At 55.4% G+C, this 60,948-nt stretch overlaps 2 protein-coding genes and 1 long non-coding RNA gene across 12 annotated transcripts; all 3 read left to right on the top strand.

The window, feature by feature from the left end:
• Positions 1-3,740: 3,740 nt before the first annotated feature.
• SLC8A2 (solute carrier family 8 member A2) lies at positions 3,741-28,785 on the top strand. Of its 7 annotated transcripts, XM_057314524.1 has the most exons (11): positions 3,741-4,422; positions 8,693-9,357; positions 15,483-15,905; positions 20,091-20,171; positions 20,282-20,327; positions 20,768-20,775; positions 21,826-21,937; positions 22,244-22,343; positions 23,948-23,950; positions 26,038-26,316; positions 27,681-28,785. In XM_057314524.1, exons 1-11 carry the CDS (start codon positions 3,748-3,750, stop codon positions 28,055-28,057), a joined length of 2,769 nt encoding a protein of 922 aa, XP_057170507.1. In that variant the 5' UTR covers positions 3,741-3,747; the 3' UTR covers positions 28,058-28,785. The 7 variants fall into 7 exon arrangements, with proteins under 7 accessions (XP_057170507.1, XP_057170503.1, XP_057170505.1 ...); XM_057314520.1 differs by lacking the exons at positions 20,282-20,327; positions 20,768-20,775 and adding an exon at positions 20,345-20,362 and having other exon boundaries at positions 20,091-20,194; positions 21,813-21,937; XM_057314522.1 differs by lacking the exons at positions 20,282-20,327; positions 20,768-20,775 and adding an exon at positions 20,345-20,366 and having other exon boundaries at positions 20,091-20,194.
• Positions 28,786-36,100: 7,315 nt separating this feature from the next.
• Positions 36,101-43,516, top strand: LOC113243371 (uncharacterized). Of its 2 annotated transcripts, XR_003312117.4 has the most exons (3): positions 36,200-36,303; positions 36,521-36,956; positions 42,649-43,516. It is a non-coding gene; the product is annotated as an uncharacterized LOC113243371 (long non-coding RNA). The 2 variants fall into 2 exon arrangements; XR_008960164.1 differs by lacking the exon at positions 42,649-43,516 and having other exon boundaries at positions 36,101-36,303; positions 36,521-39,248.
• Positions 43,517-43,865: 349 nt separating this feature from the next.
• On the top strand, positions 43,866-55,310 carry MEIS3 (Meis homeobox 3). 3 transcript variants are annotated; one of them, XM_026481957.4, is made up of 13 exons: positions 43,870-44,240; positions 45,931-46,112; positions 46,301-46,460; positions 46,552-46,602; positions 47,588-47,638; positions 47,867-47,965; positions 50,102-50,213; positions 50,400-50,548; positions 51,356-51,432; positions 51,650-51,708; positions 51,816-51,899; positions 52,730-52,792; positions 54,842-55,310. In XM_026481957.4, the coding sequence occupies exons 1-12, from the start codon at positions 44,229-44,231 to the stop codon at positions 52,777-52,779; spliced, it is 1,086 nt and encodes a 361-aa protein (XP_026337742.1). In that variant the 5' UTR covers positions 43,870-44,228; the 3' UTR covers positions 52,780-52,792; positions 54,842-55,310. The 3 variants fall into 3 exon arrangements, with proteins under 3 accessions (XP_057170501.1, XP_026337742.1, XP_026337741.1); XM_026481956.4 differs by having other exon boundaries at positions 43,871-44,240; positions 47,816-47,965; XM_057314518.1 differs by lacking the exons at positions 51,356-51,432; positions 51,650-51,708; positions 51,816-51,899; positions 52,730-52,792; positions 54,842-55,310 and adding an exon at positions 50,802-51,337 and having other exon boundaries at positions 43,866-44,240; positions 47,816-47,965.
• The last annotated feature ends 5,638 nt before the right edge of the window (positions 55,311-60,948 follow it).

Below are 60,948 nucleotides of genomic sequence, written 5' to 3'. Positions count from 1 at the left end.
AGCAGAGTGGGCTCCCCCAGAAGGCGTGGAGTCCCCCAGACTCCTCTCCCTTCTTCAACCGAGCTCCCGCCCATCCTCCCGGCTGGCTTGTGCCCCATCACTCCCCCCGGGGACAGAGCTCCTCTCCTCTCCCCTGCCTTGTATCTGGCATTCTGAGGCCAGTCCTTGCAGTCTACCCTATACCCTTTGTGGCGGAGACTGCACCGGTTCTCGGATCTTCCCTCCCCATTCCTCTTCATACAGACTGGACCGGTCCTTCCTGCAGTCTGACTTCTATACCTCTTTTGCTATTTGTCCATTGCTTGCTTCACTCATCTGTTCCTATGACAGTTACTGAGCACCTTTCCTACTCCAGGCACAGCAGTAGGTACTGGGGCAGGTCAGGCCAGTCGCTTCTGCAGCCTCACCTCCATTCCTCTGGTGGCCGACCAGCCTCAGACCCTCTCTCAGTGGGGGTGGCTCTCCAAAGCTAATCCAGCATCCCTGGGGGGCTCCGAGAGGGCCCCTGTGAGTCTGGAGGTCCCTGACCAGTACACCTTCTTCTTTCCTGGGGGAAGGGGGCCCCAGAGAAGCTGGGCGAGAGTGAGCGACCAGGAGAGAGGTGCGAGCCTAGCCTATAGCCCAGGCTGTGATGGGGTGAGGTCCTCGAGTATCCACATGGGGCCCAGCTGGGTTCGGCTTAGCAGTCCTACACCTTCAGTTTACATCCTCCCCTGCCCCTGATTTGAAGCTGCTTGACCTGGTCAAGCTCTTTCACCCTACAAACCTCAGTTTACCCATCAGCGTGTCATAGCCCTGAGCACTAGGATTATGTGTGACCCAGGCTGGGACATCGTGTGATGCTGGGAGAGCCTGGCTCACCCTTGGTGCAGTAAGTGGGTGTGTTTAGAAGCCTGTGTCCCCACCTCGAAATCCCTCCGAGGGGTGGCGGGCAACACTTACCCCCACCAGAGCACAACCAGGAACTGCCACCTCCCTCACCAATGTGAGGGACATGAGGGAGAGAGGAGGTCCCACCTGGCATGCCAGACTGGAACCCCCCTTACGCTTACAGACCCACTCTAGGCAGGAGATCTCTGAGACCCCAAAAGGTGTGTGAGGCAGACCCAGGGTGCTCACCACTGATCCAGCTGGCCACCTGCCCATGAGGCTGGGGACAGATGCAGAGAGGCCACCATCTGCCCTGCAGACTCCTACCCTGGCCTCAACCTGATCCTTTTGCCCCTGGATTCTAAACCCAGATTAGGTTTCAGGGCTGCTGGTGGACAGAGAGAGGCAGAGGCAGACGCCTCTAGCAGAGGAAGCCCAGCTGTCCCCGGTGACAGGGCTCATAGCTCGTGGTCCTTCATTTCACAAATATTTATCTAGTGCTTTCTCTTCCTGACCCCTCCTCCCCTAAGGCCTCAGTGAGGGGAAACCAGGTTTTGCAGGAAAAGGGATTGAGCCAGGCTGCTTTGCCCAGCCTCTGGGCAAGGAGGGCAGGCGTGAGAACACCCATTGGCAGACTCTGGTCTCCCTTGAGGACCGCAGCAGGAGGGACAGGTGGTTAGACTTGAGGGGGCAATTTCCAGGCCATGGCTCTCTGTGACAGAGGGAGTTCGATGCTTGAGAGGAATTCTTGACTCCCAGGTGGCCCTTGTTACTCCTGAAAGCCAGGGAGAAGGGAGGGAGAAGAGAGCATGAGTCTTTGCTTTGGATCCTGGTGGGTTTGTAATTATGCCTAAGTTGTTGCTAATTAGGGGGCTGCTAATTAGATGTATCATTAGGGGCCTTGCTGAGGGGGCTAATTGTGCTGTGGCCCTTTAAGAATCCCCCTCTCCCCGCCCACACACACACACACACACACACACTCCTCAGGGAAGTTCTGCCAACATTCTGCCTCCCTCCCCCAGAGGAGCCAGCTCCCTGCCCGTGAGTACGTGGGCGTATTTTGGGGGCAGGCTGTGGGTTAGACTCAGAGAAGAACTTTCAGACAGAAATGCAAATAACCGGGAGAACTGAGGCACCAGCCAAGACGGGGATCAGAGTGGTGAAGGTTCGGAGGACCCCCTCCTTCTTCTCTTAGTCCATTTTTCTTTTTTTTTTTTAACAGGCTACTGGGTTACCAAGGCAATGCAAGAGTGGGACAGAGGAGCTGGGAGTTTGGGCCACTCTTGGAGAGAGAAATGGAGTCAGAGTTGGTGCTGGGGGCTTTGCACGAGTGTTTTTGACCTCTGAGTCTTGGCCCTCTCATCGAGGAACCAGCTAGGGATTCCCCAAAGTGGGGTGGTGTCATTTTGCATGGAGAGCTCAGGAAGGTAATGTCTGAGTGGAGAACTGGAGAAGAGAGGGCAAATATGTGGGGAGGAATGTCCCAGGAAGGGGGAACAGCAGGTGCAAAGGCCCTGAGGCTGGAACTTATTTGGTATGTGAGGAAACTCGAGGTGGCTAGGGCCAAGTGAGCAAGGGGAATGGGGGGGGGGAGATGAAGCCGGAGAGGGAATGAGGGGGCAGATCAGGCGAGACCTTATGACCCAGGGTGAGAGCTGTGCTACTCTGACTGAGACTGAGTCGGGAGCCATGGAGGGTTCTGAACAGAGGGAGGATGTGAACTGATTTGCTTTTTTATTTTTTTTAACTTTTTAAAAAGATTTCATTTATTTATGTGAGAGAGGGAGAGCACAAGCAGGGGGAGCAGCAGAGGCAGAGGGAGAAACAGACTCCTTGCTGAGCGCAGAGCCTGACGCGGGGCTCGATCTCAGGACCCTGAGATCGTGACCTGAGCCAAAGGCAGATGCTTAACGACTGAGCCACCCAGGCGCCCCTGGCTTGCGTTTTTAAAGGGAACTGAGGCAAGACACAGAGATAGCCACTCAAACCTGGGATCAGAGGCTGAAGGAGAAGTACTGAAACCATAGAGACCCCACAATCCACAAACAAGACCAAAAGCCCAACATGGGGCCTCATGTCACAGCTGCTGAAGACCCGGGCACCTCACAGAGACCTGGGGGGTACCGGAGAGACACCTGTCACCATTGCAGGGAAAGATGTGAGTGGGAGACCCTCCAGCAGCCCCTCCCCAGCCCTGCTCAGACAGGCAGACAGACATCTCAGCACCCGCCACATCCCAGACCCCGAGCAGGAGCCCTCCGAGGGCCAAGCTGGAAACCATTAGTCTTACCTAATGAATTGACGGCCTCCAGTCCCTCACCTCACCCGCTAAATGATTCGGTCTGTGTTCTTTGGGGCCTGGCTTCATTCCTCTATCGTCTGTGGGATTCGTCTGTGTGGCTGGGCAGGTCAGCAGCCCGTTCCCTTTCCAGGGCCCTGTAACATCCATGGTGAGAGTGCTCCGGCTGGGCTTCTCCGTTTACTGCTGAAAGGCATCTGGGTTGTTTCAAGACGGGAGCTGTTAGACATTCTTGGATGTGTCTTTTGGCAGACACACGACCTATAGCTCCTGGGTGCTTGTGTACCTGGGAGTGGAATGGCTGAGTCCTAGGACACGGGGTGTTCAGCTGTGGTTCCCCGAAGTGGTTAGACCACTGGCAGCATGTGACACTCCTCTGTCTTTGTCTTTCTCTCTTGGTCTCTGTCTGGCTCTCTCTGTCCCTCTGTGTCTCCCTCCATCCCCATCCTCCTTCTGTCAGCCCTCTGCTTGTCCCCCATGCTCTACCCCCAACAAGCCTTGGCTCCTGTGCGAATGGAAGGGGTCCATGCCCCTCACCCACACTTCTTCCTCCTCCCCCACAGGACCCGACACTCTCCATGGCTCCCCTGGCCTTAGTGGGGTTTGCACTCCTCCTGGGGACACCCCCGTGCTCAGGGGCGGCCACCCCAACCCCCTCCCTGCCACCTCCCCCGGCCAATGACAGTGATACCAGCACAGGGGGCTGCCAGGGCTCCAACCGCTGCCAACCGGGGGTCCTGCTGCCCGTTTGGGAGCCCGATGACCCGTCACTGGGTGACAAGGCGGCGCGAGCTGTGGTCTACTTCGTGGCCATGGTTTACATGTTCCTGGGCGTGTCCATCATCGCCGACCGCTTCATGGCATCCATCGAGGTCATCACGTCAAAGGAGAAGGAGATCACCATCACCAAGGCCAACGGTGAGACCAGCGTGGGCACCGTCCGCATCTGGAACGAGACGGTGTCCAACCTCACGCTCATGGCCCTGGGCTCCTCAGCCCCTGAGATCCTGCTGTCTGTCATCGAGGTCTGCGGCCACAACTTCCAGGCAGGCGAGCTGGGTCCGGGCACCATCGTGGGCAGTGCTGCCTTCAACATGTTTGTGGTCATTGCCGTGTGCATCTATGTCATCCCAGCCGGTGAGAGCCGCAAGATCAAGCATCTGAGAGTCTTCTTTGTCACTGCCTCTTGGAGCATCTTCGCCTACGTCTGGCTTTATCTCATCCTTGCCGTCTTTTCCCCAGGTGTGGTCCAGGTGAGCAAGGACCCATGGACACCTCCTTGGTGCATGTATGTCGGCAAAATCCAGAGGGGTGGCTCCCTGGGCTTGGAGACTCGATCCATGTACTTGCAGAAATGCATGCTCACATCTGGGAGGGCCGCTAGGTATGGTTGTGCAGGTCACACACTGCACAAGGGCATTGGGCTAGAGAAGGCAAGTTGGGGCTGGAGTCCATTGAGTGTGCCCAAGCCATGTCTGGATGGCTCTGCAGGTCCTGGAAAGGGCTCATCTGCCCAGAGGGGGGTGACATTTTGCAATATACCCATCCAGAAGGGACTCCTTTTAGCTCTCACGATGGTGCCATATATTTTTAACAGAGTCCTTGTGATCTGTGTAATGCATACCACACGCAGTTCATGGTCTAGCCAGGTATTTGCCAGGTATGTTCACATGTTTTCTTACACTCCCTGTCTTTTGCATAATTTATTCCTATTTTTATAATAAGACCGCCTCCGTTTGCATAATTCATGCCACAGTTGCATAATCCAGCCTTGTGTTTTCTGACAGTGCTAATCAACTTGGGTAACTTGGTACGATTTGCATAATGTGTCCATGGGCCTGCATAAACATAGGCCCACATCTGCGTAATCTAGCTCTGTATTTGCCAGAGATGCAATTGTGATTTGCATAATTTGTTCATTATTCATAATTGATTTCTGATGGTAGGATAATTTATGCCACATCACTGTAATTTATACGCAATCCAATCCAACGTAGGTATAAGCCCAGTCCACTGCAAAGGCTCTTTGCATAATTTATTCCAACAGTGAGACAAAATTTAGCCCCACCACTCCATAATTTACACCCACATTCCCATAATCATTTGCCCCTCGTTTGTCCAGTATCTTAACCACATTTTGCTTAGTCTTCCTTTAAAACATGTGCCTAATTCATTTCCCATAACCCCATGACTGCTGCCTACATTTGCATAATTTATTTATGGACCTGGCCTAATTCGTTCACATACATGCATAATTTATTTGAGGCTACCCAGAATTCCTTCACACATGTGTGTAATCTCTCTGTGCATATCTGTCAGGTTCTGCCAATTCTAGTTTCTTTCCAGGAAGGAGCTGAAGTTAGAAGTATAAAAATTCTTTGCAGGTGATATAAAAGCAGAAGGGGGGGACCAGAAAGCACAGGTGAGCTAAGGGGGAGATGGTAGCACCAGGAAACAGGGATGAGAGAGGGAGAGAGACATTTACGGCAATTGACGACTGACTGTGATGCCGAGTCTCCTGGCTGCCATGGTGAAAAGTACAGAAGGATGCGTCTCATGGTTCTCACGTGCTATTAAAAAGGATGGTACGCTGACCTAGGTTTTCAAAGTGGTCTTTGATGAGGGTTTACAGCCAAACTATGAAGAGAATTCTAGACACCATGAGCAACAGGTGGGTAGGGATGGGGGTGGAGGAGAGAGATTTCCCTGAGAAGGAACCAGGCTCAGACTCAGAAAACAGGGTAGAAAATGCCTCAGCTTTGGGTGGAGACGTCACCACTGGGGGCGGGGGTCCCTTCGAGAGTAAGGTGGAGGCCAGAATTATGGGACATTTTCATGAAGTAATGGGAGGAACCGGCATGAGACCAAGATGGTGTCACTTCCTCCTCAACACAGTGAACTGGGGCAGTGAGATGGGTCTGGCTCTGGATTTTCTCCCAAAGTGCTGTGTGACCTCAGGCAAAGCCAGTACTCTCTCTGGGCCTCAGTTTTCACATCTGAACCATGGAAGGGGTTAGACCAGGCCCTTGGTTCTTGACCCTTCATACCCAGTGCTCCCTTTTTCTAGCGAGTGTTTTGTTACATCCCTTTCCTCTGACGTGAAATTCCTAGATGACAGGAGAGAGGCCTTCTATCCCTTCTATCCCAGTAGTCTGGTGCAGGGACCCTGAAGCCAGACACACTGGGTTCAAACCCCACTTCCCTGCTTCCTAGCTGTTCCTTGGGCAAGTTCCTCACCTTGTCTGTGCCTCAGGTTCCCCACCTGTCACCTGGATGTCGTCATAGGACTGACTTCGGAGGGCGGTGTGGGGATCAAATAAATTACACGTGGAAGGGCTCAGAACAGCAAGCCTAGAACAGAGTACATGTGAGCGATTCCTCCCATTAATGAACCTGCCTGTGCTGTTGGCTTTCCGAAGTCCGTATAATGGCCGAACTGTGATATAAAGGAAAGTAGTCTCTGACAGACCAACGTGCGTTTCCATATGTAAATGCTTCGGCACGGCTACGTTAAAAGTCATGGTGTGGGAACCAGATGCCAGCACCTACTTTTACTGAACAAGTTTGGGTTTGAGAGAAAGAAAAAGATCAGGAAACGTTCCATGCAAGTAGTTGAGCAGAGGAGTGCACAACTACAAGATTAAAAATAAGCATATTCAGCATATATTAAAGCATCAGGAAAATACTTCATATACACATAACAGAGCTGAGTTCTAGACTCCAGTTATTAGAAGCAGGTTTTTGAGGTTCTGAGGTCAGCCGGGACATGGGACTATTCTCTATTGTGTGGGACTGTCCCATGAGTTGCTGGACCAGATCCCCCACCCCGATCATCATGGCAGCCCGGAAAGAAGCCTAGATTGGAGACACCCCGTCTTGGGGGTGTTCCCATCCACTGAAGCTGTCTCACTTCTCTCCCAGGGTGGGCAAGTCCATATGCCCATTCTCAGTGGGTGCCCTGGAAGGAAGATGGGAGTCTCCTAGGATCACCTTTTATTTACCTGCAGGGAGAAGAGCAGATCTTAGGGGTTTGAGGCTGTCTTCTGATTTCAGGAGAATCCCCTGCAATATTACAGAGGGGCCAGTGCAATGAACATGAGGCTGGAGTTCATTTTACAGCTCACGTAGAAAATTCGGCTTCTTTTCACAGACCTGCCTGGGGGCTTTGTGAGGCTCTCTTTCCAAGTTCTGTCCTTCTCTCTGAGCCGTCAGTAAACAGAGCAACAAGGGGGTGTGGGGATTGGATCTTAAAAGATATTTTCCCTTCCAGGCCTATTTTAAAGACACCTCTGGGGGCCATCTGATGGTAAATAATCTTTAATCGTTTCTTCTTTATCTTTAATGAGAAGGGTAACCACTTGCAGACCTGAGTCCTGGACCTCAATGAGCGCTAGAGTAATAACTGTAATGTTCATTTCACATTTCGAGTATTTTCCATGTGTCAGGAACCAGCAGTGCTAAGTGTTAGGGGTGCATAAGCTCATTCAGTCTTGGGGACGCCCCCATTTTACAGGCAAGAGGCTGAGCCAGACCTCCCTCTTCTGGAACCAGGATCTGAACTCAGCTTTGCCTTGTCTCTCTGGGGAGGTAGCATGTAAACATGGGAACTTGCTGTATGAGGCTGTGAGAGGAGCCAAACTTGTGCCTCTTTTAGAGTCAAAGTCCCGTCCCTAAGGGCCAAGCGGATTCTACAGAAGGAGAGTCTGGCAAACGCTGTATTCACTGGTTGGAGGAGGGAGGTGGGGGAAGGGAGTGGGGGGTGGGGAATCAGGGAGCTTTAGGAAGGGGTTGAGCAGAGAGGGGGCCCTGGGTGATGGGTGGGGTTTGGACAGGTTGGGGCATCCCAGGTGAGGAGGGGTGGAGAGGAAATGGAGCAGGGAGAAAAAGTTGGAGGGAGAGAGAGGCAGGTCTTAAGAGACACAGGCTCTGCCCCTTGAGGGGGGCTGAGACCACAGGGTGGGGACCTGTCTGTCGCCTAGTGGAGACAGCTTCAGGATGTCTGGGTTCCTGGCACTGGGGTAGGTGGGCGTGGTTCTTAGCGTGTTAAAAGGTGGGTGGGTGGGTGGATGATGGGTGGATGGACGGATGCGTGAATGCATACATCAGACCAGGAAAGAGGCGGAGGGAGAGATACTGCGAAGAATCTCACAAGGGAGAGGGGTATCTACAAAAGATATAAGAGGAGAACAAGGAGACAAGGAGACAGGCAACAAGAGAGGAAAAGAGATTCAAAAACCGACCGACACCGACTGGGACGGAGGCAGGGAGAGAAAGAGACAACGACCTAGACAGAGAGAGAGATGGACAGAGGCAGAGACGAGCCGGCACCAAAGGGAAGTAGAAAGGGGACGAAGCGGGGCAGGGACCGAGATGCGGGGAGATGCGGGACGGGGCGCGGAGGGGGTTCCCGGCAACCACGGGGACCCAGCGGCGGGCGAGAGAGACGCGGGGGCGGCCGGACGGCGGGGCGGCGAGCGCGCCCCCTGGCGGTGCGGCGGTCCTGACCCGCGCGGCCGCCCGCAGGTGTGGGAGGCGCTGCTGACCCTCGTCTTCTTCCCGGTGTGCGTGGTGTTCGCCTGGATGGCCGACAAGCGGCTGCTTTTCTACAAGTACGTGTACAAGCGCTACCGCACCGACCCGCGCAGCGGCATCATCATCGGCGCCGAGGGCGACCCCCCCAAGAGCATCGAGCTGGACGGCACGTTCGTGGGCGCCGAGGTGCCGGGCGAGCTGGGCGGCCTGGGCCCGGGCCCCGCCGAGGCCCGCGAGCTGGACGCCAGCCGCCGCGAGGTCATCCAGATCCTCAAGGACCTCAAGCAGAAGCACCCGGACAAGGACCTGGAGCAGCTGGTGGGCATCGCCAACTACTACGCGCTGCTGCACCAGCAGAAGAGCCGCGCCTTCTACCGCATCCAGGCCACGCGGCTGATGACGGGCGCGGGCAACGTGCTGCGGCGACACGCGGTGGACGCGTCGCGCAGGGCCTCCCCATCCGAGGGCCCTGGCGAGGACGAGGACGACGGCGCCAGCCGCATCTTCTTCGAGCCCAGCCTCTACCACTGCCTGGAGAACTGCGGCTCCGTGCTGCTGTCCGTCACCTGCCAAGGCGGGGAGGGCAACAGCACGTTCTACGTGGACTACCGCACCGAGGACGGCTCTGCCAAGGCCGGCTCCGACTACGAGTACAGGTGGGTCGGCTGTTCGCGGGTGGGAGGTTCCGCGGTCCCGCGGCCTCCGCGCTCATCGGGCTTGCGGCCGACTCCCGCGCCCATCCTTACCTTGCCTTGCGCCGACCAGCGGCATTCCTTGTTCACTCATTCATCCACCGCGGAGAGCCTTCTTCGGACCGCACACTCTTCTAGAATTTGCCAGATAGCATGGCTGTCCCCTCTCCGCAGGCTGCCCCTCCCACGCGTGTTATCTGCCTGTGAGTTTTAGTGCTGACACCACCCTGTGTTCATTATTATAGCTCCATTATATGTAGTGTTACCTGCTAGAACAAGTACCCCCCCACACGCACACCATTACTAAAGTAAAAACGTTTATTGAGCACCTACTGTATACTTGGGGGTATACCATGGTGAACAAGACAACCAAGGTCCCTACCCTCGAGTTGCAGTAAAGTAATGAACTACTAAATAGATAAAAATATCAAGCGATGGTAAGTGCTATGTGGGAAAATTAAATGTGATAAGAGGGGAGAGGCAGTCCCCAAATTATCCCCAGTTCTTTGGTGGTACCATAAAGAAGCCCCTCCCCCCACCTGTGCACCCTCCTGTGTCTCCCTGCCCCCCTGTCCCTCTCCTCCCCCCTCTTTGAGCAGACCTGTGATCTTCCCTCCTTCAGCAATTCCTACTGAGCACCTACTATGTGCCAGGTGCTACCTTGAGAACACAGAACAGTAGGGCCGCCTGGGTGGCTCAGTGGGTTAAGCCTGGGACTCTTGATTTTGGCTCAGGTCATGATCTCAGGGTTGTGAAATCATGCCCAGTCCAGCTGGGCACTGGGTGTGGAGCCTGCTTAAGATTCTCCCTCTCCCTCTGCTCCTCCCCCTCTAAAAAAAAAAGAACACAGGTCAGTAAACAAGATAACTTCTCTATCCTCATGTGACCCACAAAATTCTTTATCTGTTTGTAGTTCTTCCGTCCATACCACACTCTTTCAAGCAGAAGAGCTTTACAGTGTAGTTTGTTGACCGAGGGGCAGTCTGTCATAGTTCCCTATAATAATACCAACATTTTTCACGGGTCTACTATGTGCCAGAAATGGATCTGGGCCATGAAGACCAGCAGTGAACGGAACACGTCAAGTCTCTGCCCAAATGCAACTGACATTCTCGTGGGGAGTAGACACTGAAGACAGAAAAATGTCAGCTGTGAAGAAATTAAAGCAGAGTATGGGAGAGGGTGTTGGTGACTGAGCTTCTCCCGGGTTCCACCTGCCAAGCAGTCTGCCACACCTCCCTTTCATCCTCTTTCCGGAGTAGAGCTGAGGCGGACCTGGTCACTGATCTTTGGTTCTGCTCGTGCTGCAGTCAGTCCCTCATCCCTTTAACTCTTTTCTTCCTAGGGCTGCGTTTCTGGGGTTCACAAACCTTCAGCTCCACCACTGCGCCCCAGCAAAGACCATCACTAGCCCAGCCTCCCCCACCTCTGCCAATCACATCTTCCTATCTTTCTACCGCTTTGGGCATTCGTAGGTCATTCCCTCCACCTCGGGTCAGTCCAAGACCCTTTGATCAGCCCATCCCCATTCATTTCTCCTACCCTCCCGCCCCACCCGCCCTACTCTGCTTCTCCCCAGTGGGGCTCAGGATCTTTGTTCTGTCATCCTGTAGCGTGGGACCCCTTTGGTCGTCCATGACCTCTGCCTTCCATCCTCTCCCTACCATCCCACATCTTCCAGCCTCCTTCGACTGAGGAAAAGGCATTCACCATACTGGGGCCTGCTGTCACTCAACCTCTTCACCCTTCCAGTCCCACCCACACCCCTAGTCTGCAACTGCCCTCACCAAAGGTTTTGCAGAAGGAAGTGAGTACAAGTGTCACCTGCTGGGATCAGAGGTACCTTTCTCACCTGCAAATGACCTCAGTACTGAGATGTCTGAAGTGCAGGAGTAAATGCTGCTCAGTGGTGGAACCAAAGAGTGAGGCAAAGTTGACACCTTCCTCCTGTCCCTCCTCTCCTAACCCAGGTGACAGTCACAGGCCTGGCATCACTTATCAAAGCAGCTTAGGTCCAGGACTGGGAGGGACTAGGGACTAGGTCCAGTCCAAGTTTAGCCCTGAACCCCGTTCCTTGAGCAAGTCCCTGCTTCAGTGTGGGCCATCAGGGATGTCACGTACAGTTATTGAGGTTGTGCACTGCATAAGAGCACCACATCTAAGAAAGCTCTATTCACATAGTGGACATTGTAAGTTTGTATGTCTATTATGACAACGTCCTGATTCATGGAAATAAAGTGTCTTGAAGAAGGGAAGCCATTTTCCGATTTGCCCATAGGTACCACATGGATTAGGGTGATCTGTGGGCCTCAGTTTCTCCAAATTAAACCTGATCTCTGAGGCACAGAAGAGCACAGCTGTTTCAAGATTCTGAGATTTAGGCCCCTAGAATCCGAACATGCTAAGGGTCTAAAGTTTTAAGATTTCAGGATTCCCACATTTGGGTATTCTAATCCACAGCCCAACCAGTCTCCGATTTGCTGGTTCTAAGATTTTCATCTTCCCAGAGTTTGGGCATCCTGTGTTGAAACACAAGTCTATCTTCTATATGCCTATCATACCTAGTTTCTAAAATCCCCATGTTCTTTTTCCTCCCAACCATTTATTTTGGAAAAAAAAAAAATTTCACGCCCACAGAAGGGCTGCAGAAATGGTTTGGTGAACCCTCATAGAACCTTCGCCCAGAGTCACCAATTGTTCATATTTTGTCCTGTTTGCATTCACTCACTCTCCCTAATATACACTAGTATTAATCATTGTGGCACTAGATGGGAGCGAATTGCAGACAGCATGACCACTCACCCATAAATACTTGAGTGTGCCTCGCTAAGATTTACGACACCCCCCGCCACAGTCACCATCCGACTGCCACACTCAGGAAATGTAATACTGAATCAATATTATTATCCAGTCTGCAGTCCCTGTTTGCATTTTCCCCTGCTCGTCCCTGGAACATCCTTGTGGCTGTGTTTTCCCTCCCTCTCTCTTTTCCACTGCTATATTTGGTTGTCCTGTCTCTTTAGACTTCTTCGGTCTCGATCAATCCCTCCACTTCCCCATGACTTTCGTGATCCTGACACTTTTGTTCATTTTTTTAAAGTTTTTTTCATTTATTTGTCATTTATTCATTTATTTATGAGTGAGAGAGAGAGAGCACAAGCAGAGGGAGCAGCAGGCGGAAGGAGAAGCAGGCTCCCTGCTGAGCAAGGAGCCTGATAGGGGACTTGATTCCAGGACACTGGGATCATGACCTGAGTCGAAAGCAGATGCTTAACCTACTGAGCCACCCAGGCGTCCCGATCCTGACACTTTTGAAGATAGGCCAGTTCGTAGGGTTTGTCAGATGTGTCCTCGTGATTAGATTCAGGTGATGCACTTTTGGCCAGAAGTCGTGTAAATAATGCAGTGTCCTCAGTGCGTTATATCAAGAGGCCCATGACAATCACCTGTCCCCACTACTAGTGATGTCCACTTTAACCATTTGGTAAAGATGGTGCTAAAATCCCCACTTAAGCTTACATTTCTAACATCCCATAACTTAGCATTCTAAGATGTTAATCTTTTTTTAAAGAAAGATTTTATTTATTTATCTGAGAGAGAGAGAGAGAATGGTGGGAGGAGCAGAGAGAGGGGGACAAGCAGACTCTGTGCTGAGCGAGGAGCCCAACGTGGGGCTCGATCTTACGGCCCTGAGATCATGACCTGAGCTGAAAGCAGGTGTCAGATGCTTAACCCACTAAGCCACTCAGGCACCCCTAAGATTCTAATCTTAATACACAAATATCACTAGCTAACTTTTGTTGAGTGCTTCCCTTGCATTTTAACTCAATCCTTTTAACACACCACCACGAAGCAGACGCTTGTTATTAGCTCCAATTTACAGGTGGGGAACCTCAGGTTCAGAGGGCTCCTAACTGCCGAGATCACACAGCCAACGCAGCAGCGCGACCGGGCTCGGAGCAGGTGGGCTCACTGGGCTGGGTGCCTCGGGCACCATGGACAGCGTCTCCTGAGCAGCGGGCTGCAGCCACAGGGAGCCCCCCCTTACCTGTCTTCTCCAGGCTTGTCATCTGGTTCTACCTCTTTGCCAGAACCTTGGGGTTCCTCTGCTCCCTCTGCCCTCCTCCCCCGACAGAGTTGGACTTCTCTGAGAGAACTGGAGCCCAGGCCCTGTTTCTTATGAAAGTGATCACAGTAATGATAGAGAACATTCATGGATCATATAGCACCTTTCAGAAATGGTGCCGGGGGTGCATGCTGAGATGGATGGGAGGGGAAATTATAGATTTTCAAGGTGCATTTACATCCCAGGGTCATTTTGATGCCTGCCAGGAGCCCATTCATTCCCTGTCCCCTCAAAGTTTCACTCTGACTACTCTGATGTCATCATCTCATTTCTTCCCCTGCCCCATTAGAAAGCATCTCGCATATGTTTAGAGACTTACACTAATGATATTCATTTAGACCTAAGCCAGCTCATGGCCTCACCCTCCTCAGAGGCCTCCCATGCTTCCCACTCCACTTGGACTAAGCACCAAAGTCCCCACTGGGGCCCACCAAGGCCTCTGACATCTGCCCTGTTTCCTCTGTGATGTCATTTCCCTCATCTCCCTCGCCCTTTACTCCCTCCAGTGGAGCCACGCTCACCTCCTCAAATACTCCAGGCTGCTCCTGCCTCAGGACATTTGTACTGGCTGTTCCCTTTGCCAGGGATGCTTTTCCCCAGATAGCCTCTACTTGGCTCCCTCCCTCACCTCCCTCAAGTCTCTGCTCAAACGTCACCTCTCAGAAAAGCTCACCCTGACTTCCTAACACGACACCTTCTCACTTCCTACACTCCTTCCTCTGTTTTCCTCTATTTTTCTCCATAGCACCATCACCACCTGACAGTTTATTACATGTTTGTTGTTTATCCATCTCTTGCACTAGAACAGAAGCTTCACCAGGGTAGGAATTTTTCTCTGATCTTTTTTTAAAAAAAAGATTTTATTTACTTATTTGAGAGAGAGAAAGCAAGAGACAGAGCATAAGCAGAGGGGGAGGGGCAGAGGGTGAGAGAGAAGCAGACTCCCCACCAAGCAGGGAGCCGATGCGGGGCTCGATCCCAGGACCCTGGAATCACGACCTGAGCCAAAGGCAGATGCTTAACTGACTGAGCCACCCAGGTGCCCCTCTGATCTGTCTTTGCTGCCATTTCCCCAACAATACGAACAGTGCCTGGCACACAGCAGCTGCTCCGTAAATATTTGTTGAATGAATGGACCATAATTAGATTATTGAATGTGTAATTGTCACCGTGTTGTGGCTCTCCCACGAGGCTGTGAGTGCGGTGAGCCCTGTGAAGACACGGCTTCTTCACCACTCTGTTCCCAGCACCGCCCAGACAGGGCATAGAAAAGATGCTCAGGGAGTATTTGTTGAATGAATGACTGACACCAAGTTAAGGAGTGTGGACGTTCTCTTGTGGGTACCCAGGAGGCCTCAAGTGTTTTCATCAGAAGTGTGAAAAGGTCAGCTCAGGGCCCCACATCCCTGCTACTCCCAAGTGTGGTCCCTGTATCCTATGGGAGAACCCACATCCTGTGGGAGTGACGTAGAAATGCAGTCTTGAAACCCGGAGCCACTGACCCAGAATCTGCATTTTAGCAAGATCTCCCAGGGGATTTGTGTGCACTTTGAGAAGTGTGGCTGTGGAACACTGCAGGTTCTCTCCACTCTGGGATTTTGCACGCGCTGTTCCCTCTGCCTGGAGCATTTCTGTCCACTAGAAACTCCCCCAGGAAGCCGGCGCTGATCTCATCTTCATCATTATCTATTTAATGCTGGCGCTCCTAATCCTCGTGGGTTCCACGTTGGGAGGGGCTGACTCTGTCTTGTTCCCCTTCTGCATCCCCTCCTCGCCCCCCGCCAGGAAGCCCACCCTGATTCATCCTCAGTATTATTTGTTTAATGCCTGTCCACCCTCATACCTGGGAGTTTTCGGTGGCGCCTTTCCCTCCTCCAGGAAGCCTGCCCTGGCTCCTCTCTTTCCCACAGAACCGCTGACCCACCTTCACCTCTTTCTTTCCCCTCCAACCCTCCCGCCGCAGCGAGGGCACGCTGGTGTTCAAGCCGGGCGAGACACAGAAGGAGCTGCGCATCGGCATCATCGACGACGACATCTTTGAGGAGGACGAACATTTCTTCGTGCGGCTGCTGAACCTGCGCGTCGGGGACGCGCAGGGCATGTTCGAGCCCGACGGCGGCGGGCGGCCCAAGGGACGGCTGGTGGCGCCACTGCTGGCCACCGTCACCATCCTGGACGACGACCACGCGGGCATCTTCTCCTTCCAGGACCGCCTGCTGCACGTGAGCGAGTGCATGGGCACCGTGGACGTGCGCGTCGTGCGCAGCTCGGGCGCCCGGGGCACGGTGCGCCTCCCGTACCGCACGGTGGACGGCACGGCGCGCGGCGGCGGCGTGCACTACGAGGACGCGTGCGGCGAGCTCGAGTTCGGCGACGACGAGACCATGTGAGCGCGCCGGGGCGGGGAGGGAATACGGCTCGGCGGGGAGATGGGGCGGGGCCGGAGGCGTGGGCGCGGCCGACGAGGGGGCGGGGTCGCGGGATCGGGGCTGGGCCTTGGGGGCGTGTCTTGTAGTGGGCGGGGCCGGAGTGAGGGCTGGGGAGGCGGGGCACGGCCCAAGGAGGGGGCGGGACAGGGGCTAGGAGGGAGGAGACAGGAGTGGTGGGGCGGGGCCAAGAGGAAGGGACAGAACGTGAGAAGGGGGTGGGAAAAAGAGGCTGGTTTGAGGAGAGAGGAGGGTGCACCCGAGGAGGAAGGGACAGGTGAGGAGAGAGGAAAGGAGGTAGGATAGACACCTGGGGAGAGGCGTGTAGAGGATTTAATTGGTAGCTGGTAGGAGATGAAATGTGGCCTAAGGAGAGGGGGCTCGTGGACAAGAGGGGAGCGTCCGATCGAGGTGGGACGGTGCCTGTGGAAATGGAGAACAAGCAAGGCCTAAAGCGGTGAATGGGGTCTGGGTAGGGACCCAAGGAATTGGACGCAGAAGGCGTGAGAAGGCGGGGCCTAAGGGGATAGGGTGGAGCTTGGGGCAGGACTAGGGAAAGGATGGAGCTTGTGGGTAGGGGGAAGAGCCTGGGGAAATTGCAGGACGCTTAAGGGGAATGTGGGCGGGGCTTTGGGAAAGGCCCAGTAGGAATATGGGGGCCTGAGAAGGTAGAGTTAGGGCCTGGAGAGACACTGAGGAAACTGGAAGACACTGGATTTGCGGAAGGTGGCGTGGGGTCTGGTGAAGTGGGCTGAATCCACAGACACAGCCAACACACACCCTGGCACATACAGAATCACCAAGCCACAGACACGCTCGCTAAAACACGGCGTCAGGGCTGGTCTCACGCCCAGACACCCGGCCACCCCCTTACACAGATGCCCGAGTCTCCCCACTGTGTGCCTGCAGCCTCACTTCCCCCGCCGCCTGCCTGGGATGCAGACGTTGCCTCCCCCCTTTGCCTGCGCCCATCCGCCCCCGCACGCCCGTCTGTCTCCCTCCTCCTGCCGCCCACGCTCCTCCCACCGAGCAGAGCCCCCACCGCGCTCCCTTCCCCCTCTTCCTCCTTGCTTCTGTGCCTTGGCCTCCGCTCAGCTTCTCACTGCTCTCCCCGCCTCTCCAACCCTCCCTTCGCGTCTCCGCGTCTCTCGCTCCTGGCAGTCTCTCTCTGGGTCTCTGTTAATCTCTAGATCTCGGTCCCCAGTGCCTAGCTCTCTGGCTCGGGTTATATTTCAGTTACGGACTCTCCGTGCCTTTCCATCTCTCTGTCTGGCTCGAGCTGAGAACTTGGGTTGAGGTCTGAGGGCACCATCCCAGACCCCATCTATCACATTCAAGAGGCAGGGGGAATGGGGAGAGTTGTGTTTCTGCTCATTCTGGTCCTTCCTGTAGTCTAACCGGCTTCTCTCCTGCTGCTGCGACCCCATAGGCCCTCTCCTCCCCCACACGGCTTCCCCAGGCTGGGACGCCCTCTGCCCCCGCCCCCACCCTTGCCCCCGCCCAAGCTTCCAGCTGTGGCTTCAGATGACAGAGAACAGGAGGCTAATTAGCGTTTAGGGAAACACATCCTTCCTCTCACGGGCAGGCGCTAATTAGAGGTGCTTGGAAGCAGCCCGGCTGGAGGGGCCGCCCCAGGCAGGATCAACATCGAGGTGGAGGAGAGACACCCAGAGATGGAGTGGCGGGGAGAGAATGTGAGAGAGAGAGAGAGAGAGAGAGAGAGACCTAAAGATAGAGATGGAGAGATAGAGACAGAGTCACAGAGTTAGAGAAAGACAGAAACTTTGATACAAAGGGAGAAGGAAACAAATATGTGGAGAGACGGAGCCAGAAAGGTTGAGAGGCTGCGATGCAGGAAGCCTGCAGGGAAGCGAGATGCAGGAAAGAAAGAGACCTTCTTACTGAGAGAAACGCAGTGGGACTCAGGGAAGGAGAGATCCTCTTGATGCGACAGAGAGAAAAGAGTTTGGGTCAGAGAGAGGCACAAGAGACAGGATGCAAAGGAGACTGCTTCATGATCAGAGGCTGCGGAGGGCGGGAGAGTGGGGTTTCCAGGAAACAGGGATGGCAGGCATGAGGGCGGCAGAGTGTCAGACTGGGGAGAAAGCCTGCTTCCTTTGATCCCAGGAAGTCCTGCCTTTGTCTACCTCCAGTCCCTCTTGCTGTCCCCTGCCAGTTGGGTTTCCCCTCACTGGGTCCCCTGAGGGCGCGCCTGTCATGGCACCCGTTGGCGCGCATGTCACTGCATGTCAGTCACCGCATGTCAGCGGATCACGGCGTGTCTGCGAGAGACTGAGCGTCGGAGGTGTGTGTGTATCACCCTGTCAGCGTGTCACCAGGTCGGCCGCTGTCTGCGTGTCAGGGTGTGTGAGGAGAATGTCTCCGGAGACCCTGCTTCTTACCACAGTGTTCCAGCACCTTGGACAGCTCCCAGCCCCCTCCTGAGGTTGGGGGCGGCCATTTCTTTTCACCCACGGAAAATTTAAAATATCCTGAGACCAGGAGGGGGTGAGGGTGGAGGTGGGCATATGTCCCCACATGACTATCTTGCGTGCATCTGTCTTTGCATGGGTGTTGCTGTGTCCTGTATGTTTGTGTATGGAGATGGGTCCCTTGAGAGACTGTATGATTGAGAGCCTCTTGTTAACTTGGGCTATTCTATCCTGTGGACACCAACAGACAGAAATGGGGAGAGAAGGACACAGATGAAGAAAGGTAGAGAGCTGGGGAAGAACCTGAGACAGAGAGGATCAGAGATGGAGAGAGGGAAAGAGACTGAAGGGAATAAAAATAAACAGACACCAAGAGGCATAATGAGGGAGATAGAAGGAAGGAAAGTCTACATGGTACCACAGTGGGGCTCTGCAGGTTGGCGAAGTCGCGAGGCTGTGGTGGGGGTGTTGTGCTAACAGGCATCTGGTCTGTGTGATTTTGCCACTGCATAGGGAATGGTTGCGGGGTGCGATGGTGTGTGGGTGTGGGCGGTGTGATTGGCTGAGCTTCCTCTGCTGGGTGATTGTGTGGGCTGGGTGTTTGTGTTTCTGGGTTCTGGGGCCGGGCCTTGAGGTTCCTACAGCTGAAAGAGCTGCTAGTGGCAGGGCTGTGGGCTTTCTGGGGTTGTGGGTCTTTGTGAGTATGGAGGGTGCGTTGTGTGCCTGGAGGGCACAAATAACTCCTGGCTGTTCCTCCCTAGTCACCCCCTGGTTACCATAGCAGCGGGGATGCTGAGAAGATCAATTAGCACTCAGTTAACCCTCAGAACAGTGGTCAGGACAGAGGCCAGGAAGCAGAGTGTCTCCTGAGCGGAAGGATTAGCGTTAACAAATGTTTCTGGAAGGCATACTATGAGCTAGGCCCTGTTCTAGGCCTTGGGGATACAGCAAAGAATGTAAATGAACAAAGATCACTGCCCTGGTGGAACTTGCATTTTAATGTGAAGAGGCAAATGGCAAACCATAAACAAAAAAATAAACATTAGGTGGTATGTTAGAAGGTGATATGAAACAAAGAAGAAATAGAGCTGAGTAAGAGGGTTGGGTATTCCGGGGTCTGGTCAGGGGTGGATTTCAAAATTAAAGAAGGTGGTGGGAGTGAGCTTCAATGAGAAATTAATTTGAACAGAGATCCAGAGAAACTGAGGTAATGAGCCTGGGGAAGAGCGTTGTAGGTGGACAAAACAGCCAGTGCAAAGGCCCTGAGGCACAAGCAGGCCTGACATGTTCAAGGAATAGTGAGGAGGCCAGCGTCGCTGGAGTGGGTGAGCAAGGGGGCATGGGGCAGGGGGCCAGAAAGGGGAAAAGGACCACACTACATGGGGCCTTGTTGGTCATTGTAAGGACTTCGGTTTTTATTTTGGCTGAGACAGGAGCCATGTGAACATTTTGAGCAGAGGAAGGATCTACTCTAACTTTGATTTTATCAGGATCCTTCAGGTGGCTATTTGATAAACCTCAGCTTCCTTAGTTGTTTCTGGGCTTGTTTCTGTCAAGCAGGGATAATAGAGAGCCTTCCTGTGGGGGCGGTTGTGAGGACTGAGATTAGGGAGCCGGGGATGGAGGGGTGCTCAAAAAAACGGGCTAGTGGGTGAGTTATCTGGCAGTTTGGGGAGGGGGCTTATGCTGGGTGCTCTTCCTCCCCCCCCTCAGGAAAACTCTTCAGGTAAAGATAGTTGATGACGAGGAATATGAGAAAAAGGATAATTTCTTCATCGAGCTGGGCCAGCCGCAGTGGCTTAAGCGAGGGATTTCAGGTGAGGGGTGATGGGTGGGCTGTGGGAGAGGTAAGGGGTCCAGGGTGGGAGGACCCTTGGAGGCTCCATTAGTGGGTGCTCCTTCAGGCTCATGGATCTGAGCTTCCCAGGGAAGCAATCTCACCTTCTCTCTGTTCTCTCTCTCCCCAGCTCTGCTGCTCAATCAAGGTGAGTGGAGTTACCTCTGGGCTTTGACTGGAGGGGGGACATGGGAGGGGGGTCTCAGGGGAGGCTCAAGCTACCTTTCCACGTCACGTTTGAGGCAAGTTAGAAGTGAAGGCAGATTTGGGGCCGGGTGAGGGTTGGAACTGACCTCAGAATTGGTAGGGCCTGTTGAGTTTGGAGTTAGAGTTGGAGGCCAAGGTCATGTTTTTGTTTTGTTTTTGAGCTAGAGAGAGAGAGAGAGAGAGAGAGAGAGAGCATGTGATTGGTGGGGAGGGGCAGAGGGAGAGGGTGAGAGAGAATCTTAGGTAGGCTCCACGCCCATTGCAGAGCTCAATGTGGGGCTTGATCTCATGACCCTGAAATCATGACTTGTGCTGAAATCAAGAGTCGGACACTCAACCGACTGAGCCACCCAGGTGCCCCAAGATCATGTTTTGTTTGTAGTTAAGGTTGGGGAATGGTAAGTCAGGATCCCATCTGGGTTTATGGTGGGGTCATATTAGAATTGGGGTCAAATTTAGATCAAAGCTTAGGTGGGGGTTGAAGGTGAGTTTGGGAGAGTTATGGTTCAAATTGGGGCCAGGGTCAGAGATTGGGGTGGGGGTGGGGGCAGTGGCTTGAAGATAAGAGACAAAGTAGTTTTGGAGCTGAGATCAGAATTGGGGTTTGGGGTTAGGATTAGGGTCAGACTAAAGATTGTATTAGTCAGGGAGCTGCCATAACAAATAGGCCCCCAAATCCCAGCAGCTTAACACAATAAAAGTCATTGCTGGCAGAGTTTTCTGAGAGCATTCATGGTGGAGGTGGCTTTCCACTGAGAGTTGGGGATAGGTTGGTGCTGGGCTTGGACAAAGGTCTAACATGTTTTGGGGAGATAAATGAGCTCAGCGCCAGCTAATGGGTGGGTCTGGGTCCAAGATCTGTACTGAAATTGGGAATCCCCTCTTTCCTCACCACCTCAGACACACTCAAGGATGTTTTTCAGAGCTTAGATGTAGAGACAAGGCCTCCTTCCACAAGGTTGGTGAAGATAATGATGATGGTGGTGATTTGAACAAAGGAAATACCATTTTTGGATTATTCGTTGTGTGCGGGCACTGTGCTAGACACCACACATGAACTAACTTCTTTAGCCATCACAGCCACCCATGAGGTAGCTACCGTCATTGTGCCTGTTTTATAGATACAAGCACGAGGCACAGAGAGTCCAAGGCATTACCCAGGGTCATACAGCAGAGCCCACCAGCTGAACTTCATGGACCAGCTGGGTCTTAGGTTGGGGAAGATGGTGGTCAGGTGGGACACAGGGGCAGGCTAGGGGCATGCCACCAAGGAGGCTTTCCAGAGGACAGCAGACAGAGTTTTCTTCCTCAATGGGAACAGGTAGCGAGGGCATCATGGGCCCAGTGAGATGTGCCTCCCTGGAGTCTAACACCCATCGTTCATGCTTTAGGGGATGGGGACAGGAAGCTGACAGCCGAGGAGGAGGAGGCCCGGAGGATAGCAGAGATGGGCAAGCCAGTACTTGGGGAAAACTGCCGGCTGGAGGTCATCATCGAGGAGTCATATGATTTTAAGGTGACTTTCTGGGGCCCCAGCTTCCTGGAGTCTTGTCTAAGTCATTTCTTTGGGGAGGGTCCAGGAGGAATCAACTATGAGGGTCACAAGGGAGGGGTGGCCAAGGATCCCAGACCATCCTCACATCCCTCTGTTAGCACCATGGACAGCAGCACTCCCGGTTCCCTTCTTGCTGTGAACCGGGGCTGTGGGGTGTTGGGGACCCCTGAACATGGGCTTGAGCCCCAACCTCAGTGTTCTTCAGGGAGCCTCAGGGGTGCCCTGAGGTCATGGGCAATGATCTTTTCCCCACCCTTTCATCCTCAGAACACGGTGGATAAACTCATCAAGAAAACCAACTTGGCTTTGGTGATTGGGACCCATTCCTGGAGGGAACAGTTTTTAGAGGCTGTTACGGTGAGCGCAGGTAAGTGGGGAGGGAGGAGAAAGAAGAGAGAGAGAGAGGGATGGAGAGACAGGGGGTTGGGGAGGAAGAGAGAGAAAAGACTAGAAAGAGAGAAAGGACGAGGAGAGAAGGACAGAGCACAATAGAGAAGAGAAAGAGAACAAGAAAGACAAACAGGGAAGGACGGAAAAAAAGATAAGGAACAGATACAAACAGGAGAAACAGACACACAAAGAGAGATGCTCAGAGAACCATGGAGAAAGACAGAGACATGGAGAGAGGACAAGAGAGGTAAAGAGTGAAGACCCTAAACTGCAGAAGGCCAGAGAGAGAGAGACCAGGAGACACTGAGACAGCTGGAGGGGGTGGAGGTGGAGAGCTGCGGGTGGAGCGGTCTTGTCCGGTGGAGTTTTTTCATCAGACAGCCGCAGGGTGGGACCAGGTTAAAAGTCTTGGCCTCCCCAGACAGCCTGGGATCCTCTGTTGCCATGGAGACAGTCACCAGGGCACCCAGCTCTCTCTCACCTGTGCAGTTCTCCCTCCTTAGGTCTCAGGCGGGCCCACACTGCCCCCCGGTGGCCAGAGACACCATGACACTTGGCTTCACAGGCTCAATCCTGGAGACCAACATTGGCCCTTTGTGATACAGATTGGGGAAACTGAGGCCCAGAGTCTGAGGAGGGACTGGCCTGAAGTCCCACAGGGAATTCGGAAAGAGCTGAGGTGGAGCTCAAGGCTTCTGTCCCTTACACATCAGGTTTCCTTCAGGGAGGCCTAACTGGTAGGAACTGAAAACACACCAGGAATTGTGGTTGCTCAGTGGGATCAAAAGAAGCCAGGCTTCAGGGATGGAAAAATCCCAGGGAGCGGAGCTGCAGACAGCAGCTCGGAGGTCTAATAGAAACGAAGCCACATTCTTTCAGTATCTATTTCCGAGGGATCCTCTGAATTCAGCCCTCTTAGGACAGTGCTGGGGACAAAGAGATAACCATGACAGTTGGGCCTTGCTCTCACAGAGCTCACAGTCTGGGGGGAGACAGACCTGTCACAAGAGAGTGACAACCCAGAGTAGGCAGGGCTGGGACGGGGGACCCGAGCTTGCTGCGGGAGCCCAGATAGGGTGTTGACCCAGCCTGAAGGTCAGGGAGGGCTCCCTGGAGGAGGAGGGTTCTGAGCTGAGTCTTCAAATTGGAATAAGAGTTAGCCAGGAGGAGGAAGAAGACAGGGAGGTGTTCCAGGCAGAGGGAAAACCAAGTCCAGAGTCTAGAAGTCTGCTGGGTCATGGCACATTTGGGGAGGGTGACTAGTTTTAGGCGTGAAGAAACAGCACGGAACAAGGCTGGAGGTGGGCAGAATCCAGACCATGCGGGTCCTCATAGGCCACAGTAGGGAGCTTGGGTGTCATTTCGGTGCATGGGGGCCTGTGGAGCATTCTGAATGGGGGAAGCTCCGGGCACTGGAGGGAGCCCATGGAAGGAAGAATGAGAGGCTGGGGTGGGGCGTGACGATGTGAAGAGGAATTGGAGCTTCTGTCCAAGAATACTGGGGAGCCACGGCCCTCCCCCTGGGCTTAGTGAAGAGGAGAGGGTGTGAGACGCTGGTCATGGAGGGCCAACGTGAATCAGCCGGTGGGTCTGTAGAAAGCAACAGATTCCGTAGGAGGAAGGAGTGGATGGGGGGAGGGGAAAACCATATCGGTGATAAGTAATCATCCCGATGGTGACAGTGATGACAGGGACTGTGGAGTACCAGGCAGCTTGGAAGTCCATTTCCTGTATGACCTCATTTAACCGATGTTTCCCAAGTATCTGGCTCGATGCTTGATCATTTCGCTCTTTGTTCAACAAATGCCTTTCTGTCCTTGATGTGAGCACAGAGCTGCTCGAGGCACCGGGCGGAGAAGGTCAGTTCTCACCCCCTTGGAGGATGACTCATGGCCTGTCTGGCACGTAGAGGTGCTTTTGTATTAAATCCTTTACCTCCTGGCCTCAACCGTAAGCTCTTTGAAGGGTGGCCTTGGTTTGGAGTGTCTGTGACTCTCCCCAGGCACATGAAGGGGCCTTCAAAGAATACCCATCAGGCTGGAGGCAGGCCGGGGGCACAGAGAGTCCTTCCTGTGGCCTGACTCATGTAGTCATCACGGCCTTCTCTTGAGGCTGGTCTAGCTCCTCCTCCCATTTCTCAGATAGGCATCCGGAGGCTCAGAGAGGTTAGGACACTGATTCAAGATCACACAGCAGATCCAAGGTTTGACACCAGAAAGGTAGCTCTGGAGCCACAGACATAACCGTGAACCTCCCTCCGTGGGAAAGGCTGAAGAAGAGCCTCGCCAGATGGGAAAGGCCAGAGAAGTAAGCAGAGGCCAGAGCCTGCCGGTTCTCAAATGCCAAGTGCAGGAGTGTGGGCCTGGGTCTCAGGGCAGTAGGAAACCAAGGCAGGATTTGAAGCCAGGCAGGGTAAGCCCCCAAGAGATGCAGTGATAGCAGCCCCTTCCCTCCTAAGAGTGTGTTCTCCCCCCTCTGACCTTGGCCACGTCTCAGTGTGGCCGATTAAGAATGCGTTCCGCGGTGAACACCAGAAAAACTCAACCACAGCGGCTTAAGCACGCTTGTTTCTTTCTCTCACAGAACAAAGAAATCTGTAGGAGGCGATAAAGAGTCGGCATCTCAGTAACATCCTTAAATGCCCAGGCTCCTTCTTTGTTTCTCTTTCCCACACTCAGCGGTTTGCCCTCCTGGTTGCAAGATGGCTGCTGCACCACCAGGTGTCAAGTTCACATTCCAGGCAGGCAGAAAGAGGAAGCAAGGAGGGTTACACTGTTCCTTATCGGCATCCTTCTGGATGTCGTGCTTGGCCACTCGAGTTGTTCACTAGTTCTCATTCATTGCTTTATGCTTCTCAGTTTAGGGCAAGGTAGACGAAACATTTCTTCTGTGCTTTCCTGTTCTAAGTCAAAAGCAGGTCAAATTCCGCCACAGTACCTGACACAAACCACTCTAACGGTGAGTGAGGCATCCCTGACGAGGTTCAGAAAAACACACCCATAACACCGTGCCCGTGTCAGGAAAGCCGGAGCCTTCCAGAAACCCTCCGTTTAGGTCTCATTGCCAGACTGGGTCCCATGGCCACTGCTGCAAGGGATTCTGAGAAAGCAAGTATTTAGTTGAGGACAGGACTGCCACTAGCTGCAAGGAATTCCAGGAAAGTGAATATTTTATCTGAGGACACGGTTGTTGTTAGCCCGAAGGGATTCTGGGAATGTAAATAATGTTAGCTGGGTATCTGGCTGGCGCGCTAGCTGCAAAGGATTCTGGGATAGCAAGCATCGTTAGCGGAGTATGTGGCTACGGTTAGCTGCAGTGAATCAGAGGAAGTCAATATTTCTAGCTACAGAAATGGCTGTCTGTAGATGGTAGTTGTAAAGTCTTCTGAGGAAAAGACTCTTTTTTTAGCTAGGGATGTGGCCACCCCTGGGAGCAAGGGATCCTAGCAAGCCAGATATTTTTAGCTGGGTACGCAGCCTCTATCTTTAAGGGATCCTGGAAAAGCGAGAATTTTTATCTGGGCGCGTACATTCTCCTAGCGGCAAGGGATTCTGGGAAAGCAATTAGTTTTATGGAACTTACTGCGGGGAAATTGCACAAAATGGGAGGGGTCTGGAGGCAAGGAAGGAGGGAGCATGGGTGTGTGCCCCAGCTGGGTCGTGTGCCCACAGGGGACGAGGAGGAGGAGGAGGACGGGTCCCGGGAGGAACGGCTGCCTTCCTGCTTTGACTACGTCATGCACTTCCTGACGGTGTTCTGGAAGGTGCTATTCGCCTGTGTGCCCCCCACCGAGTACTGCCACGGCTGGGCCTGCTTCGGCGTCTGCATCCTGGTCATCGGCCTGCTCACCGCGCTTATAGGGGACCTGGCCTCCCACTTTGGCTGCACCGTTGGCCTCAAGGACTCTGTCAACGCTGTAGTCTTCGTGGCCCTGGGCACCTCCATCCCCGGTAACCCCCTGGGAAACTGCTTGTCCGGGTAGAGTCTCAGAGACGTCAGACAGTAGAGCCTAAAAGAAAGGTTCTGCAGATATCAGGTGGTGGAGTCATACAGAACCAACATGGTGGGTCCCATAGAGATATGAGGAAGGAACATAATAGAAACTAGGCGGCGGGGGTCCTGTAGATTCAATATACAGACTGAATCCTCCTCAAAAGCAGCCAGGTGGAATGTCCCATAGAATTAAGGGGGTGGGAAATGTAGAAAGCAGACGATGGACTCCATAGAAAGAAGGAGGTGGGGCATTAAGAAAAAGGTAGGAGAGGGGTCCCATAGAAATAAGGTGGAGACTTCATAGGTACCATCCAGTTGGTGCCCATAGAAACAAGATGTTAATTACCTTCCCCTCGAGAAACCATGTGGGAGGTTCCATCGAAGGTGGAGGGTACAGTCGAAACCAGATGTTGGAGGCGGGGTGCCATACAAATGAGAAAACGGAGCCTCAAAGCCCTGGAGTATGTCCCATGGAAATACAATGGCCATGATCCCCTCTTCCCAAAAAAACCCGAGGGAGGGTCCCTTAGACAAATTCTTAAAAGAGTGGGAAGACCAGATGCGGGAAGCCTGACACCTTTTTTTCCCCACATGGATATGTTCACCCGTCGGGTGGTGGCGCTGTAGGCCCAGAAAGCAGGCGGCGGGTCCCGTAGCCTGTTGTGAATGGTTCCCTGGTGCCGGCGCTCCGTACGTATCAGAGATCTGAGTTATTAGCAAGATGTTCGAAAGTGGGCAGAGGCCATAGAAACCAGGCTGTATGCTTAACAGAAACCCCGTGGGGGCATGGACAGGAACAGGATCGCGTGCGGATGGAACCTAACCGTATTTTGTGCAGCCAGGTGGCTGATGGGATGATTGGGCCAATCGAACAATGGGCGGTGGGTTCATGCGAGGCGGAGAGTGATTCCTATGGAGAGCAGTTGAGTCCCACAAAAGTAGGCAGCAGGCCCCATAGCGTGCAGAGACTGGGCCCCCCGCCCCCCAAATCAGACAGTGAGTCCACAGGAAACGGTTAGTAGATGCCATAGAAAGTAGGTAGTGGAGACCACCGAAAGCAGACAAGCCCCAGAGAAAGCGGGCAGCGAGTTCCATAGAATGCAGGCAGCTGGTTCCGCAGACAGCAGGCGCAGGGATGGTGACCCACCTGACCTCTTGGCGGGGGGGGGGGGGGGGGGGGGCAAAGGGCCGCGGGTGCCGAGCTGCAGCGGCGGGGGGCGGGGATGGCGCCCGGGGGCGTGGGGACGCTGTCGGGTCCTACGGAAAGCAGGCGGCGGGGACCGGCGGAGCGCCTCTGACCGCCCCGTCTCTGCCCACGCAGACACGTTCGCCAGCAAGGTGGCGGCGCTGCAGGACCAGTGCGCGGACGCGTCCATCGGCAACGTGACGGGCTCCAACGCCGTGAACGTGTTCCTGGGCCTGGGCGTGGCCTGGTCGGTGGCCGCCGTGTACTGGGCGGTGCAGGGCCGCCCGTTCGAGGTGCGCACCGGCACGCTGGCCTTCTCCGTCACGCTCTTCACCGTCTTCGCCTTCGTGGGCATCGCCGTGCTGCTGTACCGGCGCCGGCCGCACATCGGGGGCGAGCTGGGCGGCCCGCGCGGCCCCAAGCTCGCCACCACCGCTCTCTTCCTGGGCCTCTGGTTCCTCTACATCCTCTTCGCCAGCCTCGAGGCTTACTGCCACATCCGGGGCTTCTAGGGCCCCCCTCCGCCCCAGAGACTCGGCCGCCCCTGCTCCGGACCCACGTCTCCTCTGTCCTCCAGAGATTCAGCCTCCTCTCCTGGGACTCAGCCTCCCTTCCTCCTGGGAACTGATAGCCCCGTCCTCTGTCCCCACTGACATCCTCCTCCGTCCCCCTCGGGAGTCTCCCCGAGGTACCCGCAACTGCAGCCCGTGCCTGTTAGTCACTGTCTACATCCCCGGGGACATTTCCACCTCGAGACCCCTCCCCAGAGGACCGTCCCCAACCCAGTGACCTTCTAGAGAATCTACCATCTGTCTCCCTAGACACCCAGGCTTGCCCTATCCCTTACCACCCCGACCCCCTTCCTTAGTGGATACCACCACCACCACCACGACCACCAGGGACCTGTACCCCAGGGTCTCAGAACCTAGCCCTCCCTGGGGGACCTTTGAAGGAGGCTGATCCGTTCCAGAATGTCCCCGATCTCAGCCCTTCCCCCCAGCCCTCAGGGAGCTCTGTTCAGCCCCCGGGGGCGGGGCGGAGGAACAGGTAGGTGCGTGCAGAAGGGGGCCACACCTTCCCTGATTTCTCCACTCAGGCCCTTGGGAGGACACTAATTCTCGAGGCTTGGAGAAGGGAGGGGAGAAGTTTGGGGTTTCAGAGCTGGAGGAGGCACATTTGAACCTGCAACTTCTCACATTCCAGCGCCCCCACTCGCCTCCACTACCTCTGAGAGCCCAGCCATGCCTTGGAAGGGGGGGGGGGCTGTGTGTATATATAGTGTGTTTGGGGGAGGGAGGACGCGGGAGGGTGCATGTCTTGGGGAAAGGGGGTGACAGACTTTCCTTTTGTGAGGGCAGCAGACTCCCCCAGCCATGAGAATTGGCTTTGGGAAGGAGGCCAGGCATCAAAGGGAGTCCAGCCATCTCCCCTGACAATCTAGAAGGCTCATTTTGCCCTCAGTGCCAGCCAATCCGGGCAGGACCCTCGAAGAGGAGACCGAGGGTCCCAGAGGACCAATGCTACAAGCCAGCAAATGCTGCCACATCTCTGCCTGATGGGGAGCAGGGGTGGGTGGGAGGGTGGGACTGGGGCCAGGGGGTCTGGGTGGGCATTTTTAACTTTGGAGGCCACCCATCTGTTGGTAGGCCATCTGCATTTTCTTACTGTTGTTTCCTGCCCGAAGGACACACTTGGGGTGTGCGGAGTGCTGCCCACTGCTTGGGACCCTGAGGATCACCCTGCAACCCCCATAACACCCTGCTTCCCACAGGTTTTTAGCGTTCTATCGTCCTGTTGTGCATCACCCCAACATCCCAGATCTGTTTCCCACTCCCCTTTCTCTACTCCTAGCTCATCAGCACCAGTCGCTGTCTCTTCTCTGTGATTTCTGTAAAAGTTGCCATAAAAATTTGAAATTCTGCCTGAAAAACAGCCTTCCCGTGAGAAGTTGGGATTCTAGAGGAGGGAGCTAATGAGGTCTCTGACTGAGACTTGGGCAACTGTGGAACAGACCAGGTACTCTGCGTTTTTCCACGGCCCCGGTCCTCCGCAGGACACCCACATGCACCAGCCACCCTGAAAGTTCACCTTTGCTTCCCGTAGCCACTCCCCCGCTCACCACCCAGTTTTCCCTAGCCACGCCCCCACGCGTCACCCGGGAGCTTTCTTAGCCACGCCCCCATCCCCCCAGCCGCAAACTATTCCTTTTCACTGGGCATCCTGGGAACACAAAAGAGGAGGACCCAGATTTGCCTGATCAGAGGAGCTGGGGTTGATGGGAGTTTCCTGAATAAAGCAAGTGATTTTCTCAGAATCCTGAAATAGGAGGAGGGGTGTGTGTGTGTGTGTGTAGTGTGTGTGCGCGCGCGCGCGCTTGCTTCTCCAGGAAAAGTGCACAGCCTATGTAAAGGTGTGCAGACTTGGGAGTTACTGGCTTTTTTATACTCCTGCCAGTGGTTAGCATGAATGGGGTATGGGGTGCATGGGGGGGTGTGGAGAGAGCTCAAGAGACCTTATCAGCCCTCTAAGGAGCTTAGGATTTATCCCAAAAGCAAAGGGGAGCTTTGGAAGGGTTTTAAAGAGGGGCCAGGCAGTTAATGCCTGATTTACATTTTCAGACTTTCTTTCTGGCTGCCTGTGAGACTGGAGGCTGCGAGATCAGGGAGGAGGCTGGGGCAGCAGAGGAGGGGTCCTGGAGTAGGGAGATGGAGGTGGAAGGGGGAGGGCAAGAAGGGGGAGGGACGGTTTAGAAGATAATGGATCAGGCTGGATGAGGGGGTTCAGGGAGAGCGTGCAGGCAAGGCCCTAGCAAGAGTGGTGCACTCAAATGGAGAAGCCAGGGAAAGTTTAACGAAAGGGCTATTAGGGATTAAGAGTGGGCAAGGGCAAGGAAATTAAGCCTGGGGAAGGCGCAGTACCCCGGGGCCAGCAGTAGAGGGAGCAGTTACCACTCCCGGCTTGAAGGTGAGCAGACAGTTACTCGAAGCTCTAGGTATAGTGAAGGCCAGGAGTATGGGCACCCACGACCCACACTGAAGAGAGAAGGGGGCTGGAGAGTGAACACCCCAACCTGACTCTGCTCCCACCCACCAGATTCCTGCTGGCGCCTCCCATTGGCTGAACTCTACCGGAACCCAGAGGTTAATAGTTGGTGCATATAAATCAGCCCCTTGGGACACAGAGCAGGAGGGAGAAGGGTGGAGAGCAGAACGGATCCGGGAATTGGGGGGGGGGGGAGAGCGAGTCAGTGTGGGGAGTGTCTTGCAGAAGCAGTGAGGTCTTTCCTGGGTTTGGGGAATGAAGGTGGGGCTAAGTAGGGGGAACGGATTTGGAGAACATGCTGGATTCAGGTGAGTACATGCTGAGAGTGATGCCTATGGGACATCCAGAGGAGCTGTCAGGGAGGGGAGACATGCAGGGGACACCTGGACCTCAGGAGAGGGGGATGTGTTTGACAGGTTTGGGATCCGTTGGCAATGTGGTGTCACCCAGTCGCGGAGGGGGTGGGGCACAAGGAACATGGAAGTCCTGCCGATGGAGAAGGACACACCAGAAAGGTAGGTGGGAAACCAGGAGACTGGGACACCCGAAGCCCAGAGAAGAGAGTTTCCAGAATGAGGGTGAGGTTGGCAGGGTTGAAAAGTGGAGGAAGATGAACAGCAGGAAGCGACCTTGGGATTTAGGACTTGACAAGAACAGTTTGGTGGAGAGTGTGGGGGAGGGGTCAGGTTAATCTAGAGGGAGGAGGGAGTGGAAGTCGGGGAAACTGAGGCAGAGCATGTAGTGCCTCCTAGGGATCGCCCCCCTTCTCCAGGTGTGGAAACAGGCTCAGAACGGGGAAGCAACTCGCCCAAAGTCTCACGGCTAGGAAGGGCGAGGATGGGAGAGGATGAGGTCCAGAGCGCCGAATGGGGCCAGGACACCTCTGTCTCACCAGGCTGAACGAGGACAGTGGTCTAGAGGCAAGAAAATGGGCGATCCTGGCCTCAGGACGATGAGTAAGTTCTCTGCTTCAAAGAGAGAGCATATCCAGAGCTTGGGACGTGCGTGAGATGAGGACCATCCCCCCTCAAAGTCACGATTCTTCCCTGGATGCTAGGAGTTCCAAAGGAGTCAGCTTGGGAGTGATTTCAATTACTTGTCATGGCAGGAAGCAGTAGCACAATGATTAACTTTCTTCGAGCCTCAGTTTCCTCATCTGGAAAATGGGGACAAGAATAATAATAATGGGGACTAATGGTGCAGGGTTATATTGGATTATATATTTTTTTAGAATAATACCCAGTGCATAGTAGGAACTCAATAGATGGAAGAGTTATACTTTTCAGATATTTCCAGCTTGCTCACTTTTATAGTTCATATTCTCTCTCTCTCTCCCTCCTTCCTCCCTCCCCTCCCCACTCACATGCACGCGCACGCACACACACTCACGCACCACAGTGGCCATCCTAGAACAGCCCCAGGAGGACAGAGAAATGCAGACTCCCTGTACACCGCTTTGCCACCTGAGTCTCGGTTCCTAAAACCCAAACCCAGGGGAGATGAAATGGGGAATATCCCTTCCTCTCCTTCTAGCCTCCAGATTCTTTAAATCGCTTTATCTGGTATGTGCCTGGCACTATGCTGGGGCCACTGTGGTGACCCAAATGTCCCTGGGCCCTGCTCTCGCCCAACTTGCTGGGCAGTGAGGGACACATGCCAAACAAGGTGCAAGAGGTGGCAGTCAGGTTGGGACCTGTGAGCGGAAGGACTCTAAAGCAGGACACAGGTGGCAGAGAACTGGGGGACTGGGGCTGGCCTAAGCAAGCAGGGTGTAGGGAGATGGACAAGGGACAGCGCAGGACTCTGGGGCTAGCAGAACTGACAGCTAGTATTGCCCTGAGCCTGAGGGACAAGGTGGGGGTGGGTGGGTAGTGACTTCCAGAAGCTGGAAAGGATGGCCACATGGAAAGGGCCACCCCAAAAGAGCCGTGGCTCTGGTTTAGGCATGCAAACCACCCAACCCATGGGGGGGCGGGCCAGTGGGAGGTGCGGAGGTGAATGCCCTGACCTCACTCTAGAGCTCTGCAGGAGTCCCTAGGACAGAGAACCCTTGGATGCATTCCATTAAGCCTCACTGTGGTAGGCTGTGTAATGGCCCCCCAACGGGTCCGCTTGTTAATGCTCAGAACCTGTGGGTATGTTCCTTTCCGCGGCCAGAGGGACGGACGTCACCAATGTGCTTACCCTCAGCATCTTATGAGGCGGGCATTACACTGGATTATGTGCGTGGGCCCTAAGTGCAGTCACATGGGTCTTCAGAAAGGGGGAGGGGGCGACCGCAGCAGGACATGCGACAGGGGAAGCAGAGGTTGGAGTCACGGGAAGGGCCAGGAGCCGAGGAGCGCAAGCACTTCTGGGAACCGAAGAAGGCAAGGGACCAGCTTCTCCCCTAGAGCCTCTGGAATGAGCAGCCGTCACCTTGATGTTGGACTTCTGGCGTCTGGAACTGTAGCAGGAGCGTGTGTTGTTTGAAGCCCCTAAGCTTGTGGTCACGTGTTACAACAGCACCAGGAGAGGAATACAGAGGCTTGCCGAAGCCCCCTCGTGCCAGCTCCCATCTCTCTCTGGACCTCAGTGAGCAGGGAGTGGAAACTTCTCGTATTTCTGGCTGCTAAATTCACTCACTTTGTGTGGGGACGTTTCTAGCCTTGAAAGTTTGTGTCCTCCAGAAAGGAGCCGTGGAGCTTGGCTTCCCAGCCTTCTTTACAGCTGGGACCCAGACGTGTGCCTTAGATCTCACCAGACAGACTCGCCAGAGGAGTCCTGAATTCCAAAGGAGCAGTTTGCAGCAGGAGGCTCCGTGGGGGATCTGCCGAGCCAGTGAGGGTGATGTGACACAGGCACCCTCTGACTTCAGGAGGGCTCGCTGGCTGCAAGAAGGGGCACAGACACAGAGGCGACCTCAGGGCTGGGGGGCAGGCGAGGTTCTGTCCCGGCCCAGCAGCAGCGCAAACTGGGACGTCCAAGGCTCAGATCCGCCAGTGGCTGAGGGAGCCAGTTTCCTTGTCAGGGCTGTTCTGAGCGTGGTTTGGGGCTCTCTTTCTGGAACCTGAGCCTCGTGCCTGGTTCTCCAGGCCACTCAATGCTTCTGTGAGCACCTCATACCTTTTTTCTTAAGTTCCATATAGTAAATCATATTAGTATTCGTCAAATTCTATTTGCCTTCCCTGTGGGAAGAGTGTCCATTCCCAGCCCTTCGAATTCAGTGGTGACCAAGTGACTTGCCTCGGCTAAAGAAAGAGGGCAGAAGTGATGTGTGGCCCTTCTGGGTAGAAGCTTCCAATGCCAGTAGATGCTTTACTGTGTCTCTTTTTCTTGGGCCATGGTGAGCTATAATGTACACAGTGACCGCTCTAACAGCCTGGGGTCCTAGCGTGAAGGTGTTATGCAGCCAGCTTGCAGTGGGCTTGTAGCTTGATCAAGAAATAAATCTGGGGTGCCTGGCTGGCTCAATCAGTAGGGCATGCCGACTCTTGATCTTGGGGTCATGATTCGAGCCCCACGTTGGACATAGAGATTACTTAAAAAAGGAAGGAAGGATGGGAGGAAGGAAAGAAGGAAGGAAGGGAGGGAGGAAGGGAGGGTGGGAGGGAGGGAGGAAGGGAGGAAGGAGGAAAAAATCTTTATTTCGTTCAACTGAGATTTGGGGGATGTTTGTTACCACAGCATGACCCAGCTGAAGCTGATGCATACACTCTGCTTTTGTGGAATCAGTCTGTCACCTTCTGCTATGTGCACCCAAGACCACAGACAGGTTCCGAGGGAATAGACTGCATGAGGATTCCCAAGCTGGGGTCTACATGTGCTGAGAACATCAGTGGACAGGTTTCGGGAACTTTCTTTTTTTTTTTTTTTTAAGATTTTATTTATTTATTTGACAGAGATAGAGACAGCCAGCGAGAGAGGGAACACAAGCAGGGGGAGTGGGAGAGGAAGAAGCAGGCTCCTAGCGGAGGAGCCTGATGTGGGGCTCGATCCCATAACGCTGGGATCACGCCCTGAGCCGAAGGCAGACGCTTAACGACTGCGCCACCCAGGCGCCCCAGGTTTCGGGAACTTTCTGAGCATGTGCGCAAATTGCACGTCCAGGAGCATTTTCCCGGGAGAGGGCCTGTAACACTCACTGGACTTTCAGACGGTTAAAGACCTGAAAGACTTGAACGTGTTGGTCCTCGAGTAAGACGACTTGGGTTCCAATCCCAGCTCTACCATTCATTGGCCGTGCCACCTTGAGTAAGTTACTTCGCCTCTCTGGGCTTGTTTTTTCATCTGTAAAATAGAGATGATAACTGGTCAAAGAAGGAAGTACGTGTAAAGTGATTTGAATAGTGCCTGACATGCCTTAAGCCCTTGTAAGGGCCAACCAGTAATATTTTCACTGGTAGTCGTTAGATGTGGGCTAATTTTTTATTTTTTATTTATTTTTTTTAAAGATCTTATTTATTTATTTGACAGAGAGACAGCCAGCGAGAGAGGGAACACAAGCAGGGGGAGTGGGAGAGGAAGAAGCAGGCTCCCAGTGGAGGAGCCTGATGTGGGACTCGATCCCAGAACGCTGGGATCACGCCCTGAGCCGAAGGCAGATGCTTAACGACTGAGCCACCCAGGCGCCCCTAGATGTGGGCTTAGATGTGAATAACGGGAATCCAAAATAATAGTGGCTTAAATAAGGTAAGAGTTTATTTCTCTGTCGTGCGACAGTCCACATCTGGTATGGCAAATCCACTTCATTAGAGCGGTGAAAACTCAGGTTTCTTCTATCTGTTATACTCACAGCCAGAGTATGGGCCTCATCTGTTTAGCTCGGGATGGCTCACCTTGGCATCATTGCAACCGGAAGGATGGGGCAGGGAGAGGTCTGGGATCCACCATTCCCTGTAAGGCTGGGACCCAAGAATGCCACATATCACCACTTCCTTCCACATCTCGGTGGCCAGACCTGACTCACGTGGCCATGTTTCGCTGTGAGAGGAGCTGAAATATATATATATATATATATATATATATATATATATATATATTTGTTTCCAAAGTTCTCTTTCAAGCCTTATCTTCTCCACCTCTCTCTCGTCTCTGTCTCTCTGATTTGCTGTCTTGAGCTATAATTTCATTCCCTCTCTGTTTATCTGTTTCCAAATGTCAGCCCCCCACCCCTGTGCGTGTGTGTGCGTGTGTGCGTGTGCGTGTGTGTGTGCGTGTGCGTGTGTGCACGTATGTGTGCGTGTGTCTTCATCAGTTACCTCTTGCTGAGCAACAAGCCACCTGAAAGTTGGTGGCTTGAAACAACGCTGTATTATTTCTCACATTTCTGTGTTGACATTGGCTGTTCTGGTCCGCGGTGTGTTGGCTGAGGTCATCACCGGGCTGCATTCATTGTGGAGCTCGGCGGGCGCAGGAATGTGCAAGATGCCCTCCCTCGTGGCCGGCAGGGGGCGCTGCCTGCGGCCTGGGCCGCTTTACTTCTCCACGGGGGCCCCCCTCCTCCCCTAGTTGGCTGGACGGGCTTCTCTTCCGGGTTGCAGGAGAGCCGCTGTAGAAGCTTCGGCGCCCTGGGTCACGTCTACTTCAAGCAGTTCGCAGGATTTTGGGGGGCAGGGAAGTAGACACCTCTTTTTTTTTTTTTTTTTTAAGATTTTATTCATTTATTTGACAGAGAGAGAGAGCACAAACGGGGGAGCGACAGGCAGAGGAAGAGGGAGAAGCAGGCTCCCTACTGGTAAGGAGCCTGATGAGGGACTTAATCCCAGGACCCTAGGATCACGACCTGAGCTGAAGGCAGACGCCCCCAGACGCCACCTCTTGATGGGTGGTGCGCGTGCATGGAGGGAGGGAGGAATTGTTGGCAGCCACTGGTGGTAGGCTGAATACTAGCCCCCCCCACCAAAAGATGATCCGCGTCCTAATCCCAGGACCTGTTGAATGTTACTTTATAGGACAGGGAAGGATTTTGCAGGCGGAATTAAACGAAGAGTCTTGAGATGGGCTGATCACCCTGGATGACCCGGGTCAGCCCTAAATGCAGTCACCGCATCCTTAAAGAGGGAGGCAGAGGGAGAAGATACTACACGCCCAGGAGGGGGCGCTAGTGAGCACGGGGCAGAGACATCCGGGGACGCTGGCCCGTCAAGACCGTAGTCACGTGGCCACACGCCAAGCAAAAACGCCAGCTGCCCCCGGAAGCAGGAAGAGGCAAGGAACGAATTCTCCCCTCGAGCCCCCGGGGGGGAACGCAGCCCTGCCGGCACCTTGACTTTGGCTCAGACACTGATTTTGGAACGTTGGCTTCCAGAACGGTGAGAAGATCCATCTGTGTTGTTTGCAGCCCCTGGGCTGGTGCTAATTTGTAACAGCAACTGCGGGAAGTTAAAGGTAATGAATACGCTGCCTTTAGAGCTAACTCTCACCGCCTCTCGCCTCTTAGTTTCTGGGTATCTTGAACCCCTTTCTTTCTTTTAATTAGAGAGGGGGAGGGGCAGAGGGAGACAGAGAGAGAGAGAGAGAGGGAATCCCAAGCAGGCTCCAAGCCCAGTGCAGATCTCGACTCTGTGCTCGACCCCACGACCCCGAGATCAGGACCTGAGCCGAAATCAAGAATCAGACGCCCAGCTGACCGAGCCCCCCAGGCCGCCCTTGAACGCCTTTCTTTTAAATTGTGATAAAATACACATAGCATGACATGTACCATTTTAACCATTTTCAAGTGCGTGATTCAGTGGCATCCACGATGCTGTCTAGCCATCAGCACTATCTGGTTCCAGAACTTTTCCATCGCCCCAGAAGGAGACCCCATACCCATTAGCAGTCACTCCCCCTTTCCCCTCCCCCAGCCCTGGCAACAACTAATCAACGTCCGGCGTCTATGGATTTGCCTCTTCTGGACATTTCGTATGCACGGAATCCCACAGTACGTGGCCTGTTGTGTCCAGCTGCTTTCATTTAGCACAGTGTTTTCAACATCCATCCACGTGGTAGTAGCGGGTCCGTACTTCAGTCCTTTTTATGGATAAATAATATTCCATTGCACGAATATACCCCATGTTTACCCATTCGTTAACCACTGGGTGCCACGCCTTGAACTCTCATGTTCTTTTTCGTTTTTCTTTGCCGTGTCTCATGTGCTCACAGCATCGTAGGCTTGGGAGGTATATTAGCGAGGCTTTTCCAGAGAAATGGAACCAATAGGATGGATAGATGGATCGATCGATTTATTTTAAAGAATTGGCTCATGCGATTGTGAAGGCTGGCGAGTTCAAAGTTGTGGGGCAGCCCAGCAGGCTGGAGACCCAGGGAAGCGGTGACATTGCAGCTCAAGCTGGAAGGCAGTCTGGAAGTTGATTTCCCTCTTTGTCAGGGTACTTCAGTCTTTTTCGCTAAAGGCCTTCAACTGATTGGACAAGGCCCACCCACATTATGGAGGATTATCGGCTTTTCTTAGAGTCAGCTGATTTAAATATTAATCTCATCTGAAAAACACCTTCCCGAGCAACATCTCAGCTGGGCAGCACCATAGCCTAGCCACGTGGACAGATAGGATTCACGGGGGTCTCTCCTCCCCTTGCCCACTCTCTGTGCCTATCTGCCACGTCCCTGTCTGGCCACCGTCTGAGGCTGGGCTCCACGGAAGCCGGCCCAAGGCAAGGATGGGAGGCAAGTAGCTTACTTGCGAGGTGATTCCAGGAGACCCTGGAGGGAAGGAAAGCATTGAGGATGTGTTGATCAGCAGGTCACCCCCTGTGGGCAACAGGGTCTCAACCCTGCTGGGACCTCTCAGGGATGGTGCAGAATCCTCTTTGGGGTGCCCAGCCTCAGGGTAAGGAAATCAGGGTGTTTATCCACTAACTCCAGGCTGCTAACTCCCTGCCTTGGCCAGAAAGTGCATCCATTAGGGGGTGCTGGTGCCAATGTGGGAGCTGCTGTTGGGTACAGGGGCATGAGTGGGGCACCCACAGCCCACATGGCCCTACCCTCTCCCTCGTCCATTGGGAAAATGCATGAGCACCAAGAAGGGAGGCCCAGCTGTCCCTCCAGGGGACAAGGAAGGACTGGCTCCTGGGCGTCCTGCTGTCCCCCTGAGGATGGAAGTCAGGGAGACCTTCCCGGCTCTCAAGGCTGGGGGAGGAAAGGGGTGGGCTTCCCAGGTCTCAGTGTCTCCCCAGGCCCTGGCTCTCCTGCCCCCCCCCCTAATAATTGGCCTCCCTGCTCCCCTGCCTTCTGCCTGCAATTTTCTCCCCCGGAGGTGGAGAGAAGGAAATGTCAAGGATGATGGATTGAAAGGGGCAGTTGGGGTCAGGAGAGGAGGGACCACAGGGCTGGAGGGGAAGAGGAACAGAAGAAAGGAGGGGGCACTGAACAAAGCAGACACAAAGAGCGAAGGAGACAGAAAATTAGACGGGGAGGGGAGAACCTGGAGACTTTAAAATGCGGCGCTGAGGCCGATGGGAGAGAGAGGGAGAGATGGGCGAGATGTGCCAGGGGTCAGAGCCATCCTCCAGCCGCTTAAGGGCGTGGGGTGCCAGAGAGCCGAGGACCAGAGGGCAGACAGAGGGGGATGGAGCAGGGCCAGGTGGGGGCAAGGGAGACTCGGGGAGATGCAGAGACAGAGATAGGGGAGAGTGAGGATGAGAGACAGAGAGCTCATCCAAAGAGAGCCAGAGATAGAAAGGAAAATAGAGAGACACAAGAGACAGACAAACGGACAGACAGACAGACCCACTCAAGATAGGGAGGCATGTGGTATGAGAGGGAGAGAGGGAGAGGAGGAGGGGGGAGGAGGTGAAGAGGGAGGGGGAGGGGAAGAGCAGGGGGAGAGGAGGAGGAGAGGGGTCGGGGGTGGGAGTTGTGGCCAGCGCCCCTCCCCCGCCCGGGTCAGGCCAGTCCTCCCGGTGGCCTCTGCCGAGCCATGGCTAATGGTATGATTGCTTGGTGAGGCGGCAGGCGGCAGTGACAAATGAGCCGCCCTAGTCGCCAGCTCCAGTGATGGATGGGCTCGGGAGGCAGGCGGAGGGGTGGGCGCGGGGAGGGGGGCTACCCCCGCCAAGACAAATGTTTCCCTCTCCTGGAGCCAGGCAGGGAGGCACTGGGGATTTGGGCCATGCATCTGTGTAGGGCCTGGGCAGGGGGTGGGGGGTGAGGGGGAGACACAGGAAGACAGAAACCCAGGGCCATGGGGCGGGGGTGCAGAAGGAGAGGAAAAGGAGGGAGACACAAAGACCGACAGACAGCAGTCCCCAGAGACACAGATGAGCTAGGGGGAGGGGGAGACAGACCATCCAGAGGAGAGGAGATACAGAGACAGATAAAAAGATGGAGGGAGAGACAGTTGAGACCGATGGACACACACCCAAGACGGAAACAGAGACACAGAGAACCCTCTTTTAGAACCCCTTCCTCCCCACCCCTGAGCGAAGGTACAGATCCTTGCCGAGAGTCTAGGATGAGGAAGGAGGGAGAGAGATGGAGAGACAAACGCCGAGCTGTTGACAGAGGGGAAACTGAGGCAGAGAGCGTGTAGGACCATGACAGAAGACAGGGGTCCCTGAGCAGCTCCTTGCTCACTCCATCCATTGAGAGCTGATCGTGGGGATGGCTGGGGGTCCCTGGGGATCACAGGCACCTGGGGGCAAAGCCCCAGAGAGGACTGAGCTGAGGGAGAGGGTCCTCCCCGGCCACCGAGAGGTTGGCGGTCAAGTGGGGGGAACCTGTGTTGAGGGGACCTGGTTCAAACACCAGCCTCAGAGACGCGGCCACACCAGGCGCACCAGGGTCAGCAAGCGTGCCCCCCCCCACCCGCCTGCCGGGTTCCAGGCCTGGACCCCACTTGCTCCCTCCCCTGGGACACAAGGGTCCGGAGGGTGCAAGGACCACGTAAGGGAGGCAGCTTGACAGAGGAGGCCTGAGGTCGGAGAGAGAGATGGGAGACTGGGGTGCGCGCGTGCGCGTGTGTGATACAGACAGACAGACAGGCTGGGGGCGGGGCGGTGAGCAAATTGCAGACCTCCTCCCTTCCCCTCCCTCCATCAGTTTTCCAAACACTCCTATTTTCCCCTTGCCCACATCTCGCTCCTCTCTTTAATTAAAAAGATTTATGCCCAAGAGTCAGAGGCCCTCCTCCTTGTTTGGGGGGTGCTGGAGCGTCGTCTGAGCTCAGAGCAATGGCAAAGACGACTCTTGTCTCTGTCTCCCTCGCTCTCCTTCCGCCCCCCCCCCCCCCCCGTCTGTAACTCAGTCTGCACCCCCCCTTCCCGTCTCTTTCCAGCTCTGTTTTTGCCTGGCTCCCAGTCACAGCCCCTCACTGGCCTCCCTGGGACGCCCCACCCCAGTGAACACATGGTCCCCTCTCTCCATCTGTCCACGCACACTCCGCTGGGACTGTCACATCAGGCCACACTTTTGGTTTTCAGAGTCAGCTTGGGACGGGGACCTCAGCATACCCCCCAAGATGTAAGGCGAGCCTGGAGGCCCACACCCCTGGCCCTCCCACCCTAAGCCTCAGCTGAAGGCTGTTGGGGGGGGGGGGCAGACAGAAGAGCTTTGCATCTTTAATTAAAAAGTGATTTAAATTAATTTTCTGCTCCAAAACCCCTATCTGGGGGGCGGGGTGTATGGCAGTGATTAAGGGCTCTCCCGGCCCCCTTCCCTTCCGCCTTCCTTAAAGGGCCAGCGTCGCCCGAGGGACAGCTGCTTCGAGAGTCTCAGGGGCAGTGTCCTCGGGCACAGGGGCCCCCAGAGTCAGCCAAGGCCCCCAGGGTCCTGGCACTCTACGCTTTAACCATTTCCCCTTCTCCTGCCCCCCAAGCCCATCGCCCATCTAGCCCATGGGGAGACAGGCTGAGAGAGAGGAGGGGCCAAGGTGGGTCTGGACACCAGGGTCCTGGAAGACACCCAGAGGTGGCCAGGGTGGAGGGCTGGTGGTTGGTGTGCCTCGGGGGTTCCGAGGACAAGTCAGGGACAGAGAGAGAGAGACAGGGTCAGAGGTCCTGAGTGAAACAGAGTGAGGGCGTGGGAGAGAGTGACAGAGCCAGAGAGACAGAGGTGGGAGGGTTCTGGGATGAAGCTGAGCCCTGGTGGGAGTGGAGGGGACCTTCCCAGGAGGGAGAGGGACCAGGGCCATCGTCCTGTCCTTGCCCTCCTCACAGCCCTCTGCTGGCTCGCTAGCCCTCTCCCACAGGGAAGTGCTGCTGCTGTCCTAGCCCCAGTCCATCCTGCTTTAGCTCCAGCTGGCTCAGCCCTGCCCTGGGTGGTTTTGTTCAGCTTCCACAGGATGGGAGGTTGGAGAAGCAGACTGCCGCAGAGCAGAGCTGTTTATGAGGGTCATAAAAATATCCTTAGCGAGCCCAGCAGGGGTGGGCGCACTGCCTCCGCCCCTCTCTCAGTGGCCCCCTCTCTCTGGGTCTCTGTCCCTTTCTTTCTGGGTCTCTGTCCCAGCCACCCGATCTCTGCCCCACATCTCTGTCCCCCTCTTTCTGGATCTCTGCCCCTGCCCTCCTTCCGTCTGGATCCCTGTCTCATTTCTCTTTGGTGCAGTCTCTCAGGAGTGATGGTTGGGTAACTTTTGGGGGTCCAGTATCCCTTTATGACAACAGAATGAAAACAAGGGGCCATTTCCCTGGGAAAGGAGCACACAGGCACCAAGCCCACCATTTGCAATTCCAGAGAGTTCACGGGCCTCTGACACGCATTTGCACATCCCCTCAGGAATCTGAGGACACCAGAGGATAAAGACACCTAATGTAGAAAAAACCAGTGAGAGGATGAATCCCAGCTGTCTCTCTCTCTCCTCCTACCTGCCCTCTCCTGGCGCTGTTCCTCCAACACACCAGGCACATTCCTGCCCCAGGGCCTTTGCACCTGCGGTTCCTCTGCTCCCAGTGATCTTGGCTCCCTCCCTCACCGTCTTCAGGTCTTTGCTCAGATGTCCCCTCTGCTGAGGGCCTTCCCTGTCCAGCTTCTATCATCTCCTCTGTCCTTGTTCTGCTTCGCTTCAGAGCACTCGTGACCTCCAGGCCTTACTTTACACTTACACGTTTACTTACTGGTCTGCTCTCTCCCCAACCCTCCCCAGGAGAACACGAGCGCCAGGAGGCCAGGAAGTTACTCTTTTCTCCCTGCTTGGCTTCCAGGACACCGCCCCACACACAGTCGGAGCTCAACATTAATTTTTGTTGCAGAAACTTCCTGCGTGTCATTAGAACACTAGTTGCAAAGGCTGTCTGGGTCCCGGATCCTCCAGGAACCAGATAAAAACTGTGGACTTGCTCTCGGCCAGACAGGCGAGCGGGCACGTGATTTATCCTCAACTTTGCAGAGTCCACAAACTGCCCAAACTGAGGGCAGGGAGACCCTTGGGAAAGGCCAGGGTCAGCACTGGGCAGAGGGACAGAGGGACACCTCCAGGCCTGCACACCTGTGCAACTACCCCTGTGCATGTGCGCGCACACACACACACACACACGACGCATGGGCTGACACTCTGACCCCTGAGGCCCGGATTCTGTGGGTACAAACTCAGGCGGATATATCCCCCCAATACTCACCATATTCAGAGACGGCAACAACCCTGCAAACACACGCACATCCCCAGGCATCGCCCCACAACCAGACACACACACACACACACACACACAGATGGCTTCGGACACGGGCCCACGAGCATCCTGGGCTCCCAGGGGAGGGAAGTTAGGGGCCCAGAGCAAGAACAGAAACTAAAATCTGGGGTTTGGTTCTTCCAGCCTCCAGTTCTCTCCTCTGTCTGCTCGGCTGTCTCCTAGAGACAGACAGACAGACAGAGACAAAGAGAGAGAGAGAGACAAAGAGACAGAGAGACAAAGAGGGACAGACGTGGAGAGAAAGGGAGCGGGGGCCGGGCGGGCGGACAGAGACCTGTGGCGGCCGCGGGGCGGGAGAAGGAGGAGGCCCGGGCCGGGTGCGGGGAGAGGGCGGCGCGGACAGAGGCGGCCGGGGTGGGGACCCGGGGAGACCCCAACACAAAGGGCGGCGCGGGGGCGGGGGGGGGAGGGGAGGGGCCGGCCACCCCGCCTGCCCCGCCCGCCCCGCCCGCGGCCCAGCCACCGGCGGACAGCGGGTTAAGCATCTCGATGTGGAACTTCCGGATGTGACCACAGAGAGAGGGAGAGACCGGGAGAGACCGGGAGGCGGGGAGACACCGAGCCACCCAGCCGCCGGCAGCCCTCCCGCCCGCCGCCGCCGGGACCCCGCGCGGGGAACCCCCCGCCGCCCGCGCCCCGTGCCCCCCGCCCGCGCCCCCCCCCCAGTCTTCCCCGGTCTCCCCAGTCTCCCGGTCCGTTGGCCTCGGGCGGCTCCGATCCTCCTGGGACCCCGGGGGGGGGGTGGTGGTGGGGAAAGGACCGGGGGCCCGCTCCCCCGCTCACCCCTGCCCCCGCCGTCATGAGCCCCTCGCCCTGACCCCCGCGGGGGGAGGGCGCCGGGGGTCCATGCGCGCAGCCTCCGCGCTGCCCGGCGCCGGCCACTGACGGCGGCGGGGGTGGGGGGGCCGGGCCCCCGGTCTCCTGCCCCACCCCCTGGCGTCTGCACCGCGGCCCGTCGGGGGCCACTGCCCCGGGCTGCGCCCGCCGCGCCGCCCAGGCCCTGGAGGGACCCGGGAGCTGCCGCCGGCATCAGCCCATGGCCCGGAGGGTAGGTCTGCGGGCGGGCGCCCCGTGCCCCAGCCCGGCCGCGCACCCCGTCCCTCTGTCGCCCCCTGCTCCGGCGCTCTAGCCCCCGTCAGCCCGTCCCGCCCTCTCCTCCATCTCTTTCTCCGCCTCCCCTCTCTGCCCCCGGTCTCTCCCGTCTCTGCTCCGGGTCTCCCCCTCTCTCCATCCCTGGATCTCCTCTCTCTGCCCCGGATCTCCCCTGTCTCTGCCCCTGGATCTCCTCCTCTCTCTACCTCTGGGCCTCCCCCTCTCTCCACCCGTGGGTCTCCTGCTGCATCTCAGGTCCTTTCTCCTACCCGCTCCTTCCTCTCCTGTCCCCCCCAGCCCTCCTCCCCTGTCCACTTTTGTTCTAAGTCCTCCTGAGGGTTAGGGGTGGGGACAGTACTGGGGGGGGGTCTCACCAGGCTGGGCCGAGGGATTCTGTCTTCTATGGTCCTGGGGATGGGGAGATCAGAGATCAGGCGAGGAGGTGAGTATGCCCCTTTGGGGGTGGAGGGGGGGTGGGAACCTGGCAGACTGTGAGGACCCCACTGCACATCTTAGAATGTGCGAGGAATGGCAGGGAACCGTTGGATTCAACTTCGGGGCTCAGGAGAAGTTCGGAGAGGAGGAAGAGAAAGAGACAGAGAGAGGGACAGACACACATAGAGCCCTCCGCGCACACCCGCCAGGGGCTGGGGCCAGCGACTCACGGCGGGAACGCCTGCATCCTTCAGTTGGAGCCTCTCTGCTTCTTTGAGCCTCTTTTCCTCCAGCCCAAGGAAAGGGTTTGGCCTGGGTGGCTTAAGGCCCCTCGAGCCTCCCCAGTGTGCGTGCTTTTGTGATGACAGCGGTTCGCTTTGGTGATCACACAAGTGGGGCGTGCGGGGTTACACTTTGGTTCAACAAGTGTTTATGGAATGTGTGCCAGGCGCTGTGCCAAATGCCTCGTTTGTTCGTTCATTCATTCACGCATGCGCTAAATGCCTCATTCATTCATTCATTCATTCACCCACTCATTCCTTCCTTGCTGTGTCTGGTGTTTGGCCGTGTGCGTGTGCGCACGCGTCTAGGGGGTGGATTCACATGGTGAGTGGGGTGTGACAAGTTGTTGAGAAGGATGTGCTTATTTGACAACTGTGGGATGAAATTGAAGGGGGGGCAGTGTAGACATACATTTATGCCTAAATGATGTGCTGTTTTTATGGGAAGTGTCCATGAGTGAGCATTTCTCTCCCTCTCGCTCTCTCTCTCTCCTGTATCTTCTCTCCTCCATCCCGCTGTCTCCTACCCTCTGTCTCTCTCTTGTATCTCGCTCCTAGTCTCTGTGAATCTCTCCAGGGCTCTCTCCCCCCGCCCCTTGCTCTGGGAGGAGCTGGGAATTACCATCAGCTGATCCCTGACCCCCACTCTGACCCTCAGACCTGAGACCTGGGTCAGTCTCTCTCCTCTGGACCCTCCCTCTCTGGTGGAACATTTTTCACAGGCCCGGGGTATAGGAGAAGACCATGGGACAGGTGCCCTCAGACCACCCAGATAGCTCCATGGGATGTCCGTGGTCTAAGGTGGCAGGGCTCAGACACAGGGAATGAAAGGGCTGGGTCTGGGGGGCAGGGAGGGGCATCTCCTGGGTGCCAGGGTAGGGAGGTTTCCTGATGCCTCCCTGGGGCTCTCCCCCTCTTGCCTCCCCCCAGTACGATGAGCTGCCCCACTACCCAGGCATCGTGGACAGCACCGCAGCCCTGGCTAGCTTCTCGGAGGCAGTGCCCTCGGCACCAAGAGCCCCCGGGCCCTATGGCCCCCACCGGCCTCCCCAACCCCAGCCCCCGGTCTTGGACAGTGATGGCCTGAGGAGGGAGAAGGATGAGATCTACGGGTGAGTGGGGACAGGACTGAGGGCTCCGTGGGGTCTTGGGATTGGGCCCCTTTCTCTGTCTCTCTGACGCTCTTGCTCTGTCTTGGTCTCTCTGTCTCTTCCCTGGGTTCTTCTGTCCTCTCCCTGGTGCTCCATACTCCACATGTCCCCTGCCTTCCCTCATGAACCTTCTCTCCTGCTTCCCCCAGACACCCGCTCTTCCCGCTGCTGGCCCTGGTCTTTGAGAAATGTGAATTGGCCACGTGCTCGCCCCGGGATGGGGCTGGGGCTGGGCTGGGCACACCTCCAGGTGGTGACGTATGCTCCTCTGATTCCTTCAACGAGGACATCGCCGCCTTTGCCAAGCAGGTAGGCACCCCCATCTGCTGTGTGCCAAGAGAGCCAGCAAGGAGGGGTGGGCAGGAGACAGGACGCGCCTTCCCTGGTCTCTCTCTTCCAGGTCCGCTCCGAGAGGCCCCTCTTCTCCTCCAACCCGGAGCTGGACAATCTGGTGAGACCGCACCCTCCCCAGTGCTCCTTCCTCCACCAGGGTCTCCTGTCCCACCCTCCATAGCCTTGGGGTCGGTTATGGGAGCAGACAGGAGATCACCTGACCTACTTTCTCAAACAGTGACAATTGTTGCCCATTTGCGATGAGTATAGCCTAGAGTTTGAGAACGGGGACTGATGGCCTGAGTTCAAATCCGAGCTCTGCCACTCACTAGTTCTGTGCATCAGGGCAAGTAGCTGCATCTCCCTGTGCCTCAGTTTCCTCATCTGTAGCTAGTAGCAATTCCTACCTCGTAGGGCTGTTGTGAGGATATAATGAGCTAACAAGAGTCAAGCGCTTAGAACAGTGCCTCGCACAGAGCAGGGACGACTCAATAGACGTTAGCTGTTCTAGCAGCCAGGACAACAGAGCCCACGCCAAGATGCATGCAGGGACTCAGCTGCAAAGGGCAAAGGCGAGAGGAGAGGGAGAGGGAAGGACAAATACCCTGGCTTCTCCCTTACTTTGGCTTTCCAGCTCCCGCCAGGGCTTCCTATTGGCTGAAGCCTTTGGCAAAGGACTCTGGGAAATGTAGTTTACAGTCAGAGGGTGGGAAATGGAACCCCGGGGCAAGCAGGCAAAGGATGGGGTATTTTGATGATAGCAGACCGTCATTCACTCCTCTTGCAATGGATCATTTCCCGTCTCTTCCACCTCTTGCTTCTCTTTCTCTGTCTCTGACTCTCTGACATTTCATCTTCCTTTAATTCTGGGTCTCTGTCTCTGTCCCCTATTGCTCTCTGCCCCTGGGGTTCTGTCCCTCTCTGCCTCTCTGTCCTCTGTCTTTGTCATTCTCACTCTTTCTGTTCCTCTCTCTCTCCTTTTCTCTCCTTTCTCCTCCTTCCTCCTCTTCCTCCTTCTCCTCTTGTCCTTCTCCCTCTTCTTTCTCTTTCTTTCTTTCCCTCCCTCTCGCCCGTCCTCTGTCTCTTCCTGTCTCCGTTTTCAGATGATACAGGCCATTCAGGTGCTCCGTTTCCACCTGCTGGAGCTGGAGAAGGTGAGTGCTTCTCACTTGCCCTCACACCCTCGCCTGCCCCCATCCCTTCCCTTCTCACCCCTGCCACCCCTCCTTCAGGCCTCTGCCCACTGGACTTGGAGCAGAATGCTGCCCCCATCCCTGTACACCCCGCCCTGGCCCCCGGGTGGCCCCCCCAGTACCCCGGTGCCCCCTCAGGTCCACGACCTGTGCGACAACTTCTGTCACCGCTACATCACCTGCCTCAAGGGAAAGATGCCCATCGACCTGGTCATCGAGGATCGGGATGGCGGCTGCAGGGAGGACCTCGAGGACTACCCGGCCTCCTGCCCCAGCCTCCCGGATCAGGTGGGCCAGGGATGGGGCACCAGGCATCACCCCGCAACCAAAGCCGTGAGCAGGCACGGCGGGGCTACGCGCGCGCGCACACACACACGTAGCCTCAGCTACACCCACACAGCCTCAGACACAGCCGCGCAAACTCAGTTACAGCCGTTCCCACTCGCAGCGAGGTGCGAGCATGTACCGCCCACTCAAACACACGCATCCGGCCGCGGAGCAGTGTCATACGTCGCACTTCCTGGCCGAGACCCGCCCTTCTAGAGCCTGCCCAGCCACGAAAGGGCCACACCGATGGAGAGGGTGCCAGACGGCCCCAGATCCTGCCACACAGACTCGGACACCGCCGCACTAAGACCCAGAGCTGCCCGAGCACAGGGCCCGCGCACACGCAGACACGTGCCGCCCCCACCATGTGACAGCGGGACCGCCGCAGGGCACACAGCCCGTGCCACGCTGCAGCCCCCAGCCCCAGGGGCAGACGGACTCACATAACATCGGCGCAGAGCCGGCCCCGGGCCACCCCCCACAAGGTGGTCACACCTGCCCCCAGATAGAGGCACAGGGCTGTACCCCGACACGGACTCGGGCAGGCTGCGCACAGACGGACAGACGGGCCTCGAGGCCCCCCTGCCCCTCAACCCAGTCTGCACATGCGCAGCAAGAGCCCCACTCGGAGGCACGGCCGTATTCCGCATTTTCACGCAGCTTCCGGTACAAGCCCGTGGCAATCATCCAGCCCCGTGCGGTCGCGCCGCCGCCTGTGTGATCGCCACACACACTGCCCCACAAAGAAGGCGCCATCCCTCGAACAACGGACGCAAACTTAGAACACTGTGGCCCCGTGATGGTCACGCACAGCCACGGGGCCATCTCAGAGAGGGACACAGGCGTGAGCACACTGACACGCTCCACACAGCAGTCTCAAGACAGCCGTGGACACTCAGCCACAGCGTTCCATCAGTCCCAGCGCTGGGGGAGCCAGGAGCGGCCGTTGCAGCCGAGCTCCAAAGCCTCGGACTGATGATTCCGCATTTGCACGCCCGTTCACCGTGCGCTCAAACACACAATTCCACACAGACATACCACACCTGGAGAAACCGTCTCTGAGCAGTGGCATCCAGCCCGGCCCCCCCAGGACACAGATGACGCACCCGCAGTGGGCCATGGGGGGGGGGCGCTTACAAACAGTGGGCAGGATGGAGGGCAATCAATAGGGCAGGTGGGGTACCCTGCGGTTCAACAACAGCTGAACCCACCCAGGCTGCCTCCCACCAATTGAGCTGAACCTTAAACCGAATGACAAAGTGGTCTTGATGCCGCCTGTGCGGGTGGGTCAGCCTGCCAGGACCCAGAGCCGGTGCGGAGGGCCGGCCCAGTGCATCGTCCAGTTCCTCGAAGTGTGTCGGAGTCTGGAGAAAGAAAGCAGAGTCTGGACTCCCCCGATCTGCAGTTCAGAGACACCCCCCTCCCCATCTCTGAAACGGAAAGTTGTTTTTTATCCTCTGTAAGTTTAGTGCAAACTCATTTAGCAGCAAAGTCTGACCTGAACTAATGAGAGGCTATTTATAGCCTTTATTTATTCCACTTAGTTAAATATTCATCCATTTTGCTGCAGAAATGTTAATGAGTTTGATGACGAGGTTAAGCCCCAGACCCTGCTGGGGGCGTTATGAAATACACAGGGTGTGTGCGGATTTACCGTCTGTAAATGTGAAGGGTCCTAGGGACGACTCTTGATCTCGGGGTCGGGAGTTGGAGATTACTTTTAAAAATAAATTTTAAAAAATTCAAATGTGCAAAGTTCCGATTCTGAAACACTGCTGGTCCCCAAGGATTTCAGATTAAGGCCCATGGATCTGTATAAGCTTATCTTTATGGGGCGGTTGCCATGTGTCTTTATGTGAATTAATTCACTGAGGCCTTTCCATGCTCTGTGAGGTGGGGACAGTCATTGTCCTCCATTTTCCAGTTGAGGAAACGGAGGCACAGAGAAGTGAAGCAACTCACCCAAGGTCACACAGCCTGAGAAGAGGCCAGGACAGGCTTTACACTCAGGTGTCTCAGCTCCAGAGCCCATGGTCTCAGCCACTGTGCTATAGAGCACCCAAGCTGTGGCACTGACCTCCAGCTCTTGTTTTCCAGAATAATACATGGATTAGAGACCATGAGGACAGCGGGTCTGTACATTTGGGGACCCCGGGTCCATCCAGTGGGGGCCTAGCCTCCCAGAGTGGGGACAACTCCAGTGACCAAGGTAAGAAGCCTGGGAGGTGGAGGGGAGATGTGGGAGTTGGTCTGAGGATTGAAGTTAGACAGCAAGTAGGACTTCCAGAGACGCAAAGATGACCAGAGTGTGGAGCGGTGTCTTGGGTGAGGGTTCTGGGTCCCTCCTGTCCCCCTGCTCACTGCCAACAAGCACAGCATGCCTGTCCTCCCTCAGGAGATGGGCTAGACACAAGCGTGGCCTCCCCCAGTTCCGGGGGAGAGGACGAGGAGCTGGACCAGGAGCCGCGGCGGAACAAGAAGAGGGGGATCTTCCCCAAGGTGGCCACCAACATCATGAGAGCCTGGCTGTTCCAGCACCTCTCGGTGAGAGCCCCAGGGCCCAGGTGCAGGGTGGGCCTGGAGAGAGAAGAAGGATGGCCGCACAGAAACTGAGGCCCCGAGAGAGACCCAGAGATGGGAGACTGAGGCAGGGGGGAGATACTGAGGGCGAATCTCGAGGGGAGGGCAATTGACAAGAGCGAGCATCGTGAGTGCTAGCTGCGTGCCAGGTGCCGCTAGGGCTCTGAACTCACTCAGTCCTGGGCCCAACCCACCACCCATTCGCCGCCCTCCCCAGCAATCATCACCAAACAGAGCCGATGAGGATGGGGCTGTGCGGAGCTCCATTTCGCAGGTGAGGAGCCTAGAGGTCTCCTAGCTAGAAATGGGTGCAGAGGCAAGCAGTTTGGCCCTAACCAGGGCAGCACGCTGCTTGGTGGAGGGAGCCAGGCAATTATAGACAGGAAGAAAGTCAGGGAGAGACTGAGTCACAGAGGGATGCAGACCAGGACAGCCAGAGACATGCACCGGGACCCTGACAGAGCTCAGACAGGCCCGTGCTGGGCTTTGCCTCCTTTCCGGTGTTGGAGCCCCCACCCTGAGCTTCGGTCTCCCTAATGAGAGCTGGCCAATTAGCTTCTAATTGCTGGAAGAGGCGGGGGCGCCCACAGTCATAATTGCCCGAAGCTTGGCTCTACTTCCCTCCGCTGGGCCCTGGGGGAGCCCGGAACAGCTCAGATGAGCTGGCTCTCCCGGCCCTGCCCCAGCCTGGGCTCACCATCCTGACGGGGCCAGGCCTTGGGGATCAGGTGACAGCTGGGCAGGCAGGGTGACTCTTGCTGGTGGCCACAGCACCCATACCCCTCGGAGGAGCAGAAGAAGCAACTGGCGCAGGACACGGGGCTCACCATCCTGCAAGTCAACAACTGGTGAGTGACCCAGGAGGCTTGTGCGGGTCCGTGGGCCAGCCCGGGGTGGGAGGCCGGGCGCTGTCCGCGGTGCTGAAGGAGGCCCCGAAGCCCCTGGGAGCCTCTCCCCCCTCCCCTATCCCCGTCCTCTCTTTCCAGCTCTGTCTCCGTGTGTTCATTTCTGCCTCTCTCCTACTCCCTCTTTATACCCTCCCCGGTTTCCATAACCCCCTCCCAGGTTCATTAACGCTCGGAGACGCATCGTGCAACCAATGATCGATCAATCCAACCGCACAGGTACAGGGAGAAGGTGGGGAGAGAGGGCCTAATGTTCCCCGGCTAGTATCAAAGCTGCGACCCGCATATCCTGGGGCTCAGACTGCACCCCTCAACCTCCCTCCCAGGGCAGAGTGCAGCCTTCAGCCCAGAGGGCCAGCCCATGGGGGCCTACACGGAAGCTCAGCCACACATGACTGTCAGGCCTCCAGGTAAGTCCCCGCCCCTTAACTAAGCCGTGCCCTCAACACACCAGGCCCCTCCTCTAAATGAAGATGCTCCACCTTCTGGGATTAAGTTCATGAATAATACAGTGCTTCATTTGCATAACAGCGCAGCTGGAGAGACAATTGCAGGTTTCCTGGTGCCCACTTTTTCTTTTCTTCTTTTTTTTTTTTTTTTAAGATTTTATTTATTTATGTGACAGAGAGACAGCCAGCGAGAGAAGGAACACAGCAGGGGAGAGGGAGAGAAAGAAGCAGGCTCCCAGCCCAGGAGCCTGATGTGGGACTCGATCCCGCGCCGGGATCACGCCCTGAGCCAAAGGCAGACGCTTAACGACTGCGCTACCCAGGCGCCCCTGGTGCCCACTTTTTCTTAGCTGAGTTTGCGTCTTCCAGGCTCTGCCAATCCATTGGAAGGTTATACTTTTCCTTACAGGACTAATACCTTTTTTTTTTTTTTTAAGATTTTATTTATTTATTTTATTTGAGAGAGAGAGCGCGCGCACACACGAGCGAGCGAGGTGGGGGTGAGGTAGGGGTGGAGCAGCAGAGGAAGAAGGACAAACAGAGCCTGCGCTGAGTGCAGAGGCAACGTGGGGCTCTGTCTCACCACCATGAGATGAGGACCTGAGCTGAAATCAAGAATCGGAGGCTCAATCGACTGAGACATCCGGGAGTCCCAGGACTACTACTTCCTTAAATGATGACTCAGTCTGTCCTGATAGAGGGATCCCCTGGGGAAGGAGCAGGTGGGAGGGATTTAGGGCCATATGGAGATGTCTGGTGACGATCCACAACCCTCCTCTTTTGTCTTCCAGGGTCGATGGGAATGAGTTTGAACTTAGAAGGAGAGTGGCATTATCTATAGATTCAGGACAAGTGTGAGTGTCCAATGTCTAGGGGTTCTGGGGTGGGGGTTGTGCGGCTCTCAAACTTTGGTAAGACCTCCAGATTCCAATATTGGGCCCATCTAGAGCAGGGTCAGCGTGGGTCCCTGAACTGGGGGTTCTCCAAGGCTTAGTGGGAAGCTGATTTATCTACCCACCCATCATTTATGCACTCATTCATTCGTCTATATATGTATCCATCCAACAATCATTGGTCTACCCTCTCTCCATCCAGACATACACCCACTCACTGTCCATTCATCTATCCACCCACTTAACCACGCACTCACTCGCCTACCTACCTGCCCATGATCCATCCATGCGTCCATCTGCCGCCTGTCAAAATACAGAAACTCCATCAACCCACTCATCCACCCGTGTCCACACTGATGCACCCATCATGTCTACCTCCGCCCATTCACCCACCTACCTACCCAGCCATTCACCCACCTACCTACCCAGCCATTCACCCACCTACCTACCCAGCCATTCACCCACCTACCTACCCACCCATTCACCCACCTACCTACCCACCCATTCACCCACCTACCTACCCACCCATTCATCTGTGCACCTATCCATTCACACATCTCCAACATGTATTAAGCCCTCATTCCATATCCCGAGCAGCCTCAGGTAGGGTCCTGCCTTTGAGAAGATTTGGGCTTTTGAGGAAGTGGACCTCAGAAAGGAGGGACAGTCCAAAGCAACAGCCGAAACAGTAACACACAGCTTGCTCAGAGGAGAGAGACATCGGCTCTCTCGGAGATATCAGGAAAGACTTCATAGAGGAAGTGACTTCTGGGTAGGGCATTGAAGGATGAATAGGAGTCCCCTGGGTAGAAGTGGGGAGCAAGGTAGTAGGGTACATTCTTTTACTCTCCCAGGTCTTCAGACTTTAGAGCGTCTTCTCACTTTGTCTTCCTAAAAACCCCAAGAGGGAGACATCATTATTTTCATGTTACACATGAGAAAATTGATGCTCAGAAAGAAGAGCTCCCTTGTGCAGGTTCACTCAGCTCAGAAAAGCAGAGGGAATAGCATGTGCAAAGGCCCTGGGGTTGAGAGGCTGCCTGGAATTTCTACAACACAAATCAGATCTTGGCTCTCTCTGGATTAAAACTCTTCTGTGGCTCTCTAGTACCCTCTAGATGAAGTCCTGAAAGTTTAATTTGGCACCTCTTCACTCCTTCTTTCACTTAATGCACATTCCTTGAGCATTTCTGTGCCTGGTCCTGTGCTGGGTGGTGCTGGCGACATAGCAGTGACCATGAGAGCCCAGCCCTGCCCTCACGAGGAGGCTCACCATCCAGTGGGGGAGACAGACCCATCTTCAGACAGTGATGACCCAAAGAGGGCAGGGCTGGGATGAGGGAACCCAGGAACTGGAGGAGCCCAGAGTGGGCATCAGACCCAAGCTGTGGGGTTCAGGGAAGACTCCCTGGAAGAGGGGACTTGGGAGATGAGACCAGGAGAATGGAAAGAGTGAGGCAGGATAAGAGGGAATAGCACATGCAAAGGCCCAGTGCACTTAGCAAACTCATGGCTATGAGACAGTCCCCTTCGCCCCCATCACCACTGCATACACACCGATGAGGGCGAAGGAGGACTGGGCTGGGCTGGCGCCAGCAGGCTAAGTAAGTGAGTAATGAACTCAGGGCCAGCAGACAGGCTGGGAGATGGGAGTGGAGACCTAGGAGGGCTTAGGCATGGAGCCTGGAAAGGAGAGATGGACATGTTTGTCTGGGGCCTGGCAGGTTGGTGGGGGTCTCAGCTCTGCCCCGACCAACGGAGGACAGGTGTAGTCTGGTCTGAGTGTCACGGGACCCAGAAGAGGTGGAAGGGTTTCTCAGTCTCTCTCTCTCCTGTCTTCTTTTCTCTTGCTTGGTCTTAACAGTCTTGTCTCCTTTTTCATCTTTCTCTCTTTCGCCTCAATTTCTATTCTTCCCTCCCTGCCTCCCTCCGTGTTCCTCTCACTATGGGGCTGATGTGGGGTCAGACCCGTCCCCACTTCCTGATTTGGCTTCTCTCCCCTCTCCACAGACCCCAGCCTCCGGACTGTGGTCACCAGGCTCACACCTGTTTCTGGTCCCCGCCTGGCCCCCGACTTCAGGACCCCACCTCCTAAGGCCCCCAACGCAATGCCTACCTCCCTGGGACCCCACTGGGACATGGGTGCCTGAGCGCCCGCTCAAGGGTCTCTCAAGGACAAAGACAAGGCCCCCGGCCCTGCGCCCCGCTTCTGCCCTCACCTCTGCCTGGAACCCAAGCTGAGATCCTGGGCCCGGGTCTTCAGAAGATGGTGGCTGGGGGTCCCCCGCCTCCAGGCCAGAGACGGGACTGGCGGTGGGCTGGAGAGGTCAGGGAAGGAGGGTCAGCTGGATCCGACATTTGGGAGAGGTCCCCTCGTCCTCCCATCCCACTCCCGGCCCCTTCTCTCCGCTACCTCCCTTCACTGACGTCTTCTACTTTTTTTTTTTTTTAACGATAAAATCTTAAAAACGAAAAGCCACCGATCTGAGTTCTTGTGTCTCTTTCGAGATTCGAATTCTCATCAATTTGAAGTTCACGAATTACCAATTATAATAATAATTGGTACTCTTTTTTAAAGAATTTATTTGTCAGAATCAGAGAGTGAGCACAAGCACGGGGAGGGGCAGAGGGAGAAGCAGGCTCCCTGCTGAGCAGGGAGCCCGATGCGGGGCTCCATCCCAGAACCCCGGGATCATGACCTGAGCCGAAGGCAGATGCTTAACCACCTGAGCTACCCAGGCGCCCCAATAATTGATACTCTATATCCCCATGGTCCTCAGGCACTCTGTATCAGTTAGCTACTGCTGTGTAACAAACCACCCCAAAGCTTTGTGCTTCAAAGTGCCAACGATTTTTTAGCTCATTATTCTGTGGGTTGGTATACCAGGCTCCGCCGGGCAGTTCTTGTGACTTCAACAGGGCTCTGCTGTGTATCTGTGGTCAGAGACGGGTCAGCAAGGGGGCTCTGCTGGCCGGCAGCAGGGGGAACAGGAGTGACATTGACGAGCAGGCCCCCCGGTTTATTCACAGAGGCTCAGTTAGATCCCAAGAAAGAACAGAAGGGCCCAGGGCCTCCTGAGGCCCCAGCTCAAGTCTGACACCTGGTTATCTCAGCTGCGTTCTCTTGGCCACAAATTCAAGGCCAGCCCAGATTCAAGGGAGGAGACAGAGACTCCACCCCTTCCAGGGCGGGGATGGGGGCTGCAAACTCACAGCACAAGAGATGGGGACATGAGGAGGGATGAAGAAAAATGGCCACTTTTGCATCTATCTCCCACACTGTAGCTTGCAGATGACTTTCTGCATCTGTCCCAAGGGACACAAACGCCACTTACCCAGGGCTGTCCTTGGAAACACTCATGTGTGGCCAACAGACCAACGGGCTGCACAGCAGGGAGGTCGTGAACCCACATTCCAGCCCAACCGGCCTGGGGTTCAAATCCCTGCTTTGCTCCCTACCAGCTCTGTGATACTCACGTGTACTGAGCAGACCCGAGCTTGGAAGCATGAGACCCTCAGAGCCCACCTCTAAACACCACTCACTCACATACTCATCTTCGTTTTTTTTAAAAAAGATTTTATTATAGAGAGAAAGAGAGCATGCGTGTGAGGAGGGTTAGGGGCGGGGCAGGGAGGCTTAGGGGCGGGGCAGGGGGCGGGGCAGAGGGAGCGGGAGAGGTATAAGTAGACTCCGCAGAGAGCCTGCGCGGGGTTTTGGGTGCTCAACCTGACGACCCGGTGTCCTACTCTGAGCCAAATCAAGAGTCCGAGGCTCCACCAACCGCGCCCCCCAGGCGCCCCCCACCCCACATACGCACCTCCTAAGATATAGCAGCCTCTGCACCCTCATAATGCAAACAGAGAAACTGAGGCCCTGTTAGGCCTGTGACCCACGGCGGCCTTCACCCTCTCCAACAAGGTGCACATGGATCAAATCTTCCTCATTGGAGCCTCAGCTGCTGCCAGCTCCAGGGTCTGCCAATCCTGCTGTTTGTTCCCAAGACGCCGTGGAGCTCAGCGCAAACTGTAAGTTGCTTGGGTTTGGACCCTTGTTAGTGGAAAATAGTTCAGTCTCCCTTCCGCGCCTCCGTCGTGGCCGCTCCCGTGGCCCTGGATCACCTTCCCCCGTTCAGAGTCACCTTGGCAAAGGTGCAGGAACAGCGCAACCAAATCACCCCATCCGACTGCCTGCCGCTCCTTCATCGCCCCAGCCCTTTTCCTCCTAACATCCCTTCCCTGCAATTCTCTCGGTCACTAATTCGCCTGTTTCATAGTTGGCTTGACCCTCAGCCCTGCCAGCACCGCGCCGCAGGTGCCCCGGGGACAGCGGGTAGAGGGGCAGCCGAGCCCTAGTCACTGAAGCTACAGGTGTCTCCGGGGACCGCACTCGGCTCTCCGGGCACATCAGTGAGCAAGGCGAAGACCCCTGTTTTCGGGAGCTGGTGTCCTAGTGTGGAGGGACCCCCACAGAGGGCCGAGCAAATGAGCACGCGGTTTAGACTGCCAGGTGATCAGAGGTTGTTAGCAGTGAGCAGGGAGGGGGTGGGAGTTACCTGCTGCGTGCTGGGGGCCAGGCTCTGTACTAGGGCCTCCGTATCTATCCACCTCGTACACCCTTACCACTAAGGAAGTGCGATCGCTGCCCCATTTCCCAGATGAGGAAATCGAGGCCCAGAGAGGTGAAATTGCGCCCACCCAGGGTCACACAGCTGGAGAGTGTGGGTCTCCATTCAAACAGGCAGCCTGGCAGCTCTGAAACCCGTGCGCCTTTTTGTTTAAAAAAATAGAATTCTAAGAGTATGATTTTGAAAGGGCCTAACATGAACTATTCTCTGTGTTAGATATGATTTTGGTGACTCGGATTCGTGTTTATCCCCCGCCAAACTCCGCAGGACTGAAGTGGGACGGAGGAGGGAGAGAGAGCAGGAAGGACTTCCCGGCGCTCCTTTGAGGGCAGGTGGGGGGGGAGCCCTGGGGAGGGGGCGGGGCGGGCCCGAGGCCTGAGGTCGGCTGCAGGGGAGGCAGGGGCATTCCTGCGGGCGCTGCCTGTCGGGGGGGATGGGGGAACCCGGGACGCGGGCGAGTGGGGGAGGGGAGCTCCCCCACCTGCTCGGCGACTGGAAATGCCTCTCGCTGAATCCTCTCCAATTAAACCAATTGGATGTGCCACCGGGGAGGAGGGAAGTTGGGCGGGAGGTTAATTGTAGCTAAAAATACGTCCCCGTTTCCTGGGGTGAGGAAGCAGCGGCTGCCCCGGGGTCGGGCCCGGGGAGGTGGGGACCCCGCGGGGCCTGCGGGGCGCGAGGCGGGTGCGCTCGGGAGTGTGCGGCTGGGGGAGGGCCGTCGGCGCGGAGCGTGTCCTCAGCTGAGCCTGTCCCTGCGTGGCGCGTGTGTGTCCCCGACGAATACCCGGGTCCCCGGCTGCGTCTGTCACGCCGTGCCTCGGTCCCGCTCGTGTGTTTGCGATTAGGAGACTCTGGGCGTCGCTACCTGAGCCTGGGTGGGATGGTGTGGCAAAGGGGGTCTTCTTTATAACTGGGGGCCTCCTTGAATGAGTCCACGGCGGAGTTTGTCTGCTTGGGGCTGTGTAGGCTCTTGGGAGCTGTTTCCAGGACAGCACGACTCTGGGTCATTCCCGCTCGGGTGCCTGCGAACGTGGCGCAGGCAATGAGCCTGGGCTCCCTCCAGAGGGCGCTGGGGAGCCACGGAAGGCGGTTTTGTTCGCAACCGCTTTATTGAGATGGATTTTACTACCTTAAAACCCTCCCATTTAAAAAGCCTGCGTGCAGTTCGATGGCTCTAGTCCATTCTCAGAGTTGTGCAGCCATCACCATAATCAACTCTAGAACATTTTCATTACCCCAAAAAAGTAAGCTTCTACCCCCTAACGGCCACTCCCTGGCCACCCCAACTCCCAAACCTGGGCAGCCACTAATCCACTTTCTGGATCTACGGATTTGCCTGCTCTGGGCATTTCATAGACGTGAAATCCTACAATATATGGCCTTTTATTATGATTATTATTATTCAAGATTTATTTATTTTAGAGAGAGGGGAGGGGTAGAGGGAGAGAGTCCCAAGCTGACTGCACGCTGAGGGCAGATCCCAATGCGATCCCCATCTCAGGACTCTGAGATCCGGGCCTGAGCCCAAAGGCACCCCCACTCTATGGTCTTTTGTGTCTGGCTTCTTTCATTCAGCACAGAGTTTTCAAGGTTCCTTCATGTTGTAGCGGGTCTTGGTGCTTCTCTCCTTTTTACAGCGGGATGTCTTGGAAGGATTTTGAGCAGAGAAAGGACAGAGTCGGGTTTGTGCTTTGCGCTAAGCTGCCAGGCAGAGGGTGGATGGGGGGGCGGGTGTTATGAGTTGGGTTGTGTCCCCCAAAAAGATATACTGAAGTCCTAATTCCAGGACCTGTAAATGTGACCTTATTTGGCAGATGACCCAGTTAAGATGAGGTCATAGGGTAGAAGACGTTGAAAAACCAAGTATTGACTTGGGGGGAAATATTCACTACACACATGACAAATATGTATATATTATATAAAGGACCATATATAGTATAGAAATATATAAATCGTGTATTTTTTTTAAAAAAATTATTGTTAGGGGCGCCTGGGTGGCACAGCGGTTAAGCATCTGCCTTCGGCTCAGGGCGTGATCCCGGCGTTATGGGATCGAGCCCCACATCAGGCTCCTCTGCTATGAGCCTGCTTCTTCCTCTCCCACTCCCCCTGCTTGTGTTCCCTCTCTCGCTGGCTGTCTCTCTCTCTGTCGAATAAATAAATAAAATCTTTTTAAAAAAAAAAGAAAAAAAGAAAAAAATTATTGTTAAATAAACTCTCCACCCAACCTGGGGCTCGAACTCCCGACCCCGAGACCAAGAGCTACATGTTCCAGCGACGGAGCCAGCCAGGCTCCCTGTAAACTATATACATAACATAAAGAACTCTTCCAAATTAGTAAGACAGCTCTTTTATAAGAGTCAGAATGAATTACGAAAAGTAAATAAACAAATGGCTAATAAGCCCATGAAAAGACATTCGATGTCATCAGCTGTCTTGGAAATGCAGGCACAGTCGCAGTAAACATCACAGTATCACGAGCATGGCTAGTCGGAGCTCTGGCGCGTGGCGGGTGGGGGCGCATGTTGATCAGAGGACTTTGGAAGACAATTGCAGTGAATCTACTAACACTGAACCCGTGTGTGTCCCTTGACCCAGCGGCCGCCCCCGGGCGCGGACCCGCAGAAAGGCACAGATGGGTTCAGGCAAAGCCACGCGGGCTGTGTGTTGGTAGCCGCGTTATTATTGTAGCTGGAACCCGGCCACCTGCCCGTGAACAAAAGAACAGATTAAACAAAGTGTGATGAATTCCTACAACAGAATGAATAAACCACACAGCTCCACGCAGCAGGATGTTAGCAAAAGAAGCCAGACACGAGAGAGCACAGTCTTACGAGGTTCTAGAACGGGCAACGCTCGGCGATAGTGTGAGGGGTCCAAGAGCTGGTCGCCCCGGGGGCCTGGGCTGGCCACGGTTGCTGCTTCGTGTGCACGCTGGTGGCACAGGCATGTTCGTGCTCTGGGGAAATTCATCAGGCCGTGTGCTTATGAGCTGTGCTTCAAGAGAAAGTTCTAGAAGGTTGTTGAGTACTGTGAGCACACACTTTGCATCTTGAAAGATGCTGTGAAATTGAAGTTGTACGAATTCCCCTCCGGGTGGCTGGGGGTGCCCCTCTCCCCACATCCTTGCCAGTGGGGGGCATCATCCATCTTTTTAATTTGGGCCAATCTGATGGGTGAGAAGTGAGGTGTCCGGGAGCTTTCTTTCATGAGGTTGTGAGGATGTCCAGGCTACAGCCCCCCTGGAGTTTCTGTGCACGTTTTGGAGCAGACCTATTTCCCCAGGTGACTGACGGGTGATGAGAACTTCTGGGACTGCTCAGGGCGGGGCTGTGACCCCTGGCTTCTCAATTAGGACAAATGCCCTGCTGGCCGTATCTGGGCATTAAGAGTTTTCTCCCTTCTTCTGGCAGGTTCCTTCAGACTCACCCCCAGAAAGGTTTTATTGGGTCTGAGCCCAGGGGATGCTTGAGTCTTTTTGGCAGATACTGG

Source organism: Ursus arctos, unplaced genomic scaffold (genome assembly GCF_023065955.2).
Source record: "Ursus arctos isolate Adak ecotype North America unplaced genomic scaffold, UrsArc2.0 scaffold_19, whole genome shotgun sequence".
In the NCBI taxonomy this organism is placed as follows: domain Eukaryota; kingdom Metazoa; phylum Chordata; class Mammalia; order Carnivora; family Ursidae; genus Ursus; species Ursus arctos.
Note: the sequence above shows the minus strand (reverse complement) of the source record. Positions and strands in the feature narration are given on the sequence as shown.

Coding starts and splice junctions, on each gene's coding strand:
- SLC8A2 (XM_057314524.1), top strand. CDS start 3,748: ATGGCTCCCCTGGCCTTAGTGGGGTTTGCACTCCTCCTGGGGACACCC. Junction 20,172..20,281: donor ATCGAGCTGGGCCAGCCGCA/GTGGCTTAAGCG, acceptor GTGCTCCTTCAG/GCTCATGGATCTGAGCTTCC. Junction 26,317..27,680: donor CCTGGGCACCTCCATCCCCG/GTAACCCCCTGG, acceptor CTGCCCACGCAG/ACACGTTCGCCAGCAAGGTG.
- MEIS3 (XM_026481956.4), top strand. Junction 46,113..46,300: donor GAGAAGGATGAGATCTACGG/GTGAGTGGGGAC, acceptor TGCTTCCCCCAG/ACACCCGCTCTTCCCGCTGC. Junction 46,603..47,587: donor ACCCGGAGCTGGACAATCTG/GTGAGACCGCAC, acceptor CTCCGTTTTCAG/ATGATACAGGCCATTCAGGT.